Source organism: Gossypium raimondii, chromosome 7 (assembly GCF_025698545.1).
Source record: "Gossypium raimondii isolate GPD5lz chromosome 7, ASM2569854v1, whole genome shotgun sequence".
Taxonomy (NCBI): domain Eukaryota; kingdom Viridiplantae; phylum Streptophyta; class Magnoliopsida; order Malvales; family Malvaceae; genus Gossypium; species Gossypium raimondii.
The window spans coordinates 3,232,860-3,303,703 of record NC_068571.1 but is presented as its reverse complement, the minus strand read 5'-3'; the positions used below and the strand labels follow the sequence as shown (position 1 = coordinate 3,303,703).

Sequence of the window (70,844 nt, the reverse complement as noted above, 5' to 3'; positions counted from 1 at the left end):
TTTTATTTGTCTCTTGTCTAACTATATGTATTCTTCCTCCATATAATACCCTTTCTTTCTCTTAATCTCTGCAACCCCGGTACCCCACCCTAATTTCTTGATGAGATTTTGGGACTCTAAGTCAACACTTTCCATGGAATCCAGCCAGCTAGAAGACTCGAAGAGCTCGAGTGAAGACACTGATCGATCGGAGCAAAGCAACGATGATACGGGCACTGGTCGGTCCTACGAGTGTGTGTTTTGCAAGAGAGGCTTCACCACAGCACAAGCTTTAGGAGGCCACATGAATATCCATAGGAAAGATAGGGCCAAGAGCAGCAGGCCTAGTTCAGTTCCTATTGTTTCAGATAAATTTGTTGATGTTGATGATCATGACAATTACAACCCAAGAATAAGCTCCTATCCCTATCCACCGATCCAAACCTATCACTCCATGGATCCTGACCAGCTACCTGTAAGTTATAAAGCTCTTTTCCCAGATTCAGGTTGGGGTTTTAGACCCCCACACAGTTATCATGAGTTGTTTGTACACAATTCACAGCATTTGAATCCTTTTGGTCTTAGCTTGGGAATGGGTCCATCCCATGTATATGAAAACAACAAGGCATATGGAAGTAGTCAACAAGATGATGAATTAGACTTGGAACTTCGATTAGGTCATCATCCATAGTATTATTATTACATTTACATGTAATTAAAAACCCTTTCTCTATATATTTTCAGTTGTTTGCATATATTAATTCTTTATCAAGCACTAAATAGCTGGGATATAGGAAAGGATATAGTTCTTCATGTGGGAAAAAAAGTTGAATGAGGTACATAAAGTTGCTTCACCCACATTGATAATCATACATCAAAGACCAAGGCAACAAGGCAAGGCAAGGTAAGGTAAGGACCTCTTTTTTCCCCTATAATATATACTTCTAAGAGCAAGGCAAGATGAATCATAACATCTTTCTTTTCTTCTTGGTTCTCTTTTTCATAATATTGTTTTCTTGATCTAATACTTGAGTTATTTGATGAATATATCATATTATTTAATTTTTTATGGTTGTGCTTGAAATATTTATTGTATAAATGCAATGTAACCACCTTAACATATATATTAAATAAGCTTCTTTCTCATGTTATTATATTAATAACCAAACGTAGCATAAATTATTTATATCTTTTGTTGTATATCAATGGGTACAAATTAGTTACCACTTTACCCGAGGCTAACAAGTATCCTATACAATTAAGTCCTTTACTGAATACTATAATGTAAATTACACTAAATCCTGCTGCAATTGATATATAGTGATCCCTTGTTCATGCATTTAGGTGTTCTTAGGATGTATATATTAAGTTTATTTCTGGCTTCAATGAATTAAAAACCCAGCTGATGGAAACTTACTTTTTCATTTTCAAAATCCTTTACCGTATAATTACATGTATATATAAAGTTGCTTTAAAAAGCCTTACAGGATTGGAAAGTGATCAAATGGGTAGTGTTAATCAAAATTTTGAGTGGGGTTAGTAAATCAAATCCAGTGGACAGTAAAAGCAAAGACTTTTTTGGTTGCGTGAACTAAGGCATTTATCACAAATATTCCAGGACAAATTCTTTTAGACACTGCTTTCCCGTCACGAGCTTGTCATATTGTGAAGCTGGTATCCAACAAAAATCACCATTTCTTGTCACCTTACGATCAGTACATATACAATGAGAATGTCCGGTTAAGTTGTTTGGTTATAAAACAAGAATTGCGCTTTCAGTGGTTCATTGGATGACTGCGTCTGTTTGGGCAGTGAACGAGAAGTTTATAACAGCATGATATGATGTGATATAATTGGAAGTGCTTTGTGTGATAGAACAACGCCATTAGCTGACAACTGCAAGTCATTTCCGTTTCTATATCATTTACATGCATGTATCATGATAATGATAAAAGAAAATTCACAAAAACTTTAACCTCATTCGTCTTGATACGGTGAATATCAATGGCTCAAACACTGAATAGGAATAATAATACAGAAAAAGTTTAACCTCATTCGTCTTGATACGGTGAATATCAATGGCTCAACACTGAATAGGAATGATAATACAGAAAATCTTTAACCTGATTCGTCTTGATACGGTGAATATCGATGGCTCAACACTCAATAGGAATGATAATAGAATAGGGGCGGAAATTGTTAAATTTATATATTCTGTCCTATGAATATTGGAGGCATCCATTCCCACATCATCTTGCTTCACTTCAATTTAATTTTTGTTATTTATCTTTAATGTTTTTAATTTTTTAAAGTCAAGTATATATTTAAACATAATTCTTTAAAAAAATTAACATAAAATTTTTTTTCTATAGTTAATTGTTATATTTTTACCCTTTTAATAATTTATATTTACAAAAATAAAATAATAATTTCATATAGTGAAGCGGGTCGAGACGAGTAAGCAATTACCATAACCATTCCATACCCATTATTCGAAAGAAAAAATCTACTCAACCCCGCATCCACTTTTCAAAAAAAATCCACTCCATTTCATATAGTTAATGTTTTGTTCATCTCTATCAAATTTGGGAACCCAAGTAGACATATGGGACTAAAACTATGGATAAAGTATACATGACTAATGTCGAAACAATTTTTTTTTTGAAAAACGGGGATCGATTTATGAAAATAAAATGAGGAGTCGCCACCGATCTTTTATTGAGATGTGATCGGTTCACGATTAAAAGTGATTTTGGTCTAAGAAATTTGAGAAAACAAGTTCGGGAGTCGGTTACGCACGAGGAAGGGTTAGCACCCTCATAACGCCCAAAATTGGTACCAAATTGATTGTTTAATGTCTTAGTGCCGAAACTTTGAAAAGATTTTAAAATACGATCTTTTGGTGATAAAACTCGAATGAACTAAATTGAACGATAGGACGCACTTATTTCGAAGAAATAAATTGTCACACTCAGTGAGTTAGGGTGCTACAATTCAATCTTTGAAATTAAATTTGTCCCCCTTTTTTTTAAGAAAGTCGTGTATTTAAAGAAGGTTATTTGATTATTTAAATCAATCGCGCGAGAAATCAGAATCCAGTAAGTTAGGGTTCAATTTCTCGAAATTCTTATACATCAAATATTGCCTCATTTTAAATTCGAGATAACAAAATGTCGTATCCAGTAAGTTAGGATCCTATATTTTAAAATTTTAAAAACTTTATTTTAACAATTGTATGGTTTTAATAAAATGAATACTTAATTATCTAAATTCGTCGAGAAGAATTGAAGCCCAGTAAGTTAGGGCACAATTTTCTCGAGAATCATGAGTATCGAGTATTTTGACAATTTGCGGAATGAGATGATTTTAATATTTTTATTAAAACACGATTTTTTTTAAAAAAAGTAACGTAATTAAATGGCAACGCGCCATGCAAGATTCAAATATAAAAGATACACCAATATTGAGTGATGAACAACAAATAAACATAAGCAAGTATAATAACAACAATTTCAATCATACATTATGCAAATATCAACCTCAACATTCAAAAACTATTAATCTAAAAGAAAAATAAAGTGAAAATCATAAAAAAAACGAGAAAAGAAATTTGGAATTATAAAAATATGTGTACAAAATTATTCGTTCTAAAAAGGAAGAAAGAAAAAAAACAAAATAAGTAAAATGAAATAGAAAATTTAAAAGAAAAAAGCATTTATGTCATGAAAAGAAATAAGTAAAATTTGCCATTTGAAATTAATAATATTATATCGTATACATATGTACAATAAAATGCTTCAACATAAATTATGTATACGTATAGGAAAGGATCATGGAATGCTGTTGTGTGAACTTTTATAGTCAATTGTATATACATATATGAAAAATGTTTAAAATAAAATATTTGTAAAATTTAAGTAATAATATACAAAAACATAAAATAATAGAAACCATAATAAGATTATATATAAAAAAAATGATAGTAGCAAATAATAATAAACTAGTTAATTTAATAATAAAAGGACAAAACAATAGACAAATTTTGAATTAAAATAAATGTGCAATCGAACGAAAATGAGAACTGACTAATATTGAAGGGACTATTATAGCAATTTAACGCGCAAATCCCCTTTGGCATACGAATCAGAATCTTCGAAACGGTACAGTTCAAACATGGACTCAATTGAAATCCGAATCAATAGTAAGGTATAAATTAAAATAAATAAAAAATTTGAATCAAAGTCATATAAAATGTAGAAGGGCCTGCTGCGCAAATAGACCGTACAACCAAAATGCACGAATCCTCCCCGGGTTTGGGTCACTGCGCGGGTCAGGCCTATTCGCTGCAATTTAGAAACCAAGGAAGAAGACTTTAAACGGCGCCGTTTGACCAGGGATTTAAATGAAAATAAGGTTAAATATACGATGCAAATTACGAACAATTAAAGAAATTAAATCGCCATCTCAGTAAACGCATAAGGACCTATTGACTAAATAAACCAAACGACCCATAGAGCGCGGATCCTTCCCGGGTCGGGTCACCGCTCGGGTTTGGTCATCAGACGGCGCCGTTTTAAATCCTGCGATTAAAACTAAAACAAAGCAAAAAAACAAGAAGAAAACCTAACCTACACTTTTATCTCATTCATTTTTTTTAAGCTTAAACTCTCTCTCTCGGCGCCGCTCAATGTTCATCGTCTCTTTCAGAGACTCTCCGAACCACGCCCCAAACTCCGATGATGTCGGAGAAAGAGCAACAGATCCGGTCACGAGGTACGCCCTTTCTCTTTCACTACTTCCATTTACTTCTTCAGTAAACAAACGATGGGGTCTCAAAACAAAAGAGAAAAAAAAAACGAACTGAAAAATAAAAAGGAAGAAAAAGAACCCAAAAATCACCTTTTGGTGTGTTTTTTGATTTTCGTATTCTGATTGCATGTGTCTTACAAGTTTCAATCGGCCCTTTTTTATAGCCGAATAGAGACAAAAGAATAAAATTTACATTTTTATTTATTTGCTGTCAATCCCGCACTGCTACTCCCTTTTGCCTTTGTTCTGTTTTGCTGCTCATTCGTCTTTTGCAGGTACGGAGACCAGCTAGCGTACAGAGGTAGCGGACGTGGCGCCTGGCACATGGGGAGAAGCATGTGTGGCAGCAGAGGCTCGGCGCGCGTGCGAGGGCTTGGCTGCCGCGCCTAGATCTTCTAGGTTTCCATGTGTTGTTTAGTATTTTGGGCTCATTTAGGGTTTGGGTAGAATTAGGTGTTGGACCTTAATTGTTTGGGCTAATTTTTGGACTGATGTTTAGTGGGTTTGAGGCTTAATGTAATCCGGGCTTGGATTTAAATTTGTAATACTGGACTGTATTAGACTCTTATTATATTTATTATTTTTTGGTTTTTTTTTGCTTATTCTGAATGGCCCCCTGGGAAATTGGGCCTATTACAGCTAAAATTAGAAAATAGAAATTTCCGGGAAGGTCCATTATATTTGTAGGAAGATCTTGTTAAATCATAAATACAAGTGGCTGCTTAACTTCATGGAATCTAGTATCTCGTATATGATATAATAGCCCAAAGTACGATCTTGCAGCATATATATGCAGTCCTGTATAGACCTGTCCATGGGTCGAGCGGCCCGGCCCGGCCCGACGTCCCGCCAAAAATATGGGAGAGTTGGGGTAAAAATATAGGCCTGAAATATGGGCTTGGGCAAAAAAACGGGCCGGGCCTCGGGCACCACTTTTTTGGCCAGGGCCCGGCCCGGCCCGAATATAATAAATTTTTATTTTTATTTTTATTTTTTATTTTTATTTTTAAAATACTTTTAAAATAAATTTTTTTTATTTTTAAAATAATTTTTTAATGTTTATTTTAAAAATGGGTCGGGCCAGGCCGAGCTCAGGCTTATGATATTTTTCCCGGGCCGAGCCTGGACAAAATTTTAGGCCCATATTTTGGGCTGGGCCCTGGCCTAGGAGGCGGGCCGAAAATTTTTTCTGAGCTCGGTCCGAACCCGGCCCGGCCCGGCCCATGGACAGGTCTAGTCCTGTAATGCACTTCTTTGTTGCAATTTCGCTGCTTCTTCCAATAGTTAAACTCTTGAAAAACCATGTTGTATAACTTAAATAAATGTTAACCTTGGTTAACTTTTAGTCGCCAATCATTAGCCCAGATCCAAGTCAGAGTTTGGAACTTAAAAGACAGTTACAGATAGCCGGAGATTCGGATCTTAGGCCATAGACAGGAAAGGAAGAAGATATATGCAAATTATTTATGTTGGAGGATGCTAAAGAGACATTAGCTCCTAACTATAGTCCATGCCCACCAAGGCCTGTGTTTGATATACCAAGAAATCTTCATATAAACATACGAAAATATCTTACATGTCGGAAGCACATTTCAGTATCCATGTATAAAAAGGGTCTTACAAATTGTCACATAAAGTTCTCAGCTGTATCAAAAACACCGTAGACCAGTTACCTAGTAAGATAGTATATGAAAAGGAAAATAACCACAAAAGATGCCACCAGTGTAAACATTCTTCTGCTTGATTTGGTCTCAAATACCTGAGAGGCAGATTGAATTCATTGTTATGGCATGAAACAGTTGATGTACTAGTTATCAACAACATCCATGCTCAAATATCAGTAAGAAATTAAAGCTGAAAGCAAAAGAAGTTGCACAAAAATCACAAAGGGAAAAAGTTATCTAGTTTACATACCATCTTAAACTTGTCCATAGTTCCTGAGAGTATTCCCCTAGATGCATCCATATCATTTCCCTACATGCAAACCATGTGCCATATACTAACATCAGCTGTGACAAAACCAATAATATTCAGAAAAAGACAGTTTTACTGCTGCTGCATACTTACCATCCGATCCAGCATGCGATTGTGGCTATCGACCTCCTCATGTATATTACCTGACAGCTATTGAAGTGGCATTTATCAGAATACGTTTGCATAACATTCGTGTTTACAGTAAAAAACATAAGTTTCAGGACATAAATGTATATATTCTTAGTTTTTGTTATCAGTTCCGTTACCTTGGAAGATATCATCATTTCATTTAACAAGTCACAGAATCAGGATTCAAGATTGAAATATACCCCTAACCATGACAAATCCTTAACACTTGAATAATAGGGAAAAAAACCTTCACCCAAAATAAAACACAGATTTCTCCAAAAGACTGCTATACTTGCAGGAGCTTATCACCTTTAATGCTCTTTAAAAATAGACTTTCAGGATCACCCCCCCCCCCAGCCCCTCCTTTGCTTTGTCAAGGATACAACAGGAAGGAATAGGAACTAAAGAATATAAAAGAAACGTTCTGTCGCAAATAATAAAAGGAGTCTAACATCCCAAGACAAGGGTAAAATGCTAAAAGAACTCTAATTCGTTAAGTGGTTATATATGGCATCAATAGAAACAAACAATGAAACAATTGAACTAGTAATGGCATAAGATAGACGGGCTCCGTTCGGCAGCCACGATCAGACTTACTCTCTTCAGTAGATTGACTCTATCTTGCAATCCTTCCATTGCTCTTTCATTTTCATGTTCATCGATTTCATGTGAGTAAGAAGATGAGGCCCTTATGCCACCTTCCTCGATGCCATCAAAGAGTGCAACTCTGCTGTTACGCATGTCCCTGCATCCAAAGCGGACTTTTATACTAATTAGACAGTCAGAATAACTTCCTTCATATGAAGGATAGAATCCATAAACCAAGGTCATAATGAAAATTAACAATCAAAGTGCAGTCGTATGGTTCTAGTTATATGATTAGATAGGAAATTTCAGCTTTTAGAAAGATGGATGATTGAAAATTATGATCTATGAACGTAGCTATAATGGCAATACCTGCTTCGATCACAAGCCCTGAGAGTTGATAAACATAAACAAGAAACTGATCCTTTCTCAAATACAAAGCAAAATTTGATATAAATCGTGCGGAATATCAGAGTAATTGAAAAATCATATGGAATGGGGCAAGGTAAATGAGGCAAGGATTTCAAAAACAAAAAACTGATCAGATGCGAATAAATCAGGAACAGATCTAAGCAAGCAATTTTAGACGACCAAAGCATTGATTACATTAAAGAAAAATGGCAGAATGAAGATTGAACTGACCTTCGAGGATTCATGGTTCTTCAAAATAGGAGAATCAAAGCCCTTTTTTCTGTGTTTGAAAAGGAAGAAGGACTGGATTTCTTTCCTTCCCGGCTATGGTAGCAAAATAGTAAGATATAAATAAATAAATATACTGATTTGATGATTTACATTTTACGTTGCTGAATACTAAATAGGATGGTAAAACCCAACCAGATGGATTTTGGAAAGTGGATAGCTACTTGTCTTGTCTCCACTCCTTTTATTTATTTATTTATTTTTAATTACAATAATAGGGTAAAGTCCGAACAACAAAAGCTACTAACATAACTCGAATCCAAGTCACACCTAGAGCCGTGAACACCTTCGACCATTAGGCCATCACATAGGGTTCTCGACTCCTTTTATTATATGAAATAATCATTTTATTTTTATGTAAAAATGTAATAATATAATATGAAAAAATTTCATATTTTATATTTAAATGTTTTTTTAAGAATTATGTTTAAATATTTTTTTAACTTTAAAAAAATTGAAAATATTAAAGATAAGTAAAAAAAATTAATTTGAAACGAAATGAGGCGAGGATGGATGGATGTATCGAATATTCATGAAAATGGTAGTAGTGATAGATTTAATAATATTTGCCTCGTCTAACTTTGTTGCCATCATTAACACTTAAACCTCATATATGTATTTTTTTTTGGTAAATTGCAAAAATAGTCATTTTTTTGTCTCAGGTTACATTTTAGTCACTTATGTTTGAAACGTTATGTTTTAGTCACTTACGTTATCGTGTTGTAACATTTTAGTCACTGAACCGTTAATTATTGTTAACGGTATAACAGTAAGCTAACGTGGCATGTTAAATCATTATTTTAAACAAAAATTTTAGGTTAAATTCTAGAATTGGTCCCCATTTTTTTGAGCAATTTAATTTTTTTCTTTTATGTTCTTTTAACTTTCCTTTTTTTTTTACATAATTCGGGCACTTATACTTTCTTAATTGACATAATCTTAAAATGACACAAGAAAAATATGTGTATCAAAGTAGACATCATTGTCAAATTTGGGGGCCAAAAATTACATTAGTCCTAAAACAAATTAACAAAGGATGAAACGTAAAGCTCATAATGTTATCATGCCTTAGTAGGCGTCACAAATTTATAAATAACTTAAACCACAACATTGACTAAGTATGACACACTTCAAATTATGCACGTTTTAAAATTATTTTCTTCAAAGTTTACGGGCTTAAGCATCGGAAGGTGTCTTGGAAGATCAACTCTGATACCTTCTAATTTGTTTTTCTATCTTACAAATACCTTGAAACACCAACTTCGTCACCCAAATCATTTTCCTCAAAAATCGACCTCAATAATTGGTATTGTCTATAGGAATCCCTTTTAACAAAAGTCAAGGATTCTCTCACCAATCAAACTAGTCTAACCATCACAAATACTCAAAATCTTGAACCTAGATCATCACTCCAAACAACTACCTTCCAATCACTTTTAGTAACTTTAAGCACTAACCTTCCGCTTGATTAAGGCAATTTCAGTTTCTCATCTTCCTCGATTCATTATGTTTATTCAAAAATCTCAATAACCTTTTTCATTAACGATCAAGTCACGGTTACAACATCATAATTGTCGATTCACATCTTCAAGCTAATTTACTACTCGCAACAACCAAGCCCCCTTATTTGCATGTTCTAAGTGTTTCATTGTACACTTATAAGTATTACAAATGACCTGTCACACTCGCAGAGTACCACACTTCACGTTTATTTACTTACAATTTTCTTTGCTCGGTATACATACATGTGGCGAGCAATCAAGTTGTTGGTGCCATTTTCGGGGAGATTTGTGTGTGTGATAAGTTGAATTGTGTTGATTTCTACATGCTTTGTTAGGGAGATAATTAGTGAAAGCTAGATTTATAGATAACGTTTTACTTTCTTTTGTGCACTGTTTTTTTCTCTTTTGTTATATTATTGTTTATTTCTTTGTTTTAATTGTTTGAATTTCTTGTGGCTAAAATTACTCAGTGTATGAATCGGAGCAACAACATGCTAGTCTCATTTAATCCCAAGCTAGAGAGGACGCTGAACAACATTAGACGAGGATTATTTCTAAAAGAGGATTGGCCATAAATCTATCCATCGAAGCATAGTCCAATTTTTGAGGACCCACTCTTGCGAGTTTAGCGCTTCGAGACAAATGACACATCGTACATTGAGGGATTACGCCATGTTGAACTTAGATGTTGTGTGAGGTAGTATTTGTTGGATTTGGTGCCCTAAGTGTAGTATATTCATCTATAAACTTGTAATTTTTTTAACTAATTGGTTGATAAAATTATTCATGAGAAGACCAACATTATGCTGAGGCAAAAGAAGTTGAGTTGGCTAAGCAAAAGATCCAATGAGTTGACAAAAGCTAGAAGAAACACAAACAATCTTGATCAAACAAAAAGGTAAATAGAACACACTTTCTATTTTTAAGATCCATTTTTTATGAAGTGTGTTATGTTTACCTTTTAACTAAATGAGTTGACAAAAGATCCATTTTTTTTATTGATAACATTTAGTTAATCTTTGTAGGCTTGTATTTTGATCATGTCACACCCCAAAAATGACGGATCCAAAAAGTTGAGTAAAGTATGTATGTAAATTATTTTGGCACTGTGGTAGTATAATCCGCTATTCTGCTAACTTGCTAGTGAGTTAGAGTATTGACGCATACTATCGTTAAAGTATCCTCCCGTTAGCGGTATCTAAGGATTTATTTATAGGACGTCTTCAAGTAAAGAAAGAATACACCCAAGAAAAAGTACGCCTAGGGAAGAGCATGTCCTAGAGTATTGGATGTGCACAAAGAGCTTAGCAAGTGTATGAGAAAGTTGTAGGAGACTTAATTGTCTTTAAGATCATGTCATACGCTCCAAAGTATAGTACGTTCGGTTTGCATGAGCACTGTTCAAGTTGGTTTTTGTAATGGGATTTGTTGGGAGTCAATTTGATTGATCTGACCCTCTCCATAATTGATCAATAGTAAAGTAGATCTTCGCCATATTTTCTTTTACCTACCCCTAGATTTGGTGGGGAAAATCAAGGGGACCAGGGGTATATATATTTATTAAAGGGAGGGGGACATTCCAAATGGTTTTTCTTTCTACTCAATGTTCAGGTTCTTCTTTCTAACCTAAATGTTCTCTTCTTCTTCGTTAAAATAGAGCTAAGACCTCGTTATTTAACTTTCTAGTAAGTCTTATAGTCTTGTATGTTATAATTGTTGATTGTTGAAGAGTAAGGATGTTAAAAGGTGTAAGGACAGTAGGGTGTGAGTGGAAGGCCCTGCATGGGGGTCATACGTAGTTGAAACATTAGTAAACTATCTATAAATGGGATTCTAATGGAAATTTCATAATCTTTTAAGCAGTTGTAGCTGCTGAATTGGGAAGGACAATTGAAACAGAAGCTCCAGGCTGAGGTAAAGGTAGGTCTCTAGTGACTCTCTAGACCCGTCTCCTGCACGTCATCTTACAATGATTCTTTACACAATTGATGTCCATATAGATGAGCATATCTTCTTGAGGAGTTGCAGCGCGTATGTATGTTTGTGTGTTACTATGAAGCATATGTATGCACGTATTGAAATGACGATGTGTAGTAAGCATGTATGGAAAATTATGTGTTGGGAAATAAGATTCTGTTAAGGGTATTGTTGGAAAACCGGGTTTTGAAAACACGATTAAAAATAAATTTATGGAAAAATCAGAGTTTTAAAATTTATTTTCCAAAACAAGAACTTGGTATGATATCTAAAATAATAAACACTAAATCAAAATTGTACCTTTTTTATTTGTCTAGGATGAATGCTTCAACCAAATAGTCTTATTTGCTATCCTTAAGCTCACATCTGCCGAGTCTGGGCTCGCTTCGAATCAGAAAACTTTTTACAAAAGTTACAAGTGAGGTAATTTCGTAAATTCTCTAAACTTTTAGGCCAAGTTGTAAATAAGAAAAAATATCTCTATAAATTTTCTAAAATAATTTCTTCAATGAATTTTCTCTTTACAACTTTTTAAGTGTGTAAATAATGACCCAAGGCTCTCTTTATATAGGAGAGTTTAGAGAGTTCACTATGATTAAACTTAGTCACTTTAATATTAAATTAATATAATATTTATCTACAAGATAAATATTAAATTAAATTTAATATTAAGATAATCACTTTAATATTAAATTAATAAAATACTATTAAAATAAGTATTAAATTTAATTTAATATTAAATCTTTTAAAATAATATTGCTTTTGGAATAGTTAATCTAAAATCAAATTCTTTTGTATAGTCCCAGTAGGAGTGTAATTCTTCCCACTAAAGAACCGCCGCCGCCGATCATTTGATAACCACTGGAATACCGCCAGCACCCCAAGCTGGTTTGGTTTCTGTCGGATCAGTCCGGGCCAGTGACGGCCCGACTAGTCTGGTCCAGCTGGTCGGCCCGATTTCACATACCAAACTCGACTCGACTAGTTTTTGGGTCTTGGTCTCAATTTTGAGCTCTTGGGCCCAATTTATAATCTCAGGTCCAATTTTCAAATTCAATTATCCATTGGGCCAATTGTCTGACTTGAAAATTAATTTCCAAAAATATCATATTAATTTTAATTAATTCAATTTATTTAATTTTACTTGATCAAAATTAACTTTTCCAAAAATCACTCAGATTTTTCAAATTAATTTTTTTAAATTCTTTAATCAAATTCTCTAGTTGAACAATTCTTATGATCGCCCAATTTAATTTCAAATCGAATAAATTGACTCAATTAAATTATTTCCAAAGTCATAGAATTTTCTTCTGATTCAAATGCAATCCGATCAATCTTTTGTTGAGCTAGCAGTGAGACCAATCGGATATATACAATTAGGTTATGTCCAAAAGCATCGTTCCGATAATTTACAATTACTTAATCATAGAGTCAGTCCACAAGAAGTACCATGATTGAAGCACATGAGTTACATACGCATGGTTAGTGACTAACTCAGGAGTTAGGTAAATCACACCATGAATGTCACAAGTGAATTAATTCACAAACGGATTCAAAATTAATTCATCTTGGGTCTAGTCCAATGTATCATTCTACCAATGAATACATTTATGTCTTTACCCGTAAAGCCAACTGCTCCGATAGCCAAGACTAACCATCTCCTCAATTGGAATTGTAAACGACATAATAATCATTCTCAGTATTTGAATCAAATGCTCACTTTGATTCTTCTACAAGATTACGGACTCCTTTAGATTATCTACTAAAGTATGTTGTCTTTCTCGCAATGTAAACATTCCTACAGTGCCACCTATCATTAGTTTGAACTTAGACAATCAGTGAACTAATATTTTCTTGTCACAATTTTGCTATGCATGCAAAATATGAAAGACATAAATATAAAAAAACATAACAATGAAATGTGAAATTTATTTATTCATCGTTCAAATACGTAGAAAATAATTACATGTTTACTACAATAAGGACACATTTCCCAATAGGTATGAGTGAAATCTATGTAAATGTGTCCATTATATTAACTGACTGATGCATGACAAAGTATGGTTGGAGATAAGGGGGGTTGGATGGAGTGTCGGGATAATATGTGATTATTTAAGCTAACAATATTGAATTTTAAATTGGACAAATTTAGATTATTAACTTTTATTATCATATCGAATTCGATCGGATTTTAATTTGGAAGGATGGAATCAATTTTTTAATTTTGGATAAAATTTAAAAGGACTATTGGTCCTTTACACGGGTTAGATATTAAAATCCTAAACGTATTTTGTTCCTTGTATTTAGTATGAAAGTTAAAATAATCTTTTGAGTAAATTACATCGATAGTCATCTAACTATTAGTAAATTCTTTTAGACGCTTGATTATTAAAATTTATAAAATCGTCACTTAATTATTCATATATTTTTTACCACCGTTAAATAGTCAATGCGAAGATAGCATGGAAACTTTTAAATTCAGCATAAAAATAAATTTAACTCTCAACGTTTACAAATTGTGTTAATCTAATTTTAATTATTAACAATTTAACCCTTAATATTTATACATTACCTTAATTTATTATATTCTTTACATGAAAAATAATTCAACTCACCATGTGTAAATTACAAATTAGAACAAAAATATTTTTTGAATATTTTTATATTTTATTAAACTAAATAATCTTCAACTATGTGCCTTTTAGGTTAAATTAACGGAGTGAATAGTTTTTACTTTTGAGTAATTGAATTGGGTTTTTTTTTTTTTTCAAAATTTTGGTATTTTATTTGTTGTTGTTTTTCAATTTTCCACGGAGTCAAACACAGGACAACATCGCAAAGGGATGAAGTGACAACACTTTAATCTCTCTCATTTATTGAGGAAATCCATGATTTGATGTCTGCTCCAACAACTAATAATGTGAGTTTATTCACAACTTTATCTAAACTGGGTCCGGCCGAGTTTGGTCCAAGCCCAACCAAAAATTTTAGGCTCGTTTTCTAGGCCTAAGTTTTGCCCGGAAAATAGGTTTAAAATTTTGCTCAAGTACAATCTGGATGAAAATACTAAAACCTGGGCAAGGGCTATCCGTATTAATTGTTTATATAATTTTGTAAAAATATAATAGATCAAAAATACTAAAAACATTAAAATAAATGTTTCCCAAAAAATTAAAAATAAATTAAAAAATATGTATACTTAAATAATACTAAAATAGGTGCAACTTGACAAGCAAATACCTCTAAAATTGTAACAAAGCTAACAATAAAACAAGAGTTATACAATATCCAAACAATAATAACAAAATAGTAGCAACATAATAGTGAAATAGTAGCAAAATAATTAAAAAATAGCATTTTTTTTACATATTCGGGCTGGGCCGAGCTCGGACCAAAAAAGTCTTACCCAAAGCTCGACCCATTTTCTAAACGAGCCTTATTTTTTGGCCAAGCCTATTTTTCGGACATATATTTTTACTCAAACCCTCTCACTTTTCAGACAGATTTTCGTACTGGGTGATCTGACCCATGGATGGGTCTAATCTGAACTCTAGCTCCCCGATATGTTAATCTTATTCGTTTGTCAGACTTAGCTAAACGTATTGCATCTTCAGGTCCAAACATTGATGATTTCAAATATGGTTTTCATTTTTCCTCTTAATATTAGGTTAAGTGAACAAGTGACGAGATTCTTTATGTTTGTCGAAGAGGGTAACGATAATGACAACAACAAAAAAAGCAGCTCGCATGAATTAATGTCAAACAATTCAAGCTTAAATCTTATAAAATTGGAGAAGAATAATCTCAATCATTAAATTTTTTATGTAATGGTGAGAACAGAGCATTAAGAGAAAAGAATGAGAAGGTAAAAATTATGATATTGGGTGTTTCTATTTTTTGATTTTTCTATCAAATTTAGTTAAAATATTGTTTTTTAAGCTTTTTCGATGAGATGATCATAAAAAAAATGCAATAATGGACTAAAATGCACAATGTTTAAACATAAAGAGCTAATTTTTGAGAATTAAAATTAGAACAACATAATGTATGAAAATTGAGGGTCAAATTTTTAGTATATCAATTTTAAAAGTTGCCAAAAAAAAAAAAAGAAGAAGATAAAATCGAATAATGGAGTGAGGTTTTGCAATTTTTCATAGTTAAGTGACTAAATAGTAAATTTACTAATAGTTGGTGACTATCAATTTAGTTTACCCAAATCTTTTTCCCTCTTAACAAAGAATCCTAGTCCCCAGACCTCGATTCGCGTCGTTTCCAAGCCACTTCTCAAGGGTCCGCCAACTGATCTGCATCGCCCGCTCATGTGTTCCTTGGTCGACGGCGTATCAGCATCCGACATGGAGAAATTTCTATGCGACCGGTTGCTTGACCCGACACAACCCATATCCGAGCGCTTCCGAGCTCTCTTCTCCCTTCGCAACCTCAAAGGCCCTGCCTCCCGCAACGCTCTCATTCAAGGTCCATGCGCTTCCTAATTTTACATATCTCTATTCGTCTTTTTCTTTTGTTCAGTTTCTGCCTGAGGATATGTGTGTTTTTTAAGTGAATATATAATTAAGTAATGCTAAACGGAAGAGTAATTACTTCAATTTTTTAGTACATTTTTATGATTCCATTTGCATCATTTTATTTGGAGCCAAACTAATGTAGAAAATGCATAGATAGATGGGAATTAGTGTGACTTGATCTGGGATAAATTCTATGGTTTAGTTGCAATTATTGATTATATATTTGGAAAATCCCACAAAATAAAACGAGTAAATGGTAACTTTATCAATGAATTAATAATAGTAAAATATTCTGCTCTGTTAAGTGTTAACCATACTGAATAGTCTAATCTTTGTTGCAATCTATGTTCTTGCAGCGACAAGGGATTCATCAAATTTGTTGGCTCATGAAGCTGCATTTGCATTGGGTCAAATGCAAGATGCTGAAGCTATTCCTGCTTTGGAAGTAGTTCTAAATGATCTTTCTTTGCATCCCATCGTTCGTCATGAGGTTGGTTCATATTACACTGTTGTTCTACGGTTATGTATTGTATTTATCTCTGTTCTACAATGGCTGTTTTCCTTAAATTGTTCATATGTTATTGTGCTACAGGCAGCTGAAGCACTTGGTGCCATTGGTTTGGAGAGTAACATTCCTCTTTTGAAGAATAGTTTGGTTCTAGACCCTGCTCCAGAAGTCCGTGAAACATGCGAACTGGCTCTCCAGCGAATTGAGGAGTTAAAATTCGATGGTAGTGATGACAAATCATCCATGACAGAAAAGTCACCCTTCTTGTCAGTTGATCCTGCTGCACCAGCTTCATCTCATTCATCTGTTGATAAACTTAGGTACTCTCATTATTGGTGATGGATGCAACTTTAAATTTTCCATGTTATTGTTTAGGCTATTTAACAATGTTGTCTAATATTAAGGGAGGTGCTGTTGGATGAAGCAAGAGGCATGTATGAGAGGTATTCAGCTCTCTTTGCTCTTCGGAACCATGGTGGAGAGGAAGCTGTTTCTGCCATTATTGATTCTTTGGGGGCCAAAAGTGCTTTGTTGAAGCATGAGGTTTGACAGTGTTATTTTAATCAATGTCTTAGTCTTTATGCAACCTTAATGTGTTTCCTTTACAACCAGAGGGATCTTTATGTTTGTCAACTTGCTACAATGCAGGTTGCTTATGTCTTGGGTCAATTGCAAAATAAAGCTGCTTCAGCTGCACTTAGCAATATACTCAGGAATGAGACTGAGCACCCAATGGTTAGACATGAAGCTGCTGAAGCTCTCGGTTCCATTGCAGGTAATGACTATGTGATGCTAATAGGCCGACATAAACTGCTTTTTCTGTGAGGGTTGATAATGCGACTTTCATGGGCCAATTTTTGTTGTCGTAAGGGATAGGCAATAAGTACTGCTGAGCAATGAGATCTGCTCTCTTTTTTCACTTTCTTGGATTACTGCTGTGGCTTATGAATATTTCATCTTTGCTGTTATGACTTCTTGGGTTAGTCTAATTGAATTCCACATTGTGCCCATGTTGTAGATGATCAAAGTGTAGCACTTCTTGAGGAATTTGCTAGGGATCCTGAGCCCATTGTCTCACAGAGCTGTGAAGTCGCTCTTAGCATGCTGGAATTTGAGAGAGCAGGAAAATCATTTGAGGCATGTAACTTACAGTTCTAACTTAAATCAAGCATGATTGTTATTTCAAGTCTTTTATTTCTGATGATGACAATCCTAATCATTTTTGTATGCAGTTCCTCTTCATGCAAACTCCTGTGGTGCATTAGATCTGGTTAAAACATGAGCTAGGGAAAAGACAGAAGCTGAAACACTAAAGTACAACAACATATAATCATCTTATTTGGGCAAAATTTTCTCCATTTTGCCGCAAATTACAAAATTTTCACCACAGGTAATGATTATATTGTCAAAAAAGCCAGAAGACAAATACCGAAAGAAATGAAGTTGCAAAGTTATTGTAGATGTCCCTTTTGTTTAGAACTTGAAAGAAAGGGAACAACCCAAAGCATTTGTTTCTGCTTTAGACTTTTCAAAACCAGTTTGTTGAAAAATGAAGTCAAAACTGTGATGTGGTGACAGAGGCTTAGCTAGCGAGTGAGGAAGATGAAGTCAGAACTATGATATTTTGTATGCAAAACTCCATTTTCCTGTGTTAGGGAATGATGAACCTTTTATCTTAGTTATGCTTTGTGTTTTCTTGGCTGACATTGAGTCTTTGGGGGTGTTTTTCTTTGCATGTTGTCATATTGATGTAGCTGCATGGTTGTTCTTAGGCCATTTTTTCTTATGGTTCCAGCTGTTTTGCTTGGGTTTAGACTTTTTGGGTTGATTGATATAATTCCATGTTTGCTGTTCATTGCTGATGCATACATACATTTATCTATATATTATATCGCATATCTGTGAACTCTAGCATATGAATGGTATATATAATATAAATTGTTGTGTGGTGTAGAAAGCTTTTCATATGCGTAAAATTCGCAAGGAAATAACGTGTATTGGTGACAATAAACATTGAATCAGACCCTTTTACCGACCAAAAAAAAAATGACCCCAAAGAGAATGAAAAGAATCTGGTAATCATATAAACAAAGATAAAGATTGTTATTAATAGAGTAATTTTATAGACAGGAGTTTAGGCAGAAGAGCACTAAGCAGGTAAATCAAAGTCAAATTTACAGGTTCCAAACACCAACAAAAGCTAAAGAATCTCCTTCTGCTTCATCTTCTCTCAACGAGAAAAGCAGCCATTATGATTTCATTACTTGATTTTCTTTTGACCCTCACTTTAGCTCTAAAATTTTCTGTTCATAAATCATACTCTCTCTTCAGATAGATATTATATAAAATTACTCGTAATGAATCTTCAAAAATGTTGATAGGTCGTGTGGCAATTAGAGGAGCGCCTACAAAGCGACAAAGTCAAAGGGCAGCAGTTCCAAGGTGCGGCGATCGGCGGACTATTTTAGAAAAGAAAAATGAAAAGCTTTGTACTAAAAATCATCTAAAACACTACCAGATACCTAACTTCTTGTATGAAATAAATGAGAAGCGGCTAGTTTAATGTAAACTTGCATGCAAACTCCTGGTGTCATAAAATAGCACTTCATTGAAATTCAGTTTGAACCGGATTGGAATGAGTCGATTTAGAAAATGGTATTGAACCGATTAGATTAATAATCTATATAAATCAGTTAAACTGACATTATTTTTATTTTTTAATTAAACCAGTTGGATGGCAAACTTATAACCTAAATTATTCGTCAACAATTCAATTTTAAAAACATTATTCAATCTCTTAAAAAGATTTATTTAATAATCCTTATGGAACTCTATTCTTTTTCGATAACAGTATCATGGAGGCCCTTATACTGGGAGTCAGATTGCATTTTGCTCTCTTTACTCAAAAAGTGGACAAATTAGTCCCTATACGTTAGATCAAACATCAAACTAGTCCTTCCGTTAAAAATTCATCCATTTTTATTGTTAAGAATGAGGTACATGTGACATGTTATATATATCTGTTTAGTTATTTTGTCAGTCACGTCAATTTTTAACAGTAGAAATGAATGAAATTTTCAATAAAAAGTAATAGTTTGCTCTTTGATTTAACGTATAAGGATTAATTTACCTATTTTTTTAAATAAATGAGACAAAATACAATCTAACTCTTAATATAGGAACTCCATTATACATTTACCTTTTTTATTTTTTTTTCAATTAAATATAAAGCAGTCTAAATAAGATAGTAAATTGGTCTAAACCATTAAAATAATAAACCCATGTTGCATAAACCATTATTAAATGTCTCCTTAGACACCCTACATGATGACCATCAATGTCCCCCCATTCACACTTCTTATAAGACTACCCCCTTTTGTTGTGCCCCTTAAGGATCTCCTCTCCCCCTACCCTAAACCCCAAAACCCGATTTTTTTTGGCACTATTTCCTAGTGTACTCGTGTGCTTTGGCAAATTTTTAACATATTTATATCACTTATCCCTGATCTCCAGCTACTTCTCTGCATTTTGTTTTCTTTTCTGTTTTATCCCAAACTAGTTCACTTGCCATGGCATCATCTGGTAGTACTGCCACAGGACCTGGTTCCCCTTGCGGTGCATGCAAGTTTTTGAGACGAAAATGTGCCACAGACTGTATATTTGCACCTTACTTTAGTTCAGAACAAGGCCCTGCAAGGTTTGCAGCCATTCACAAAGTGTTTGGTGCTAGCAATGTTTCCAAATTATTGTTGCACATCCCAGCTCATGATCGTTGTGAGGCGGTTGTCACCATTGCTTATGAAGCTCAAGCAAGGATTAGAGACCCTGTTTATGGTTGTGTTGCTCATATTTTCGCCTTGCAACAACAGGTAAAATTATGGAAGCTCCCATTTGATCATCTCTTAACAGTTTAACAAACATATGCAACCATTTTTTTATAGGTGGAATGCCTGCAAGCTCAATTAATGCAAGTCAAGGCTCAACTAGCTCAAACTGGCATGAATTCAAATCACATCAACGGTACTCAGTACTGGCAAGGACACCTTTCTGGTTTATTCCCTTCATTTCTATCTTATCCAAGCAGCTCCAACAATCCAATTTCCCCACAAAGCTCTCTTGATTCGGTTGAAGTTGAACACCACACAGCTGACAACATGAATATGCAAGAAATACAAAGCTTACAAGACTTTTGTTTCCATGGTTATCCTAATAAGACACCATGTGATAGTGATTTGGGTGAGCTTCAAGCAATTGCCCTTAGAATGATGAGAAACTGATCATGGAGTTTCATGCTGATGTTCTTTTTTTTTTTTTCTTCCCCAAAACAACTATGTATATAAAATTTAAGCCTCACCCAAATCTTGATTTCCAATAAAAAATAAACTAGAACAAAAAAGTTAAGCCCCAACACAGGGTTGATCTTCAGGTTTACAACCTGTCCACCATTGTAGACATTTAATCAAAGACTCATGTCTGCAAGCTCATCACATCCCATTTATAATTTTGCAAAACAAAGAACATGTAAGCTAAGCTAAGTTGGCATAGAGATCACCTTTTTTTCTATTTCTTGCATTACAACAACTATAAACAGAAAAAAAAAAAACTAAGCTGAAAATTGCATTTGTTGGACTCCACTACTTGCACTTAAAAAAAAGGGAAAAAAAAAGAAGGTATAGTAATTATTCCAATGATGATTAATTAAATTGGAGGTGATTGATGATTAGTTGAAAGTGAGCTCAATGGAAGGGAAAAAGAATAGCAGTGACATTAAAGAAACAGAAGAAAAGACAGAACTTAACTGAACTGGATGTATAAAATATGATTAAAAACTTTGAAAAGAAGAAAAAAAAAAGAGAGTATGGTCTGTTTCTTTGACAGTCTTGTTCTTAAAAGAACAAAACCCCATGTTATAAGTATATTTTTATATTTTTCTTTGTTGAGAGTTAGACAGTGACAAACGCTTCCAACTCTGATCTTCGTCAAAAGATCAGTGAAAAAGGGTGTTGATTATTGAGGTTAATTTGTTTTTTTCCTAATTCTTATTATGACGGAATTAAGTATTAATTAAAAGAATTAATAAACAGTATATGGTGGATACTACTGCTTTTATTTTTATTTAGTTCACAAACAAAATTTGAGATTATTTTCTTTTAATATTAATCTCATTATAAGTTGTTTTTTTTGTACAATATTTAGAATTATTCATAGTCTCTCCTTAACCTTTAAATAAAAGGATAATGCGCTTCAGCGCATTTGAACCCACGACCTTCTATATTGACAACAAGATCAATACCAATCAAAGAAAAATATTGTCGTATGAAGTTTGTGGTTTAATTTAATATTAGAGATTAGGGATAAATTTTAAAAGTATGAAGTTTGATTTAATATTATACATGAATTATTATTTTGTTTATTTTATATATAAAATTTTGGTTTGATTTAATTTTCATAAAACAATAACATAATTATTGATATAACATTATTTGACCAAAATTCATATGTAATTTTGAGGTTTATATCCATTAATTATGTTATAATCACAATTATAATTAATATATTTGCATAGTTGTAAGTAGAATTAATTAGCATAAAGCACAAACAGAATCATAATTACAATCAATACATCTGTATAATTATGACAAGGTTAGAATTAGTCATTATAATGCACAAACAAATGTATTGATAATTGAAATATATTTAAATTTAGACTAAACCATAAATTGATAAATGAAATATATTAGAATCTAGACTAGACCCACACATGTTAGGGTTCAAACAAAAAATATATATATAGACTAAGAATTCACACATGATATTTACACATAAAACTTGAACTAAAAATTTAGGTCCGTTTGCTAGGCCTGGGCCCAGCCCAAAAAATGGGCCTAAAATTTTACCCAAGCCCTGTAACAGTCCGATTTTGACCTTAATCGGAACAGTGGTTTTTGGGACCACAAATTCGAGTCTGAAAAATATTTTAATATTATTTTCTATGTTAATTATGTGTGAATTTACATATGAAGTTTCGTGAATTAATTTTATTGTTTGTGTGCTTAATTTGAAAAAAAAAGGGCTTAATCGCGTAAAATGAAAATTTGATGGTTAATTAAGAAAGTGCCTAATTGTTGTTGTCTTTATAATTTTGAGGCCTTATATTGTAATTTAGCAATAATAATAGGTAGTGGATGGCATAATGATGATATGTGATTTATATATATATATATATAAATAAAAGTTAAAATAATAATAATATAATAATATATGTTATAATAAAACAAAACATTAAAAGCCACCATTTTATGTTCATCTTTCTTCACCGAATGTAGAAAAGAAAAACAAGCTTTGAAAGCTTGAAACATTCGGCCATTTTGAAGCTTAATTCAAGGTTGGTTTTTGTTCGGTTTTTGATAATTTTTACGTTTTTGAGATCGTTGCTTTGAATACTTCAAAACCCATATCTTAATTTTGTGAATTGTTGATGATTTTGAGAAATGCCATTGATGAATACTTGAGCTTTGTGATAGTTGATGATGGAATATGAAAGATATGTGAAAGATTAACATGTTTTGTCTTTGAATTTTTGATGAATTTGAGTAATTAGGGTTTAATTGTAAAAATAAATTTTTTTAGGGACTAAAATGTGAAATAAATGAAATATGTGGGCTTGTATGGACACTAGGAATATTCGGCCCTTAAGGAGTGTAGTCAAATTTTGTGTATTTTGTGTTTTGAGCAAAAGGGACTAAATTGTAAAAAGTGTGAAATGTTAGGGGCAAAATTGTAATTTTCCCATTTATGTGTTTTTAGGCTAAATTGAATAGAATGATGTTTAAATAAACTTAATTTGAATATGCTTAGATCAAGAATTAAAGAAATCGGATTTGGATCGGGGAAATACAAAAGCGGTCGAGTAGCTGATTTAACAGTCGACGACATCCAAGGTAAGTCTATTAGCATATAAATGTTGTTGAATTTGCAAATATATAAATGTTATTTGTTGAATTGAATTTTGTGGATATATATGTGTATTGGTTGAATGTGTGATAAGCCAGGAAGTTTTATTTCTTGTTTGATTCGATCGAGATACGTTGTCCGAAAGCCCGTACGAACCTTAGGAATAGATAGGATACATATGTCATGAAATAGGATTTTCGATATGTGTTATCGTGTAAGACCACGTCTGGGACGTTGGCATCGACTTGTGTTTACGTGTAAGACCATGTCTGGGACATTGGCATCGTATTTGATTCGTGTAAGACCCTGTCTGGGACAGTGGCATCGATATGTGATTACATGTAAGACCACGTCTGGGACGTTGGCATTGTACGAGTCTTTCGACTATCCGAGTATCCTTTTTAATTCCGAATGGTTCAACGGGCAAAGATAAGTTGTGTACGAATGTATAAATCAGGCTAAGTGACCAGGTATGTGATAGTTGATTACCTATTTGAAAATAAGGTAAGTTGTATACTTGAATTGATGATATGAAGTTATGCGAAATATGAATTATGTGATTGCATATTTGAATATATATGTATTCGGCCTTTGATGTATATGTGCATTGAGGAAAGTGATGATTGGTTATATTAATGTTCAATTGATTATTCGGTAAAGAGGGAAGTTATTACAATTTATATAAGTTTTGATACATATAAATTGATAAATTGAATTATATGTGAAATTATAATGATTTATTACTAATTGTCTAGCTTAATTTATGTAAATGATTAAATGTTTATTTGCTTATGGCTTACTAAGCTTTAATAGCTTACTGTGTGTAATCGCTTTCAATTTTATAGATTTGGAAGTTGGTTAAGAGCACGGGAATCGTCAAAGAAGTCTATCACACTATCGACTGTTTTCGGTATTTTTCTAAGTTTGAATTTAAACTTATGGCATGTATAGTCTAGTTAATATGTTTGATTTTTGGGTATGTAAATATGAGCCATGCAAAAAAAAATGGCTTATTTATTTTGTTAAGCATGGTTTTTATACTTTTGATCAAGTGATAGATATGTTGATTTTGGTATTTCAGCTAATGCATATTTATTTATGTGAATTATGTTTGATATGTTTTGTTAAGAAGGTGGTAAATAATTCGCATAGGTGAGCTTAGTTAAAGCATATAAGTGAAGTGAGTTTGGTATAATATGTTAATCTCTGAATTGGCCATGGTATATATATATATATATATATTATGGTGTTTTAGTCATGTGCTTGTAATGAGGTAAATGATATTCAAGCTTAATTAAATTTTGGTTATGTGTTATATATATATATATATATATATATATATATATATATGATATGTGTGATATGTTTGGTTTTAGTCTTAGTGTTTCGCTATGGTTTATTTTTAAGTAAATATATGTGAATCTTGTTTGATATGCTTTGTTAAGGTATTGTTATGTAATTTAGTAATTAAGTGAACTCGAAATGGCATATTTTGACTTATGATTTAATGGCTAAATCTTGTACAATTTATGAGGTTATTTATGGATGTCAATTTGTTATGAAATAAATTAGGAATGTGGAGTATTTAATAAAGGTACGATTTGCTCATGCAAGTGGACTTAATATTCGATTTTATATTTGTAAAATGATATGAATTGTATGGATTTTTTTGATATGGCTAAAATGGTGTATTCATATGCTAAACTTGTAATAGATAAATATGCATGTTTTAGTCTTTTAAATGATAAATATAAATGATTTCAAGGTAGGTTTAAAATTTATGAATAAGATACATACAAATTGGGTAATGATAGTTAAGTGAGTAATACAAGTTTGAATTTAGCTTTTATAAATTTATTGGATTAGTCGATTAAAGGATAAGTTGATTTGTATTGAGCGTATATAGTTTATGATTGAATGATTTCATTGAAATGGTCATATGTGTATAATATAATGACATCAAAAGTATGTACGTCATAATATAATGTTACTAATGTTGTAAATGTGATTGGACATTAAGTTGTATACATATTGGTTTCATTATGTACATATACGAAGTTATGAAATGCAATGTTTGATATTTAGATAGTGAAATTATGTACGGACATATTTTCTATATATGAAAAGTGAAGATATATGCTTGAATATGATTTAATTATGAAAATGTCATTAATACGATGGATTTAGGAAATCAAATATTGAAAGTATTATATAATTTAACATGACTCGATGTATACAAGTTTGGTTCGAATTTGTTAATTATAGAATATGTTCGATTGAGCTTTGATGTATGTTTAAATTGAATTAGTTTGAATTTTGAAATGTGTTTATTTGTGATACATGCTTAGTAAGGTATGATTGATTTGAATTGTGATTATCATTTCATATATTTGAATTTAAAATAAGTAAATTGAGGATATTCAAGTTTGATAATGTTATAAATGTATCGTTATTCTTTGGTGTATGAAAGGAGACAAATGATTGTGCTGAACTGTGTCTTATTCGGTAATGCCTCGTAACCCTAATCTGGTGACGGATACTGGTTAGGGGTGTTACAAGCCCGACCCGAAAATTCGAGCCCAACCCAGCCCGCCCATATTAATTTTTATATTAACTTTTATATAATTTTAAAAAATATATAATACATCAAAAATACTAAAAACATCAAAATAAATATTTCCCAACAAATTGAAAATAAATTTTAAAAAATATGTATACTTAAATTACACTAAGATAGATGCAACTTAACAAGCAAATGTTTCTAAAATAATAACAAAATTAACAATTTTTTTTAAATTAATAACAAAATTAACAATAAAATAAGTTTTATATAATATTCAAACAATAACAACAAAATAGTAGCAACATAATAGTAAAATGGTAGCAAAATAGGGAGAAAACAATAAGAAAATAATATTAAAAAACAAAAAGAATAGATTTTTTGGTCATTTAGTGAATTCGGGCCGGGCCTGGGCAAAAAATGCCTTACCCGAGGCTTGACCTATTTTTTAAACGGGCCTTTTTTTTATCCAAGCCCATTTTTCGGACATATATTTTTGCCCAAATCCTCTCACATTTTGGGTAGGCCTTCGAGCCGGGCCGAGTGACCCGACCCATGAATAGGTCTAGTAGTATTCTAGGTTACAATGAGGAGGAAAAAAATGAGGTTTTGGGTTGAAAATAAACAATGTCAAAAGAGTTAAGTCGGGAAGAAAAGGAAAAAAATTATAAGACTAAGCAAAAAATTATAACTTGTATGTGAATTTAATAAGATTTTTGGTGCACCTTGTTTTAATAGGAAACAAAAACAAAATAGGAAAGATATTAAGGAACTCGTTGTTGGGTGAGAGGGGCTTTCAATTATCTATCTTTGATTTGGGTATTATTAATAGGATTCGGAAAATTATTAAAGAAGCTAAAGACATTTAGAGAGATTAGTAAGGCTTTGGGCATCCACTTTAATGTTACTAGAAATGGCATCATTAGTTGCTTTAGAAGGATGGAAGAGGAAGACTTGTGTAACAATTCGTTTTCAGTAGTGTTGGAAACGACAGTTTCGAAATCTCATTTTTGATGTCCGAGTCCATAAATATTAAATAGTGTAAAGGTTAATTAAAGTTTGGTCCATTAATTTTGTCAAATAGATAGTTAATTAAGGTACAATGATTAAATTATAAAAATAGTAAAAGTTAATTGTTATAATTTTTTAATTAACTGAAGGACCAATTAAGCAATTGGACCCTTTTTAAGTCGCCAAACGGTGGTGGATGAAAATAAGCATCCACCAATTTTGCTAATTATGCTTAAAGTAGCTTAATTAAGTTTTAATAAAAATATAATAAAAAAGCCAAAACATTTCTCTTCTTTATCTTCTTCAACAGAAGCAGAAAGAAGAAACTTTAGGGTACAAAGCTTCAAACTTTCGGCTAAAGATTGGTGAGTTCAATTTAGTCTTTTTCTTGTAATTTTTATGTTTTTGAGGTTGTGGGAACTTGATTTAGTTAACCTGTGTACCAATTTGTAAAACTGTTAAAGTTTCTAAAAGTTTCTATGTAATGACTCCTAAGTCAGAGGTGTTGAAAAGTGTGGTTTCGGGACCATATTTCTATAAACCGAAACTGTAAATATTTTTATTAAGTATTTACGAAATTATGTTGGAAGTGAATTGAATTTTAGATAGTTAATTTTGTTAAATTGGTGCTTAATTTTAGTATGGGAACTAAATTGTGTAGATGATAAAAGTGGGAAGTATTATTAAAATATAAAGTAAAACAAAGCTAAGGGATTTATAATGCAATTATACCTATGCCTTTATAGTAGTGGACGATCATGAGTAAATTTATTATGTATGTATGTTACATTTATTATAATTAACATTATTATAAGATATAAAATTTTATTATAAAAAAATGATGAAATGAAAATGAGATGGGAATAATATGAAAACAAATAATGTAGTGGGGGAGAAAGAGAAATAAATTTTAGATTTTCATTTCTTACTTGTGGAAGGTGGAGAAGAAGAACAAGGGTGAACGGATTAGGGTTTTTTATTTTTCAAGGTTCAATTGATTAGTCAATTTAGTCTTTTTTCTTGTCATTTTTATATTTTTGGAATCCCGATACCATAAGCTAGTCGACCCATGTATTATTTTTTGGTACTACTTAAGATTTTAGATGATACCATTGTTGAGTAGTTAAAGCTTTAAGGACTAATTTGATAGATTTTAAGGTTAAAAGTGAAAAATGACTAAATTGTGAAGTAATTGTTGATTTTGAGCAATAGGGACCAAATTATAAAAATTTTGAAATTTAGGGGTAGAATTGAGAAATATGGAGTTGAATTTGGCTTAGAGTGAACTTGGTTTAAAAATTTGGGGTTAAATGTGAAAGTTAGGTTGGTCCTGATTTTAGGGACCAGATTGAATAAAGTGCATAAGTTATGTAAATTAGCAATTAAATGTGAAATTGTTTGTATATTGATTATATGTATGATTTATTTATTTCTGTAGCTAACGTCGACTTGGATTCCTCGAAAAAGAAGGGAAAAGACAAGGTCGTCAACGAATGGCTCAGAATTTATGGTTTGTGTTTCTATAATCTGAACTAATTTACATTTTGTTGCATATTGTTTTGTTGTTCGTGGTAAGCATTGAGGTGAGATTTCTTGTTCAATTGAGCTTAATTGAATCAAATAAAGATTATACAAACTCAATTGTGTATATTTGAGAAATATATGTATTTTTTAAATGCATGAATTGAATACAAATATATATTAGGATACTATGGTTGTTATTCATTTGAATAAGTGTATATATATGTATATGTTAAGAATAAATGTGGATCAAAAACATTGGTTGGTATTAAAATATGAAATGAAAACCATATTAACTATTTGGACTAAGTCGGATATGGATGGCATGCCATAGGATAGGAAGAGTTCAGGGTTACTTCAACTACAAGTCGATGAGGCACTGAGTGCCAATTTACTTTAGTTAAACCAATGAGACACTGGGTGTCAACTCATTATAGCGTTGGGTGCAACTATTTGCTTCGGATTTATCCAATGAGGCACTGGATGCCAAACTGGTGTGTTGGTTGGTTGTATGCATGAGTTGAGTTTGCCATGTAATGGTCTTTGTAAAATGTTTAAAGTAAAATAATGTTTGTATGGGTTTGTATATTTGAATTGATATTAATATAAGTTTATCTAATTTTATTTTGAGCATGTAAATGTATTTATATTTTGCTTTAATGTTTGGATTATAGAAGTTGTAGCACCTCAAACCTGGCCTAGATGTTATGGCCGAATCTGACGATGTCACATGGTAGTGCTTTTTGAAAACTATATCGTCGCTAAATCCCCTTTTCTACTTAACCATTTTTTTCATTACCTTATGTTAATTTCAAATCATGTCGTTCGTTTTCAAAACATTATTCATTTACAAATAGTTATTCAATTTCAAAATGTTTTTTTTATTGCAGAAGCTTTTAAACAGTTTGCGTATTCGTGGTATTTTTGATAAAACATTAATTTCATTTGAAAACCCGAGTTTTACCTAACACTAGCAAATTTAAATCATAAAACCGTATAAAATCCAAATTTAAACCAAAATCCGTAAAGGCCATAATTACAACAAAATACTCCCAAATAAAAGTAAAATCGTAAATAGGTAATAAACAATGTAAAAGAAGTCGTGTGGCCACCACTGAGTCCTCCGTCGTACCGATCCGCCTATATCTGCGGATTACCTGTACAGATACAGAAAGGGTGAGTTTAAGTAAACTCAGTGTGTAATCCCCATACAAATGAACAGATAGTAAACAGATAATCACAGTTTGGGGTTAAGGCATTTTCAGTATCAATATCAGTCCAGTTTGGGCCTTAGCCCATCTCGGTACAAAAATAGTCATGCAATAGGACTTTAGTCCATCACAGTATCAGTAGCAGTAACAGATATGCAGTCACAAAAATCCTACCCATCTAGCCTCTACACTCCAGCTCCGTCCAACCCTACACTCTATGTGGGGATATAATCAACCCACCCATCCCTACACTCCAAGTAGTACCGAATGTGGCACTAGGCAGTAGTTTGCAGCTGAGTTACCAGTAAATTAGGCTCAAGGCCTTTCAGTACACTTCCTCCGAACAATATAATCCCCCAAACCAATACAATGCAATATACAAATATGACATGCTATAACATAATATCATGCATGTAAACAGCGCATACAGTATCAAATCAGTGGGACATCATCATGCTTAATCTTATTAGTCATACAGTCATTTCAGTCAATTAGGGGTCTAGGTAAGCTTACCGACCCTACAGTAGGTCCATAGTCGACTCGGGCGACCCATGCAACCTTAGCAACAAAATAGTGAAAATCGGCCTACAAGCCCATGATGTTCACCCATGTGGCCCACATGACCCAAATTGGCCTTGACTTCATGATCCATTTTAATGTAACCCATGCTAGTTAATTATTCATATGTGTTTCCACTATTTACTTATATGATCCTTCAAAGCTGTCTACTTGAGTCACTGTTACTAAATTATTTGTATCTTATGCTACAGAATTCTGAATTAAGATCCATTTGATGTCTTTGAAACTAGATTCAAGTACCTTTCTACCATAAAATTTCCAGAATTTTTGGTTTAGCCAATAAGTACAGTAAAATCTTTAAACTTACCACTGTTCTGCTGTCTGACAGCTTTGACTCTTCTTTGCTAAAAATTAGTTATCTCTTAGTAAAAAATTTGGATGATGTTTCCATTCATTTCTATTGAAAATATACTCATTAATAGTTTAAACATGTAAATTTTAACCCCTAATTATTTTTCTCCAATTTTTGATAATTTTGTAAAGTCAGAACATGGGAACCCAAATTCATTCTGAACTTGTCTCACTAAGTTTATTATAACTCACGATTTAGAATTTCATTACTCACACCATTTCTTCTATGAGAAACTAGACTCAATAAGATTTAATCCCATATTTTTTCATCCTCTAATTCGATTTCCACAATTTATGGTGATTTTTCAAAGTTGGCCTACTGTTGCTGTCCAAATAGCAAGCAGTTTCGGCTTTTCACTGAATCCCTTATTTTTGTGTTTTGGGTACACACCTGATTTTGATTTAAAGCTAAAGCCACCACGAGCACTCCAGAACCTATATTCGACAATTGGAAACTCAATCTCAATCACTTAATCTGAATTACTTACAATAATCAATTCCCAAAACTATCGACAACCTTACCTCACTTGAGCAACCCCGATTTTTTCCACAATCACAGCATCAATTGGGATCTACCAGCCCTTGATTTGCACCTAATCAGAATATGGCTCACATCAAATGAAGATTCATTGAATAATATAGATAATAACTCACTTACCAACTTACCGAATGACACAATCACACGTTTGCCCAAATGGTGAAGAAGGAAAAGAAAAGGAGAGCTACCATGAGATTTTCGGCAGAGATAGGATCAAAAAGAAAAAGGAAAAAGGTAGTAACACGGTGACGAAGAAAAGAACAGAGAAGACATGAAAGAATCAACAGAAATTCGGCAGGGAGTCTTTTACGAAAACGTCAGAATTTGAGAAAGCCAATATTCTGAGAAACAAAATTAATCCCGATTCTGATAACTCCCTTATCCAAGCCTCCTTAATTATTTCCATCAACCTCTCCACTATCAAAATTTTAGTCCATCTCAAACTCTCACACGACACAAGCAGCAAAATAAATCCCTTGTTTGTACAATGATTCGAACTTAAGAAACCTCAAACATAACCGACACTCCACTTAACCACCAGACCAGTAGGCACATTTTGTTAATAATTTACCAACAACTAATTAAGAACCCACTGACTAGAGATAGGGATTTATTCATAAAAACAAAAATTTGCCCAAGCTAAGGCTTGAACTTGGGACCTCTCAAACACTCCCAGAACACATAACCATTAAAGCTAATAAATATTTGTGTCAATTAATTATAAAAACATAAACAGGTATTTTTTGGGGAGTTACAGAAGTATCACTGAGTTACTCAGCATACGGTTTTATTTTATGTGCGCAGATTAGGTACTATCCAATTCACTCGTCAACTTGTCATCCAGCGAAAATCCCGTACTCGAGTGTTGTTGATGTTTTGTTTTGATTTTTGGCATGTACCTAGAAAGTCTTTTAAGACTTTAAAGCTCATTTTGTATTTAATGGTCATTTAGTGATTTGGTTGGAATTATATAAAATTATGTGTTCATATATGTAGTAGAAATATATATTAAATATGTTATGTGTATGTTTTGAACAATGATTTTATGTGATGCAACTTTAGATAGTATAAAGTTAGACAAGATACTTATATATGTTATTAGGGTTAGGATTGAACATGTCTTGGTGAACTATTCATTGGATATTTGATAGAAGTCTTATTGTGACATTTGAAATATGGTAAGTTAGAGATATGCATGGTGTTTGAGTATGTGAATTTTGAATGCTATTAGTTAATGTGAAAAGTGAGATTGATTTAAATATTGAATTGTGGTGTCAATAAGGGCATATTGGTTAGACATTAAGTGTTTAAATAGATTATATTATTGTCTTTTGCTTGCTAGGTAAATATGGCATGGTCTAAACTCTTTAAAGATGAAATTTTACCATTTGGATATTAGGTATCAATATTTTGGCATCTGGTATCGATACTTGAACATATGAACAGTTTTAAAACAAACAGAATGCCAAAATAGTAGCAATTTTTATTTAAGTATCGATACTTTTTCATAAAATATCGATACCGTAAAATAATTATCGATACCATTGCTTTACAAAGAAAACAGAATCAAATTTTGGTATCGATTTTTAGTGAGGTATCGGTTTTGTATCAATACCACCTATGAATTTTCAATATTGACCTTTAACTTTCATAATTTTTCAATTCTAACTTTTTATATGATTGTATTGTGTAATTAGGTCCATGTAGAATTCTAGATTATAATGTGTTTGAATATATATAAATTAATGATAATTAATTGGATTTTCTTTTAATAAGTTAAGTTTTGGTTGATTGTTAAATTATGTTGTAACATCTTATTACTCGAGTCCGGCGACCGGGTCAAGTAAGGGGTGTTACATTCCATTGATGTTTTCTTGATGAAATTGGTGTTGAATGGTTATATTTTAAGCTTAGATATGAAAAAAGACTAGTCTGTAAAGTGAAAATTGTTAGTTTTGAATCTAAGGACTAAAGTGTATAAATTTCAAAATTGGTGTAAAATTTTTGTATTTATAAATAGTAGAGGGCGTTAGAAGGATGTTATTGCGATCCGTTTCAAAATTGAAGCTCAAATTTGAAAGTTATGACAATTTCGATTTTAAAGACTAAATTGAATAAAAATCAAAACTTTAGGGGAATTCAAATAATAAAACTGAATTGATATATATGCTTATAATAGGATGATATAAGAGGTGTGGAATAGATAAATTGATTGAATTGTTATTTATATCAGGATTTGAACTAAACCGAGAATAACCGAGGGAAAGAAAAAAATATCGATTAGTCCTTTCAAGTCAACTCGTTTGCTGATTTAATCAGGTAAGTTCATATGGTGTGGTTGTATTTAAATTTTTATGTATTTAAAAATTATGAATGTATGTATGTTTAATTAAAATTTGGACTGTTTACGATTTGGTACAAAAGGTGAGATTTGGATTAAATTGTAAAGAAATATATATGAGCTTATATGTTAAAATTGCCTTGATGAACTTAGTAAAGATCTTGTACACATTGGTACGGATTGATTATCAATGATTATCGAGATCCAAATTTTTTTGAGGACACGAAGATAAATCTGACATAGGTTTAGCTTGAACGAGTAACTTGATGTCGTTTTAAAGGTTTAGCCCGGAAGGTTAACCTAACACAAGTATATATTAAGCTCAGACGAGCAACAGATGTGATGAGTACTAGTGTATTTGAGTTTTTTTTACTAAGTTTCATCAGGCGATAAAAATGAAATGAAATGAGGAATCGAGATGACATGTAATGTGTTTAATACTCAAATGAAGTATTGATGAATGATTTGAATATAAAGTTTTGGTATACATATATGAATACGCTATTCATGATTGAAATAAGATTGAATTCGTGATTTAAGAGATATGAATTGGTATGTTACATACTTGACATATTACATGATTGATTATGTACTAAAGCTCACCTTGTTGTTGTGATTGCTATGTTAGGCAAACTTTGCCGAATTAATTAGTTTGATATGTTAAATTGTAAATTGAGGTAAGTGTTGGAAAAATATCGGTCTGAAAATGATTTTCTTGTACAACGGAAAATTTAAGATTTGAAAACTGGCCTGGTTTGTGATATTTATAGCAATAAACTTTAACTGAATCCGTACATGTGTTTTCGACTTAGCGGACGTTCATTGTTCCCAACTTTCAACCAAATGATCTTATCCGCTATTTTTGTACCATGAATTGCTTTGAGTGTGGACTTAACCAATTGAATCAAAATACAGAACTAGAAAAAATTGCTTCAAGTGTGGACTTAACCAATTGAATCAAAACACAGAACTAGAAAAAGTTTTCTCTCCTATTGGGGTGGAAATGAAAATTCTCTCTTCTTAATAGAAACCGGTAGAATTGTTATTCTACAAAAATATATTTAATAGTTGAGAATAAGTTCTCTCTACTTTTTAGCAGAATAACAATCTTTCAAAATTGTTGTTAATAGCTTTACCAATACCATTATTTATAAGAAGAGAAGGTAGAACCCTTGTTGAGTTGTAGTGATTTATTTCAAATAGAAAAACAACATCCTAATTAGAATAGGACTAGAGTGGATGGCACACCCTAGTATTCCTACTAGGGTTGTTACCCCCTTCATGTCCATAGGGGGTTTTTTGGCCTCTCTCACATCGGGTCCAAGTATGAGTACTTCTTTGGCCTTTTTGGCCCAGTACTCTATAATGTGATTCAACCCAATTCAATTTTTCTATTTCCCAAAATAAAATTTAATATTTATATATAAAATAATTTTCTCATCTTTATTTTAACCCTAGGAAAATTTTGACGATTTTACCCTTGATAATTTTTTGATGATTTTGCCCTTAGTAAAATTTCGAGAAAATATGTTCAATATTTCACAACTCAACATGTTTACTATGACCAAATGATTTATTTCATTTTTGGGATTCAAAATAGTCCAAAAACATAAACTCGTTCTTCTAATCATTTTTTAAGTAATCCATATAGGATTGCAAACGGATCATTTCCATTTTCATTTCCATTTTTGAAAACCTACATTCATTTCCAAATGAGTCCATTTCTCCATTTTCGAAGAAAACGATAATCATTCTTAAATATTTTCCATTTCTCTTTTTCTATTCATTTTGTTCATTTCTATTCAAACACATAATTCATTTTTGCTTTCAACGAGCTAGTGGAGGGACCGATTGGACATATGTAGTTGAGGCTCAAATGATTTATAATTATGTTCTGGCTTGTCGCCTATTAATTATAAACTCATTTAGTCACGAGGTCATTCCACTATAGTATCGTGACTGAGCTCTCCCCAACGACATACCATTACGAAAGCAACTACTCAATGCTCGTCAATGACCTTGTCATAAGTGTGTTACCCTCATAGGGTGTCCTTGATCTCTTTGGGATAATATCCGTTCTCCCAATATGATCATATTTTATCTCATGGTAACCATTACACCTTCCTTAATGAAAAGTCAATCACTATCAAATGGTGAACAAGTGATCCATCATAAAGATGGACAACTCGTGGCCACGTTTACTTTTCATCAACCATGTAATGCCACTGAGAGGATATCATTTACCCATGTTTTGGGCTATAAATTCCACTATTGTGAATGACACTGCATACTACAGAAGTCATACACCCAACGCACCAGCTTTTAGTTCCTTATCTATTTGAACTCGGTCTTTTACTTACATCAAAGTGTACGAGTCACACATATATAGTCTGCCATCCACTTAAGATTTAGGTATACTGCACTATGAACATCACAAGTGAATAAATTCATAAAGTGTGGGCCGTGTAACTCTCTATGACCGTGAGGACCAACTTGCACTTAAAATTTAAAATGACAGACAGTTGTGTGGTGTGGTCGTGTGTGGCACACGACTGTGTGACAGTCTGTGTCCCAGGCCGTGTACCACCAAAAAACCCCCAATGTAAGCCAATTTAATAACCCTTACTTACACACCAAGACAAACCATTTCCAAACACTTCCACATATTAAAACATAATCAAACACACCTAAAACATGCCAAAATCAATCAATCTAGGTGTTTAACCAATATGCCATCACTTGGCACCAAAATTCATACACAATTCATACACCAAATCAATCCAAACTCAAAGCCACAAGTCAATATCATAATCATGTATAAAACTTTACCAACTAACCAATTCATCTACAGTCCATTTTACCATCAACTATCTACTTTCATAAGGCATAAATAAGCAACCAAGTCATATATATACACAAACATTTACAAACCCAAAACAAGGTCATATATATTTACAAGAAACCTAAGCATAAACTCAAACCATACCATATTGACAAAATAGCATAAAGCTCCTATTACATCCATTTATAACCATGAACAAGATAACAAAACATCTACCAAAGTGATGAACGGATAGTGTGAATTTTCTGTGACTAGATTCCAATCGGTCGAGCCTTCCAATGATCTATAAGAAAGGAAAAACAACTCATAAGTAAATAATGCTTAGTAAGCTCGTATAACCAAAAGCGTAAACTTACCTATTAGGCTCAATTTAAATATAATTGATGCATAATTTCATTATCATACTCATGATTTATTAAATCCTATATACATCACAAGTCTCATAAGTTAGTGAGCTCAAAAGGAAAATACATAATCTTATCATGTCATAAAGCACATAATAGTAACATATCAAATATAGCTTTTTTCCCAAAACATTACCAATTTACATTACTCATCCAAACTAAAACATTTCATATAATTAAGCTCACTTGATTAAGTCTTTATTACCCGTTGAACCAAATGAAACAATATCGGATACACGAGAATCATGCTCACATAAAGTGTGTCTGTATCTGTAATGCTCACACGAGCTGTAGGTCGGAATGTTAAGCTGCATAATGCTGCTCACACGAGCTGTGGAGAATTCATAACAAATGCAGGACCTCAGTCATCGGTAGGACATCCAAGACCAGTACCTTAAATCGTATAACCTCTAATGACATGTCATTTGTATCCTATGTATTCACAAGGTTCAAATGGGACACCTTTCATACCCTTATCCTTAAACTTCATTTCCATTATAACATTTCACTCTCACATACATGTAATCCACATTATCAACAATTGATTATTATGGCAATGTAATATAATTTAGCATATAGTATACATTAAACATTTAAGTTACCTAATTAGTTATTCATTAAAATTTAACAATTCCGCAAGAAATGAATTAACTATTATACAAACTTACCTCGACGAAAACAGTTGTAAAAACGAAGTCGATGGCTAGTTCGATACGTTAGCTTTTCCACGATTTAAATCCAATTGGTCCGTTTATTTATCTAAACAATAATTTTCATTCAATTAAATAATTCAAATAGATTACATAATTAATTCAAGCCTATAGCCCTTATCAATGTGAATTTACAAAATTACCCTTGACATTTTAACATTTATGCACTTTAATCTTTAACCCCAAAATTTATGAATTATCCAAATTTAATCAAAATACCAGCTAGCCGAATTCCATAGGATTCATAATCAGCTCATTTTTATCATCATTTCACAATATTAACTTACTATTTAAACAATTTACTCCTTACACATTAAAATTACTAAAAATCACTTAACAAAATACTTTTATTTAGCTATTAAACTCAAGAATCTATCAATTAAATCACAAACACACCTAATTCATTAATGGTAAGTCCCTAAACTTTTAATAGTTTCACAAATTAACCCTTGAGTTAACTAAATTAAGCTAAAACGACTTCAAAAACATAAAATTCATTAAAAACGAGATCAAAATCACTTACCATACAAACAAGGTTGCGAACTAAATTCTCCCAAGCTATTTCTATGGTGTTTTTCGGTTGAAAATGGACGAAGGAGGAAGATGACTACTCATTTGATTTGTTTTGTTTATGTTATTATTTTTACTCATTTACCATTTTTCCCTTTAAAAACTAATTAAATTTCAAGCAATTAGTCACCTAAATCATCCATTACAATATTAAATGGTATATTTACCATTGAAGTCCACTTATTTATCTCTCCCTGACCAATTGTCACCTTTAACTAATAGAAACTCACTTTTGCAACTTTTACAATATAGTGCTTTTCAAGTAATTAACTATTTAAACGGTAAAATTTCTTAACAAAATTTTAATATGACTCTAATAGATACTTATAAACATTAAATAAATAATAAAATATTAACTTGCTTGTCAGAATCGTGGTCCTAAAACTATTGTTTCTGACACCACTAAAAGCGGGCTGTCACATTTGTACTTATGTTGTCTTGAATGTTTATAAGTTTGGTATATTGATGATGATGAATTTTGATGTTATGGCAAGATGTATATAAATGTGCAAATTAGTAACACGGTGAATGTGTTTGTGGAAAATGAATGGCCCATGTTGGTAATTTGATATGATTGGCTTGATTTGTAACAGCCTGATTTTGGGTCTAGTCGGAATAGTGGTTTCGGGACCACAAATCCGACAAGGAAAAAAAATGTAATAGCCTGAATTTTCAAAGGTGTCGGAATGGTGATTCGAGATCACTAAATTCGACAAATGAGTAGAAAATATTATTAATTTAGTGAGTATAAGTTAAATGTGAAGTTAGGAAAAATTTTGAAATAGTGAATAGTGCACTAGAAATAAATATTAAAATAATTAGAATCGAAAATAAGGTATTGAGACCTCAGAGATTTTAAACCGAGCCATAAATATTTATAAAAATATTTATGGAGTGTTAAAAATTTAGTATTAAAGTTTCGTCAAGAAATTTTAAAGTTCCGATAATTAATTGAACAAAAAGGACTAAATTGTAACAAATGCAAAATTATAGGAAATGATTAAATAGCTTAAATGATAAGAGGAAGAGGGCTTAAAAGGAAAATAGACCCAAGGTCTATTTGGGCTGGACGGCAAAGGCAGAAAATCAGGAGAATTGAGGGCAAAATTGGAATATTGCAAAATTTACTTAATAAAGTTAGGACCAAAGTGGAATTATCTAGATTTCTCTTCATTTTTTCTGCATTCTCATCAGCTAAAACACCATGGAAGGGTTTCTTCAAGCTGGTTCTTCATATTTTTACTGCAAGTAAGTTCAATTCTTGATCATTTCTTGAAATTTTTGTATTTTTATGACTTTTACAACTAGGCCTACTTGTTGAATTCATTAGTTTTTGATTTTATGAAAGAAGTTGAAAGTTGATATGAATATGTGCTGGAAGTATATGATGATTTAGCATGAAATTAGAGCTTTAAATTGTTCATATGCTGATTTTATTGAAAGAATTGAATAGAAAGTGAATGTTTGGGACCTAATAGTAAAAGAGTTTGAAGTTAGAGCTATATGTGGAAATTCTGAATTTCAATAGTTGTGAAATAACTTATAATGTCTAGGTAAAGTATTAATTGAGAGAATTAGATCAATTGAGGGTTAATTGAGAAAGGACTGAATTGTATAAATGTGAAATTTGGGGCAAAATGGAAATCAACATTTTGCACTAAAACAGTTTTGGACAGCAGCAGTAGTCTAACTTTGAAAAATCACCAAAATTGTAGAGATTGAATTAGAGAATGAATAAAATATGAAATTAAATCTTATTGAGTCTAGTTTCTTATAAAAGAAACGGTGTAAGCAATGAAATTGTAAATCATGAGATATAATGGATTTTGTGAGACAAGGTCAGAATGAATTCGGGTTCCCTGTTCGACTTTGGAAAATCATTAAAATTGTACAAAAACTATTATAATTTATATGGTTAGAATCTTTAATGAGTCTATTTTCAGAAGAAATAAAGAAACATCATCCAATTCATAAAGTGAGATAATTAATTTTAGTGAAGAGTGGTCGGAACTGTCGACAAGTAAACAGGGAACTTTAAAGAATAAACTGTACTATTTTGCTAAACCAAAATTCTGAAAATTTTATGGTAAGAATATATGTGAATCTAGTTCTGGGGAAAATTTACGGATCTTAATTTGGAGCTCTGTAGCTCTGGATAAAAATAATTTAGTGACTCTAACTCGGATAAACAGTTTTGAATATACATGTGAGTGAATAGTGAAATTATAGTTAATGTTGTTTAAGTGTATTATACACATTAAGGATGTGGAATGGAGAGGAGGAGGAGGAAAATTGGGAAATGTATGAATGATTTGTGTATAATTGGTCATATGCTTGATTATAATTGATAAACGATAAAATAGAAATGATGCTTATATTTGTGCATTATTAGACATGGTTTAAGCTCATGTGTGAAAATAAAGTTTCATAGTATGTGTGAATAATATAATTGGTATATGATTGGGCATGAAGTAATGTCATGAATGGTTTATGAATTAACATCTGTTGGTAAATGTGGCACATTAATAAATGTTGTGCTCATCCATGCTTATAATGCTTATGTTATATGTGTATTTGGCTAACATATTTGGTATACATGCTTAGGCTTTGGCCAAGTAGTGGCTGGATTTTGTCACGTTAAATTTATAAGTTATGCATTGAAATGTGATTATTGAATAGAAATTGAAATGGTTTGAATTGAATTATTGAATTAAATTGGAGTATTGAAATTGGTGATTGATATGGATTTTATTGGAATTGAAACGAGAAAGTGGAAATTGATATGTGAGACCGACATCGAATCAATTACGAATACTTGAATATTGTTATGTATACGCATTGAACTGTGAAAATGCTGAAATAATGAATTCTCGCAATATTGTGAAACCGATTGAAATAAGAAATTATAATTGATCTTGAACTAAGATGGAAATTTATCTTCGAAAGTGAATTAAATACCCTATTAACTAGTCGGGCTAGTCGGATATAGTTGGCATGCCATAGGATATGGAAGAGTACGGGTATTTGCGGCCATCGATTAGGCACTTATGTGCCGACTATCACATCGATTCGCACTTTGTGTGTCGAATCATTATTATTTATTTATCGACTTCGGCACTTTGTGTGTCGAATCGTTATCTTATCTTGTTATCGATTCGGCACTTTGTGTGTCGAATATCGTTATCATATCATTCTGATTCAGCACTTTGTGTGTTGAATATCATTATCGCTATGCTATCGACATCGATATCTTGGTGTGTTTGGTTGGAACTGTATCCGCCAAGTCCGAGTCAAGTTAATAGGGCAAATGAAATAAAGTTCTTGATAAAACTAAATCGAATGATAAGACATATGTGAAAAGTGAAATTTGAAATAAAGAAATAAGAATGATTGTTATATATAATTAGTTGATAATATTAAAAGATTGAATTGTTTATTAGTAGTGATAATTGTAAAGAAAAGTATGTGTGTGATTTAATGTCGATAATGATAAATTTTATGAAATAGATTTTGATAATATAAAATGATGTAAAATGAGAAGTGAAAATGAAATAATTTGAAATAGTGAAATAATACTTGAATTTAATTGAATACAAGGTATCGAAAAATATATTTATGGATTTAATGTATGAAGTGAGTATTTAAAGACTCTAACTGTAAATTGATTATAAAAAAACGAATTGACAATGGAAATTGATGATGGATAAATTATTAAAATGGAATGGGAAATTGAAATGAATGGTATAGTCAAAAACATTGAATTAAATGGTAATTACGTATTAGTGTTAAACTTAGTGGCATTGAATTGTACGTGAATTAAATTGGAAAATTGCTAGTGATATGATTCAAATTGTAAGCATGAGAAATTGCAAATTGAATGAAATGGAAATGAAACATTGACTTGCATGAGTATGTATCGGGTCTCATAGGCCATATTTATTAAGATTATAATATTTTGAGGATATATTGTGAAAAGTTATAAAAGCATGTTAATAATTTTGAAGTTTTTAATTTAGATGAAAATTTATAACTCGGTTAAATACATTTACAAGTGTATGTGTTCTGGTAATGCCTCGTACCCTATTCCGGTGTTGGATATGGGTAAGGGGTGTTACATGATTTGTATAAGCTTGGGTATATCATGGTTTAATAGATTTCTAAGAGTGGTATGAATGAATATGAAATGCTTGGAAGACTTGTATAGTTTCATGTGAACCTTTATGTTTGAGGTGCCAAATGTGGCATATTGGTTTATGATTTGATTAGGTGATTATATGTTAAGTTTTGGCATCGCATTAATATGGTTTGAGCAGGTTTATAATGGTTGAAAATGCATTATTAGGTCACCTTTAAGAGTTGAATTTGTATCAAGTACTAAATGGCATATTTTTGTGCCACACAGGTTGGCACATGATCATGTGACCCATACGGGCTGGCCACACGCCCATGATACTATAGATCTAGTAATTTTTTTATACACACAGCTTCAGCTTGTTACACGACCGTGTGACTTTTGATGAAATTTTACAATTTGATCCACACGGCCTCAATGAGATACATGGTCGTGTGCGCCCTGTTTTGCATAAGTGCCCTTATCATTTGAAAATGTTTCAATTTGATCCTTATAATTCTCAGGTCAACTTAAGAGTTTTCGTAAGCTCGGTTAAGAATTGAATTTAATTGTTAATATTTGAATGTTTATGACATGATTGATTATTTGAAGGACTTATTTATGATAAAATTTATCTGTAATTTTGGAAATGTTGCAAATTAGTCTTAATTAAATTCTAGGTTGATATTAGAGCATACATAATATAGTATAAGGCCCGACCAAAATTATATTTGGTGATTATGCATTGAATTGATTACGATTGTATGATTCATGTTTAAATTGAATGTTAATTATGTAATTATGAAGAAATTCCATGTTTGTTTGAAATAATCTATGTGAATTGAATGTGTTATGTTCCAGCTTTAATTGTAGCACTTCGTAGCTCGGGTCCGACAACCTGACCGGTAAGGGGTGGTACATCCCTTGCCATACCTACAAACACCCTTCAAGTAGATGCAAGAACTCCTCTTCAACAAAACCATACATCTTTTTCATGTCATATACCATTTCATCCTTTGTCATGTCACCATCTAGACCAATTCCCATATATATCAATTGACTTCTCCTCAAATCTTTTTTCTCCTTGTTCATTTGAATTTAGTAGAACTTGCTTATAAGAAAGCTTGCTCTCTCCTATAGGTTGTTAAAGCATTCGAATCATAAATGCGAGTTTATGAATGTGTATGCTCCTAAAAAGTAAACTGAAAGGCAAGATTTTTTGCTAAATTTGGTTCTGTGATTCAATCTAATATTCTTTAGGTTATTAATGGGGATTTTAACATTATTAAGTGTAATACTTCTCACTCGTCCCGACATACAATATAAATGAGATGTGTCATTAGAGCACTTTCGTGACAGTAATCTTAGATTTATTTAAGAAATTAAATATTAAAACAATTATATAAAATCATATAAAATAGATAAAATCAATTTTTGAATTTTTAAAATCATGTTTAAACGATTTAGAAATGAATTATAGGTGTTTGAAAGCATTTGGGACTAAATATGAGCCTTGAAGGTCTCAATTTCAACAAAACAGTGTCGTGGCATTGTCAAGGGTCTATGTACCGATACCTAAGGAGGCTTTAGGCAATGGCGGAGCCATGTTAATCTGGGGTTAAGCTAAAATTCGATAGTTGGAGAACATTGATCACTAGTCGACTAGCATCACAAGTATCACTACTTTTCCTCTTAAAAAAAGTATCAATTATCTTTACTTTCTTCATTTTTTTGCAATCGACCTAAATTTTAATTTTATAAAATTATAAAAAAAATTTTAAAATGGCTATAACATCCTCCAACAATGAGAATTCCAAAAAATGAGAAGACTTCACCGAAAACAAGTGAAACAAGGCATAACAAGTCACACATATGGACAAAAAAAATTGTAAATAAAGAATTAACACTAAAAGAAGAAAAAAAAAATACCAAAACATAAAAAAAATAGTAGTTTCAGTAGTGGACCCGATTCAACCATGAGAAAAACATTAAAAAAAAAAACTATCACATTTCGCAAATTATTACTAAAAGCAACCAACCATGACAAATAGTAGTTTCAGTAATGGATCTCATTATAAATAACTTTCTAATGCAAATGAGCTATTTCACTAATTTTGAAGCATGACAACAACATATAACTAACTAGCATCTCAAAAATATTGAACTTTTACGTGCAAATTGATTTCCCAAATTCTTCTAATAAACTATCGAGACATCTAAATACCTCTTTTCCATTAAAAAATAGCACACTGATAGGTTGAGGATATATACCTTGACTGATGAAAATACCAATATCAAGACTCTATAAAGCTCAAAACTTATATTAATTCTGCAGTAGTTAAGAAAGCAAAACAAAGAAAGGATGAAAGAATTTGAAAGAAACAGTGGAAGTTTCAATTTTTACTCCCAAATTTAAGAAGATTTTTCCTTTACCTTTTTCAAGAAAGCCTACTTCAATTTTTAGGAGGACCATAAGAGAAATTGAAAATTCTTATAACTTGGGGTTTTGGATCCAAGTATCTAGTTGGGGTGCGAACCTTTGAGAGGGGTAAGGGACTTTAGTCACTTGGGATAAATTTTTGATCCTTTCTAAGCTGATCATGGGTACCCAACCCTACGTGTATAGGAACAAAATTTTCTTTTATTATTTTAATTGTTGCATTTGATTGGAACTTCGTGAAATTTGTATATGAGTGTTCTATGTACGGTTTAAGTTGAAAATAAATTCTAAATTATATAATTAATTTAAAATAATTATGATGCATAATTCAAACTTAAAATCTCAAAATACGCAAAATTTATTTTTATTATTTCAAATTATTTTATATATAAAGTAAGAAAAATAAATAAATTGGGCGGATCATTAATTTATTTCAACAACAAGTCAAAAAATCTGCTTTGCATTGAAAATGAATAACAACATTAATATTAATATTAAAAATTCTTTAAAAGAAACCGTATAGGATATAATAATTAATAATGGGTAGACCATCAAAATTGTCACTTTTATTTTACTTAGGTTACATTTTAGTCACTTATATTATCGTGTTATAACATTTTAGTTCTTGAGCATTAATTGTCATTAACGGTGTAACGGTACGTAACATGTTAAATCATAATTTAAACGAAAATTTTAGATTAAAAAAGATGGAGAATGGAGGAAAATAGAGGGGAAAGCAGAAGAGAATGAAAAAGAAAGAAAGAAAAAGGAAAAGTTAAAAGAAAAAATTAAATTGCTCAAAACAAAAAAATATGGGGACCAATTGTATAATTTAACCTAAAATTTTTGTTTGAAATGATGATTTAATATGTTACGTCAACTTGAACGGCAATTAACGGTTCAGTGACTAAAATGTTATAACACAATAATATAAGTGACTAAAATGTAACCTAAGGGAAACAAAAGTGACTATTTTGATAGTTTACCCATTAATAAACAACTATCACCTATAACCAAAGCTAAATATTATTGTTCACTTCAGTCATGAGTAAACTACATTCAAGCCATTACTAGACAGCCAGTTCAATGTTTCATGACAGTATATATATGTGATCTATAAGCAAGCCATTAGTAGCTACCTAATCAGTATAATTTTCTTGCAAATAGTAAATAATTAACCTGATCGGTCATTTTCACGACGGTAAATTTATCATGTCAAAAAAAAAATTGATGTCCTCAATAAGGCCATAGACAGTTTTCTTTCTAGATTATAGAAAATAATGGTAGGGTAGATGATATAGGGTTTGAGATATTGTATGAACATTAATTTATTATGGTTCCTAAAAGTGCACATGCTTCAAAATATGCAGGAGCATAGCAGCATTCAATTCAAAACTGGAAGGTCCATGGTGTCTTCATGAACTGTTTCCTCTCCATTGAGCCCCCTTCATCTGGAATTTTGAGCATACCTGAAGGCCATCGATTGAAGGTCATCAACATCCTGGAAACTCCATTGTCTGTTATTTGTTTGCATGTCAAGGGACGAAGACATTGAATGAGGAGCCTCTACAAAAGTAGTAAACGAGATATGATCTTCTCCTGATGAGACGATTGAATTCTCATAATAGATCCCTGAAGAGTTGGGATTCGAGAACCCATGTTCACCGTATGAACTCGGGTTAAAATTTGGTGCCATGCTTGAATTATCAGGGTGAAACCAACTTTGAACATCTTGGAGCTGAGAACAAGGAAGCTTTCCATCATTAGGGTTTGATGTAACCGAGCCATTTGCAATGCTTTGAGATGCTTGCTCCGTAAGAGAAGCAAGTTGTGCTTCTAGTTTAGCAACCTGTATGAATTTGGCAACATGATCAGTTTATTGCATCAAACAAGGTCAAAGGGTGGTTTAAAAAAGAAGAAGAAGAAAACCTGCTGCTGGAGAGCAAAGATATGAGAAACACAGCCATAAACGGGGTCCTGAAGCCTAGCTTGAGCTTCGTATGAGATTGTGACAGCAGCTTCACAGCGGTCAGTAACAGGGAGGTGAGCAAGCAGCTTTGACACATTGCTTGCACCAAAAACCTTGTGGATGGCTGCAAAATGGGTTGCACCTTGTTCATGTGAGAAATAAGGTGCAAAAACACACCCTCTAACACATTTTCTTCTCAAAAACTTGCAGGCACCACAAGGGGAACCAGAACCTGTCATTTTGAACTCTTTATTTTCTTGGTTAATTTTCTTTTTGTTCTTACAGACAGGAGAGGTTTGAACGAGGACCTTATAAAACACCAGTGGAAGTATAAGGTGGATCATTTAATAATCATTTCTTTATTACATTTGGTCCCCTTAATGGGCTACACATTTCATTTTTTTTTATTTTTTTATTTACATTTTCGTTTTAAAACCCCTATCCTACCCTTCCATGTATAATCTATACTGTCACTAGTAGAATCTAAATTCAAGTGTTACCATCTAAATCATTATTAGAACCTAATATAGACATTCCATCCATCAGTCTACAACATAAAATATACTCATATATTCCTATAACAAACACTACTATTACAGATATATAAGTCTCGATGTGCTCTAATCTATCTAAACTTTCTTGGGATATATTCAAAGATTGCAGAGTTTTAATCTAAAGCATTGTCATGCTGGGAAATAAGACAAAAAAGAACCAATCAGTTTTGGAACTTTAATAATTAACTGATCATGAACCCTTCTAACATGTGAACCTCACTTTAATTAGATGATCATTTTCATTGTTTCAGCTCTGCAGTTTGCAGCATGTGTGGCTCATTATTAGTTAAATCAAATATATATACCAATCAGAGCAAGCTTCAGTTTACATTGATGATTTATATATTTATATAAGTATAATATAACAAACTGCCTGACTAAGTGGAGATTAAATAATGTCATCTAAACCAGAACCAAAAAAGAAGTTCACTTAATTTCAAAAGATTTGTGTTTCAATCTTGGATTAAAACTAATCTAATCCTTATAAAAGAAATGAAAATTCTTAGAATGGAATAGCGTGATGTTGGTGACTTAAAAAAGGTTTGTATATACAAGAGGGTCCCTAGTCGCTACCCTATTGCTACTACAGATACGATTACAATCTCTAGGGTTGAAACAGTGGTCCCTCGTCCTTTGCTTGCTATACTCCACCTGATAAAGTTGTCTTTTCCCATTTTTATTTTTATGACTAAAAGATATCCGAGGTTTAAAAAAACCCATGTTGCTGCAAATTTTTCAAATGCATTAGCAGCCACACTAAAAGCTGATTACTCATGTGGATTTGTAGTGGCACAAAACTAAAATGGTATATGGGGATGTTTTGCCAAGAAATAACAAGGAAAATAAGTACTAATAAATCAGGTATCTGTTGTGGTCAATCATTAAGGAAAAATATATATTGTAAATATTAGACATGGAATGGTGGAATACTCCATCATCGCTGTTCGAGTACAGATAATGAGAGTGCAAAAAGGGTGGCAGATAAAAAAGAAAGAGAGCATATATTCCAAAAATGAATGAAACAAAAGATAGTGACACTGCAATTAATACAACATTATGGGTTTATACTCAGGTGAAAGAACCCCCAATAGCAGTGTGTTGGTAAATTTTATTAGTGCTTCCCACACTTGACCAATTTATACACTACTTATCATCATCATCATCATCATCATCATCAACTTATCTTTATAATTAAGTAGCAAAGCTTGTTAGGCACCCACATGAGAGGTTGCCCCTTTTGGCCCCACAACCCTAACCCCTAATAATAATGGCTGACCTTCCCCAGCTTGACATATTTCGATGAGCTATTATTGGCTAAACCCTTCTCTTAAAGCAATAGCATGGGCTAATGACAGGGCTAAGCCATTATCCGATCTTCCATTCGACAATATATATAAATATATATAAACTTTTAGGTCATTTGTACTTGTTGCCCACTTAATCCATTAGAAACGAAAGACTAATCTTTGGGACAAGGAGGCATGTGCATGAAAGACTAATCCATTATTAAAATATTAATCACCTTAAAGAATAACGTAGGAAGGGTTGAATTAGAAGGGGTATGCGTGGAACTCCATCATGTTTGGGTTAAGTTTATATATAGTACTTTTGTTTAAGTTTATTCTATAACTATTTATAGTTCATCCCAATCTAGAAGTATAATGTGTTTCAGCACACTTGAACTTACGTTTTCCTGCATTAACAACAATTCTCATTCTAATCAAGTTAAAACTCAATCGACATTTTTACTAAAATTTTAAATCTAGACAACATATTTTTATGTTTACATTATAGTATTATATATTATTACATATTTAGATTTAAGTGATGTAAATTACATCATATTTATATTATATATATTAGAAAATGAATCGGGTCAAATTAGACTTTGACGTTGAAGGTTGGAGTCTAAGCTCAATTATATTCTAAGTGGACCTTTTTTTGTCCAAATTTAATTTTCAAACTTAATATTTTTGGTCAAGCCCTCCCAAATTTTGAACACGGTTTTAGATTTAAAAGAATAGACCTTTCAACAAATTTAGTCTTAAATAATCTCAAATTGAGTAAATTTATTAATAAAGTGCCAATATTTATGATAATAAAATAACATAAACTCTTATATCATCAGTTATGAGGATAATTATTTGATACATAGTTATATATATATATATATGTATGTATGTATTTATGTATGTTTATATTGACAACATCCTTTGCATTAGGCATGTTAATGGGTCGGGCTATTTGTCTAGGTCCATTCAAAATTTGGGAGGGTTTCGGTAAAAATATTAGACTTAAAAAATGGATTCAAGCAAAAAAATTAGGCCCGTTTAAAATATGGGCCGGGCTCAAACTTAAACATTCAAGACTCAAGCTCGTTTTTAAGTTTATAATACTTTATATTATGTTATTTTTATATATTATGTAATTTAGAACACATTAAAAAAAATAAACTTATACTAAATATATAATATTATTCTGATGTAAATATTAAAATAATGTATAAAATTATTAAATATTAAAATAATAAAATATAAATACTTTTTTTAATTTAAAAATAATATGGGCGGACCTAAATGGGTTTAGGTTAATCTTTTACAAATATGAACGAATTTAGATAAAATTTTTAATTCATATTTCACGTTAAACCGAGTTTGAACAAATATAAAATATATTAATATCATGTTTAAACATAATCTAAATCTAAGCCAACTCGACCCATAAACACCCGCCCTGCATAATTGCTCCATCCAGTTATTTGCTAGTTGCTAACAAATATTGAGAGCAACGGAATCTCTTTAAACTCCATGCCTGTGTCAGCTTAAAGTACAAGGCAGAGTATGGCACTCAGAGGTATATAAATTATATTATAATAAAGTTACACACAAATCTTTTTTTTTTCCAGAAACAAATCATATTTTATATCAAGTGATCATGCAAAAAAAAAAAAAAACCAGAAGTGTAGTATAATATATACTTCATTTAATATAAACTTTTTGATTACGAAGTAATAGTTAAAGTTTTTATTAGACACCCGTTTAGTATAAATTTAAATCATATTATTTTATCTCTATTTTTAATATTGTATAAAAAAATAATACCTCATATTCAAAATATTTATTTTCAATATTCAAATCGAATTTGTTGAATATAATTATTGAAGGGGTCTACAAATAAGGTTGATAGCATCATCTTAGCAATGGTGCATTAATTATTTTAGGATATGCATCAACTTTGATTTTGTGTAATTTTATATATAAATATTTTATTTTATTTTATTTTATTTTCACAAATCATTGATAATATTATCGAATTAACACCATTTTATGTTGATATATTACATACACAAATAATCATATTAATCCAATATGAAAATAAATGTATGTATCCTTTTTTTTAAATGTGTACAGTTGAATCAAAATAAAAAATGTCGGGTATACATATGAACTACAATTCAAGCTTCATATATATATATGTGTGTGTGTGTGTATAATCAATGGCGGATCTAGAAATAAAACTTTGGGGGAGGGGGCAGGGGCCAAGTAAAAAAAAATTGGGAGGCCGGAATTAAATTATATATTTTTTATGATAGTAAAAATGCAGTTTTATCATTTTAATAGCCAATATGTTTATAATTTTTAGAAGATTAAATCAACTTTTATCATTATTAATTTAAAATTTTATAAATTATAAATGACCTAAATAAAAAATTATCTATTGTAAGGGGATCAAGATCTCTTTCAGACCCTAAATTCACCCTTTATATAATTATACCAAATCAAAATATATATACAAATTTGATATTTATCCATTATTTTATAGTGGGAGGCAATGACTCTTAAAGACAAATACTATATTATGACTCATCAAAATAGGGTATATGCAAAGACTGGCAGTAGACAAATTAAGACCAAGTTCTTTGGACTTTTGTTGGAATTATTATCCATGATTTGAGCGGCGCTTTGCTCTTTCAAGTTCATGGGTCTGATCTACCTCTTCAAGCCATTGATCCATGCAAGTGGTTCAAACACCATTGTTTATTGTTTTTCAAAACAAAATTTAGAAAGAAGAAAAAGGAGTTGGTGTGTAGAAAAACAGGTGTTTGAATGATGCTAACATAGTAACCTTTGTATCCTTGGAAAGACTGGTCAAGCCGAGACACCCATCTTACATATGGGGCCATTTTTACGTGTGGATTCATTATATGGTCTAAGATTTAGGGTTTCTATAAATGCGTGAGAATTGGTGAATTTAAAATGATTAAATTATATATTTTATTAAGATGCTAATCTAGACGTCCAAGATGTCCATTTCTAAAAGGAAGCGACGAAAATGTGGTTGCTTGATGATTGAAACAGGAGCTGAAACCTTCATTTTCACAAGCAAATTTATATTTGAAGTATGATTAGGATGGTTTAAGTCACTAATCAAGTATGATTATAATATTTGGATGTACTTTGAATAAGGGGCAAGATTTCAAAGTCCAAACCTTAAAAATAGGGACCAATAAGCTCTAGATTAGCTTAAGGGCGGCCATTATCAATCCTCAGGTTACCATCTAGAAAATTAACACACACACACACACAAGTGAAAGAGATGGTTTTGTTATCATGTATGGCTTAATCATATTCCTTAAGATTTTGATTGTTTAGAGAGAAGTCCACAAAGATATTGTCTGCCAACAGTCAACAAATCTCTTCAACATACTTGATATTTGGCTTAAGGTGGTGTTTATGTTCAATTTTATCTCCGTATTTTGTGTCTTTTGACTTTGTGCTGCAAAGAGTTCATGAATAAAAATAATAATAGAAAAACTAAAATTAAATTATAAAATTTTGATGAGTTATTCATCAAAACTTGAAATTGGTCCAAAATTTGAAAAGATTTTTATAAAAATATTGAGCATAAAATATAATGTCAACATTATAGGAAGTTGTCTATGTTTATAATTTTAATAAAAGATATTAAATTATTAAATATCAAATTAAAGATATCATAGACTTTTGTAAATAAAAATAATAGAGTCGGATTTAAAATGAGTTTGAATTAATCATTTACAAAATATAAATGAACTTGACAAAATTTTGATATCTATGTTTCAAGTCGAACTAAACTTAACAAATATGAAGCGTTTTAATAACATACATGGACCCAAATCTAACTTGACCCGACCGGGCCATGGACACTTTTGCTTTCAAATTACTAACAATTTTAAGAATTCCTTGAGAAAGAAAAACTATTTGAGAATTTCCCAATCGTAGGCTGGAGGGTAGGGAAGCCTGGTGATCATCATTTATGGGAAATGCTATGTCCTAGTATTGGATAGCTTATGTTTCATTATTTAAAGAAAGGAACTGTTCCATTGCTAAACTTGAAGTCGCTAAAAGCAAGCACAATAAAGTAGGATGTTTGTGGAAGGAATTTAGCATCATTGCAGCTGAAATGGCAGGGGCTTTAGCAATGCAAAGCAAAGCAGGGGATAGAGTAGGGTTAGAGCTTTATGGCTACCAGGCAACCCCCAACAACAAATACTGTCGAGTGGAGACGTATAATTGGTGCACACAGTGTCTATTGCCGGTGGACTCATACATCTTATCACGCATAGCACAATGAAATTGAGGGTAATATTATAGAAACCTGCTTTCAAGATTCAAGAACACATAGCAACTTCCTCGCTACACATAGAAGCATTTCTCAAAGTTGTAAACAACTCCGGTGTTTGGCCCATTGGTCAAGGATGTTCACTCCATACTCAGTGGGATGGAATTGCCGGAATTACCTAGTAGTGGTATGTATTATGTGTGACAGTAATTTGCTTCTGCCAGTATCAGATTAAGCAACAAGAAAAAGGACCATGCTTGTCTGGTCTGGAGACTGGAAATGCCTTCATCAAAGAACAAAGGCAAACCCTTTTACTACATGTGGTAAAGCATCATCTATGTAATTCCTCTGCTACTGTTTAAGCACCATCTCTTCACATTGATTGATACAGCATTTGTTAAAGAAAAACAAATATTGCAAATTAGTAAAGCAAGAAGAGGTCTATACGAGTAATGGAAGCAAAATGGGCAGATTTGATCCCAACACTCTTTGGCCTAGAAGTTACATACACATATCGCAAAGCAGAAGTTTAAGCTTTCATCAATCTACATGATCTCCATTCTCCAACACCAAAATTTGTACTTAAAACCCATTATTGCTTTTGAAGATTGTGACTGAAACCGGTTAAGAACGGCATTAAAACTATAACAAGTTTCCATCTTTTAATCAAAATGAGCAACAAAACCAAGAAACCCAAATATTAAAAGATAAAAATAAACTAAAATAAAGAGAGAAAGAGTGAACTTTTCCTCGTAGAGCTTCAAGGATTTTACATTGTTCTCATCAAAACTGCACAAAAGTGTCGTATCCAGATCCAGCTGCTTAACCAGCTCAAGTTGTAACCGCGTTTCAGCCAATTCCAGCTCACTTGTTTTCTTTCCTGTCCTAGCTTTGATGCTCCTTTCACTATCATGAGTTGGTAAAGTTGAGATTTTTACTAATAGTTTAGCCTTCAATAGAAAACAAACGACATAGGGAGAAAATTCCAAGTTAATAATAATCTACAGAGACGGATTGAAAGAATAAAGATTCATGCAAAGACAGCAGGCTTTCGGCCACCGCCCACCATGGGTGTAGCTTTTGGGCCTAAGAATAAGTCCAAGTCCAACAAACTTGTCTGAATAGTTAGTGCTAGCTAGGGTTTTTGAAGTTTCAAACTCATTAGTCAGTTCTTCCTATAAATTACTCTTTTGTTCTTAGGGTTTAGCCACCAAAAGCACCTGCAGAGACAAGCCGTTTCGACATAGTATTTCTTTCTTCTACTTTGGTTGCCCTGTTTGTTTCAGATTATATTTATTTCTAGTTTTGATGCTTGTTTTTCTGGTTCAAAATTGTCAAGTGTTTGGTTTTTTTTTCTTCCAAAAACAAGGGTGTTGGAGAATGAAATGATGAACAGAATTTTCCCTATTGGTTTGATTGCCGTGATGATGGCAACCTTAACGTATTAGCTCTATCTGATCATTCTCTTTACCTTGGAAAAAAAAAGGTCGGTGGTTTTTGATATGGTTTTTTGACAAAGTTTTAGACTTTGTTATTATAGTCCCTGTTTCAAGATTGTTAATTTCGGTATTGGATCTAAAAATGGACCTTTGAACATTGCTCACTTGATTGATTTAACATTTTGTTGTTGGTGTTGGTGTTGTGGGTGAATGAAATGATGAATGTGATATTGTTTCCCTATTGGTTTGATTGCCGTGATGATGGCATCTTCAGTATTAGCTCTATCTGATCATTCACTTTCATTTTTTTTGTTTTCCTAATGTGATGAGCATGAAGGAAATTGGCAAAGGATATCCATGTTTATCCTCTGAAGTGATATTGGGGATGAAACACAGAATGTAAGGATTCCTCCATGTGTTTTGGTTTACTCAATTTTGAGTTGGGTTGGGCTGGAGTTAAGTCTTTCAAGTTTAATATTTTTGGATAAAGGCCTATTTCTAAAATTATTTTCAAAAATGAGATATTTTTAAAAATAATTATAAATATGGACTGAGAATTTAAAAATGTGTTGATGTGGATGTATTTTCAAAGGATAACTTATAAATATGTTTTTATGTTAATGCTATTTTTCTTGTGTCTGGTAAAAGTGTGTTGATGTGGTTGTATTTTTGCCCACGTTTGGACTAAATTTAAAAAATTATTTTTTAAAATATTACAAAAATAAACTACTTTTTAAAATTTTATGAGAATAAGTCTTACGACCTAAAGTGGTAATATTTTTTTGGTCATCAATTAATGTAAAACAAAATTTATAAAACAAATTTTATATTGACTTAAAGTTTCATTTCCTTATATTTTTAAGCAATGTAGGATGAGATCTATGTATATATAGACTCATGAATAGGTTTAAATTGTTTGATGATGTGAGATTCTTTCTTCTTTTAACTAATAACATAAGATTAAAGAGTACATTATATTTCATATTTTTTACAAAATAATTTTTATTTTTATACATATATAAAATAAAAATTATTTTGTAAAAAAATATAAAATCTGATGTAGCATTTAATTTGATGTTATTGTTAAAAATGAAAGAATCTCACATTGTCTAGAATAAGCTGTAAATTTATTCACGCGTCTATATCTACATATATCTTATATTCCATATTGCTTAAGAAAATAGGGGAAATGAGATTTTGGATTTATATAAAAATCTGTTTTGTAAGTTTTATTTTCACATTAATTGGTGGCACACAAAAAATTGGTGTTGCCACACTGGGTCTTTATAAAGGCTTATTCTCGTAAGTTTTTAAAAAAATAGATCTATTTTTGTAATATTTTTAAAAAATGAGTTTTTTTAAAAATTTAATTCGAGCATGGGCAAAAGCGCGTATTTACTTGACACAAGGAAAAAAGTGCTGACGTGAAAAATAGAAATAATTGGTGATTAAATTAAAAAAATTTAGTCTTTATCTTATGTTATTAGGATTTTGTTTTTAGATAAAATGGTTAAAACAAATAAATATAGTGTTAAACTTTTTCAATTTTTATATTAAACAAATTTGTTTCTCTTAAAAATGGAGTAATTTAGTCTTTATTAATTTTGAAAATGAGCAATTAAAGAAAATTATTTATAAATATAACCTTTAATGTTTAAAATTTTGTCATTTTCATCTTGATTCTAAAATTTAACAAATTTAACCCCACGGGATATCAACAAATTTAGAATCGGGACTAAATTGGTAGAATATATAAATGTTAAGGGTTAAATGTTTTAAATTAAGACAAACTTGACAAAAATATGTAATCATTGGGGGTTAATTATACCAATTGAAAGTAGGGTTAACTAAGGAAAGAAGTGAACATCACGATTAATTATCTTTAGCTTCTCATTTTTGAAATTGAGAGGAGCTAAATTGTTTCGGTTTTTAAGAGAAGTCAATTTACTTAAAATCAAAATTGGGATCAAAGAGGTCTTTTTATCTTTATAAATGTGAAGAAGCATTGTGGTGACATGGTGTAAAAAAAAATATTATACGTACCCTAAGATTCCAACTTACTCTGTAATAGCCCGATTTTCAAAAATGTTGAAAACAGTGGTATGAGATCACCAAATTCAGAAAATAAGCTCGTAAATTTTATTATCAATAATTACGAGCCAAATATGATTTTTAAGAGATTTTTAAATTAGTAATTTGTATTTTATAAAAATTTATTAAGTCAAGAAATTGAGAAAAAGAGGTATCGAGACTTCGATATTATAAACCGAGCCGTAAATATTTTTATAAATATTTACGGAGTGTCAATATGGTAGTGTTAAAGTTTCGTCAGAAAATTTTAATGTTTTGGCAGTTAATTAATTAAAAAGGACTAAATTGAAAAGATGCAAAACTTGCTAAAGTGATTAAATAGCTTAACAATTAAATAAGGAAGGACTAAAAGAGAAAATGGACCAATTTAGGGGCTGAGATGACATACCGTTAAAAAAAATCTAAGATTTTTATGTATTAAGGACAAAATTGGAATTACAATAAAGTTTATGTGGCCAAATTTTATTTTAAGCATTTCAAGACCATTTCTTCTTGAAATTTCGGTGGGAGACAGCCATGGAAGAGGGTTTGGAGCTGGTATTCCATATTTTGGCTTCACGTAAGTTTAATTCTTGCTTTGTCCTTGAAATTTTTATATTTTTAGATTTTTACAATTAGGTCCAACTTAGTATTCTACTAGTTTCTCATTTTGTTGAAAGTTTTGGAAGATACTAATGATAAGTTCATATGATTGTTGTTATTTTTTGATGAAATTGATATGTTAATGGATGTTTAAAGGTGTTTTATTAAAGAATTTTAGATGAAAACATGTTTTAGGGATTAAATTGAAAAGTATTGAAATCATGGATAAATTCTAAAATTTCATGGAATCTATGGGCTGTTATTGATATGTATGAGAAATACTAGGCTTGAATTAAGGATTATATTGCAAGAATTTCATTTTCCAAGCCTAGGATCATGTATTAAAAGTTTAGAGTCAAATTGGTAATCAATATATTACACTAAACAGTTTTGGGCAGCAGCAGTGGTCTGACTTTGAAAAATCACCAAAAATTGTGGGAATTGAATTAGAGGGTGAATAAAATATGAAATTAAAGCTTATTAAGTCTAGTTTCTCATAGAAGAAACGGTGTAAGTAATGAAATTGTAAATCATGAGATATAATAGATTTTGTGAGACAAGGTCAGAATGAATTCGGGTTCCCCTGTTCTGAATTTGGAAAATCATTAAAATTGTACAAAATGATTATGAGTTATAATTTATATGGTTAGAATCCTTAATGAGTCTATTTTATAAGAAACAAACTAAAACATCATCCAAATTCTGTACAATGAGATAATTAATTTTAGTAAAGAGTGGTCGGAACTGTCAGACAGCAAAACAGGGAAACTTTAAAGAATAAACTGTACTATTTGGCTGAACCAAAAATTCTGAAAATTTTATGGTAAGAAGGTATGTGAGTCTAGTTTTAGGTAAAATTAACGGATCTTAATTTGGAGCTCTGTATCTCCGGATAAAAATAATTTAGTGACTCTGACTCGGATAAACAGCTTTGAATATACATGTGAGTGAATAGTAAAATTATAGCTAATGTTGTTTAAGTGTGTTATACACATTAAGGATGTGGAATGGAGAGGAGGAGGAGGAAAATTGGGAAGTATATGAATGATTTGTGTATAATTGGTCATATGCTTGATTATAATTGATAAACGATGAAATAGAAATAATGCTTATATTTGTGCATTATTGGTTTTGGTTTAAGCTCATGTGTGAAAATAAAGTTTCATAGTATGTGTGTATCGTATATTCGGTATATGATTTGGCATGAAATAATTTCATGAATGGTTTATCATGTGGTTAGTTCCAAAAGAGTTATGTTTAAATATACTAGCTTGTGACTATGGTTGAATGCTATGTTTATATCTTGTGTGATGTGTATAGGAAACAAGTGTGGTAAGATAATGAAATAGTAAGTTCATATGACTGAAATTTAATGATTAAATGTTAATTTCATGAATTATATAATGTATGATGAAATGTATTTAGTGTTGAAAAGAGAGTAAAATAAAATGCGAAAATTGAATAAATGATCAAATTGAGCGGAACGCGGATTTGAGTACTTCGATCAAGTGACAAAGTGATAGGTGATAGCTTGGCTACACTTATCGATCAAGTGACAAGTGGAAAGTGATAAGTGATAGCTTCGCTATACTTATCGATCAAGAGACAAAGTGATAAGTGATAGCTTCGCTACACTTATCGATCAAGTGACAAGTGAAAAGTGATAAGTGATAGCTTTAGCTACACTTATCGATCAAGAGACAAAGTGATAAGTGGCTACACTTATCGATCAAGAAACAAAGTGATAAGTGGCTACACTTATCGATCGAGGACAAGTGATAAGTGATCATACGTAAGACCATAGTTATACTATGGCAAAGTGAAAGTGAAGTACTCAATTTTCCGTAACCGTTCCCTAATTTGATTAAGGATGGTAAGTGACAAATGGGCCCAAATGAATTAAAGTAAATGAATAAGTGGTAGTGTATTTATACCAGGATGATGTTGTTATTTAACCTAAAGTGATATTTTCATTGCAAAATTAAGAATTTCATAAATGTGTTATTGAATGATATAATCGATAAACGTTGAGTTAAATGGTAAATACGTATTAGTGTTAAACTTAGTGACATTGAATTGTACGTGAATTAAATGGAAATTGCTAGTGATATGATCTAAATTGTGAGCATGAGAAATTGCGAATTAAATGAAATGGAAATGAAGCATTGAATTGTATGAGTATGTACCGGGTCTCGTAGGCCCTAATTATTATGATTATAATATTTTGAGGATATATTGTGAAAAGTTATAGAAGCATTCTAATTATTTTGAAAGTTTTAATTTAGTTGAAATTTTATAACTCACTTAAATACGTTTACAAGCGTATGTGTTTTGGTAATGCCTCGTACCCTATTCCGGTGTTGGATACGGGTAAGGGGTGTTACATACTCGTAGTAATTGATCATCCAAAGGAAGCCACTTTTATGAGATGATTCAGTTTATCAAGTGAGACATGTTTGAATAGATAAAATAAAAATACCATTATCTTATACATCACCGGTGGAATAAAAAAAAAACTTCACAAATGAATTTAAGACGAGTTATTTATTTTTTAGGTGTAATAAAATAATAATTAAATAATTAAAAAGAACATTTGACATCATTTTATTTATATTTGTGAAATTTTATTTTAACTCCGGTAAGTAATAAAAAAAACAATAATTCCTCAAAAGAAAATAATAGAGAGGTAATTATGAAGATATAGAAGTCAAAATTGTCGACCATGCTTTTTTTTTATCGGTACTATACAATAAAAAAGTTAATACTCATACATGATAAGGATATATACATACCACTCACGCACACACTACGCCTAAAGAGAACTGCTCAAATAAAGATCATCTTGAAGATATACTCGTACTAGCTCGGAGACTCAAATTCATGTGAATTTTATAAGCGAATAGCCCTTAGCCACCACCTAATTGAGAGTTCACCGGCAATGCTATTGGATTGTTTTTTTGTCGGCTGCATGAACAGCAAATCTAGCTTTCAGCCGAGCCTTCACAGGGACATCCATGTGAAAAGAACATACTGATGGTATCTACTAGTAGCTACAAGATGGATTGATCAAATGAACATCTATGGACTTTGGCATTTGTTAGTTGATGGGTGTCCCTTGCAGTTAATTTATAGCTCTTCCAGCATTTTATTGGTGTTTTAACGTAGGTTTTATCTTTCCATTTATTTGTTCCTTTTTTCAATATGCATAAAAGCATATTTAATATATGAACTTACAAACTATAAATTAAAAAAGGAAAATGGAATGAAATGTGTTAATACCTTCGGACATGTGACAATGTAACAAGCTATCTGAGAAGTGTTCATAAGCAACCCTCTACTCAAGGGCTAAGCCAAAAATGAAACAAAATTTGTTGAGGGGTTGGAATTAAATTATATACTTTTACGATAATAAAAATACTATTTCACCATTTAATAGCTTATATTTTTATAATTTTTAAAGAATTAAATCAATTTTTTATCATTTAGGGGATAAAATATAATTTTACCATTACTAATTTAAAATTTTATAAAGGGGCCCAAATTGAAAATTTTCCATTTTAGGGGCCCTTGCTAGTCTCCCTGGCTCTGCCACTGCCTCCACTCTCTATGTTCGACTGGTCACCGAATGACCAACGTCCTGGAAGGTTTACTTTCATCCAACCTCCCAATTTTCTCAAAAGGGTTCTGCTCAATCATCCTTGCAAATTAATTATTCGCTCTCTTCAGAAAGATCTTATCCATCTGTCTTTATGAACAGGCCACCGTTCCTCAAGGCACTCGCTTTTCTGGTGTGAACACTCCTACCGTGAACATGCCCTTTGGGCCACCAAACCCTACTTAAATGTAACAACTCTATACCACAACTCAAAAGAATTGACAGAATGAGGCCCATCACGTACATCCCCCTATGCACTCCGCAAGTATAGCTTATTGATAGCATGTTTAACACGTCAACACTTCCAAGTACGAGACATTCACAATATATACCATTTAGCATAATGAAAAGGGGATTGACCCTTAAGCATACATAGCATACCTATAGTCCTCAGCCTCCTTCCTACCTTTACACACCACCATCGGCTCTCCGCGCTGCTAAGGTGAATCGGCTTTCCTCAGCTCATCACATCCTCCTCCTTATCTTTTCTCTTATTGATACCCTCATCAACAAAACGCTTTCTAGCAATCGTTTCAATGCTAGAAACCTCAGAAAAAAACAATGAACAATAATGTTATAATTTTTTTGTGCAAGAAAGATTGTAATATTTATCTGCAGTTCCTACAAGCACATAGAAGTTGAATTCATGTAGCCTATAAATTGTCGTTTGGTATTGGACCCAACTCATTCACAATAGTAAGTCAAAGCCTGCTCTATTACATTCTCCATTTTCTCATTTTCATATTATAATATTTATATGCTTTTATGTGAGATGCTCATTCAGGAGAAAAGAGCCAACAATTATGTCTGTCTTGATTGAAAATGCCATTTCTTTTTTCCTGCAGAATCTATATGTATGAGGCCAAAACTGTGAAGGGGAAGTGTTTCTATTCTGGGAAAAGGCCAGATATACATATACACAATTTTTATTATTTGTTTAAACCCTGCTCACGAAAGATTGTGCGAGTTTCAAGGAAATGCCTTATGCGGATATCTCGCTGGTTTGCCTACTGTGAAAATTAAATAAATTTCCACTGCTCCTTTCCTTTCAGTATTTTATTATAATAGTAGTAGTAGTGGCTCAGTTCTCATGCCAAGTTTGTTTAAATTTCAAAGGTACTTGTTCATTCAACTAAGCATCTTTGTAATTGTATGCATGAAGGGTCACTTCTTAGTGCCCCTTTTAAACACCATTCTTTTTCATTCAGTCTATGCATCTTTGGTCCTCTTCTTCGCTTCTGCTTAACATTATTTCTCTTCCAATTTCCAGGTACTATTTGTGGACATGGAGCTGAAGGTGATTTCTGAAGAAGATTCAAGTTATGACAGAGCAAAGGAAGTCAAGGACTTTGATGAAACTAAAGCTGGGGTTAAAGGACTTGTTGACTCTGGTGCTGTCAAGATTCCCAAGTTCTTCATCCATCCCCCTGAAAGCCTCCTAAACTCTACTACCAGTAGTAGTGAAGTTTGTTTCCAAGTTCCGGTGATAGATCTGGAAGGCTACGAAGGTGGCCAACGACGGAAGGAGATATTGGATGGAATCTTTGCAGCATCAGAAACATGGGGTTTCTTTCAAGTGGTTAACCATGGAGTTCCTGTTGGCATTATGGACAACATGGTTGAAGCCGTACGCCGATTTCATGAGCAACCAAAGGATGTGAAGATGAAATGGTACTCCAGGGATTGTAAGCAGCAACCTGTTAGGTATTTCTGCAATGGAGATCTCCTTGTAAACCAAGGAGCTGCAAATTGGAGGGATTCAATAGCATTTGATTTTCATGATGGCCAACTTGACCCCCAACTTTTTCCTCCAATATGCAGGTACTACTGTAACAAATGCAATTTAACCACCAAGAGTGTAATAACAGATGCAAACTTAGAAAATTCTTGAAAAAAAAACTTTTTCAGGGAAGCTGTAAGTGAATACATAAAACACGTGATTGAGCTAAGAACGACATTGTCTGAACTTCTGTCGGAGACTTTGGAGCTTCACAGTGACTACCTCGCCAGCATAGGATGCATGGAAACCGAATCGCTTGTGTGCCACTACTATCCTGCTTGCCCTGAGCCAGAATTAACGCTGGGTGCAACCAAGCATTCGGACCCATCTTTCCTGACCATTCTCCTTCAAGACGATAACAGAGGCCTCCAAGTTCTTCATCAGAGTTACTGGATTGATGTTCCTCCTCTTCCAGGCGCTTTTGTGATTAACATTGGCGACTTCATTCAGGTATAGTCTTATAATTATCACTACAAAGTGATTCTTATACCTAATAAATGCAAAAATATGCATGTGTGAATGCAAGCTCTTTTTCCTCTCCAATCTAGAATGACAAACTAGATTTCTCTTTCTCTTCCTTTACTAGCTCATCACAAATGACAAATTCAAAAGTGTGGAGCATAGGGTGCTAGCAGGACAAGCACCAAGGGTATCAGTGGCCTGTTTTTTCTATCCAAGCATGGCAAATAAACATAAACCATATGGACCAATAAGAGAGCTTCTGACAGAAAGTAATCCACCTATATATCGGGAAATTCATGTTACTGAATACATGGCCTATTTCAGAGCTAAAGGTCTGGATGGAAACTCAAGTCTTCCTCACTTCAACTTACAATGCAATTATACTACTTAACCATCATTTTAAGCAGCACGTATGTAAAGTAGTCTGTTAACTTAGCTAATAACACTCTATGATATCCAATTTCCTCTTTCTCATGTGCAGTTGCTGCATTAATGGTGAATGTTGAATCTACATGTTCATAAGTAAAGAACCAAAGTTTAAAGTAGTAACTGCTGGAAAATATCCAGCTTAAGGCACCCGAGATTGGATCATTATCAGAACTTGCAAATAGCTGATGATGTCTAATATAAATTGGGAAAGGAGAAAAGAAAATGGTAGATGGCATTTCCACAAACCATGAAGAACAGAAGCAAAAATAATCTTCAGAAAATGTTTCTTAAGTATGCCTTCTCTTCTTTTCCCCTAATTTAGATATTCTTTTAGGGGCTGGAGGGCAAAGACTAAGTCCAAAAACCATAAAGCCAATCTAAAATCTCAAAACACTCACAATATGTTACACTAACAGCCAATGTTACTACTTCCAAGAGATGACAAGCCATTGCAGCTAGCTTGTAGCCTTGGGTTGCAGAATTTGCACAAGCGACCATAAGATATCCATTCTATGCATAACTCTGTTCTGTCCCTGCAATTTTTAAATAATTGGAATTAGTTTATAAAACGGGGAACAAAGTTGAAAGAGGATTAAAGAACTGAACTCTTTTGGCACTTAAAATGTAGTTCATACGGGCATGGGGGAGATATATCTTATAATAGATTCAATGTATCAGTATCATAAATATCAATAGAAGTCATTGGCATGTACCATTAGCAGCCAATGAGTATGTTTTGGGCAGGCACATAACCAATGGAACACACAGCCTCAAATGCAAAGGCAAAAGGACACAACACAAAATGTTGAAAATGTCCCCTTATTTTCTATTCTACTCATTTATACAAGTTCCTTCCACGAATGCATGCAATTTTGAAATCAATCTTCAGCATCCAGCATGTAGGAGATCTAACTTTTTCAACATATAAATTTGCAAGAAAAGCTTGGACATTGAGGCTAGCAAATACTAAACTAATAAATGTGGAAATTAAGATGCCCAAATGATCATATAGACAGGCAATTAAATTGATGCATATGTCATAAAATGCCAGAACTCATCCTGGAAAGTAAATCCTACCTCAACCACGAAACATATCCAAGTCTTCTCACCATGTGCTTCTGTAACCCCCTTTAAAATTGTCAGGCCCAAGCTCCTGATGGCTTCCGCTATCTCAAGAAAATGACTACATTCCTCACACAACAGCTGCATGGATAAACTAAAATAACATTAAATCCAATTTTAAAAAGTAACTAGTGGCGTGAAAGCTATCTGGTATCATTTTCAAATTATCCCTCTTTGTTATACAAGTCTTCTTACTTTACTTTCAGTCAGGTGAAATAATGAACAAATATCCTAAACTAAAATACTGTAAGCAGCGAGTCAACCAATAACTATAACCAGTGAAAAAATAATCAACTGGAACAATATCATGAACCTACACAGACTCTGTACATACCTCTACAAGCATCTGCCCATTTTTGTTTATATTCTCCACTACTATTGAGCAAACTTTTAGATGGCTTCCCACTTCCACTGCCCAGCTTGAACCTTGTTCATAATTGGATGATCCAAGCATGCCAGCTCCCTTGTGATGCATCTACAAAATCAGCAGTAAGATGTATGATAGAAGAAAACATGGTAGGCCCTTCCAATAGGAAAGTTTTTCCACTACATCTAATTATTTATGACAACTTGAAACGAGTTTTGCAGTAAGAGGGGCTCAAAAATCTGTGACAATACTTTATTTCAGCGGGTGTACAGTAATTATGTTGCCCTTTCATGACAAACATATATATGCCTACAAGCCCAATGGTAAAAGCCCCCCAAAAAAAAAAAATTCCAATAGAACTCAAATGAGATCATTTAATTCATTACCCCCAATACTCAAACAAAGCATTGAGATCTTCTCAGTTTCTAATTTACGATCAAAAACGATCGTTAACCAGTAAACTGCCTGGGCCAATACCTTTGATTCAGCACATTTACTGAGCTTGTCAGCATGCTTTGTGATGCCTTGCAGAAAGACCATGTGCTTGATTGTGCGCTCCAGCAATGAATCAATACTGCACTGCATATTTTTCTTGAAATTTTAGCAGATTGACATTTGTAAGGACGGAAAAGGAAATTATCAAAATCCAAGACTCATCTGAACAGCAAGAAATTTACCTTTGCTCCATTTGGCACAAGCTCCCTTAGCTCCTTAATACGATCTTGAATGAGTTGTCTGTCCCTTGGCCTAGGCCTGGGATTTTCACCAGGTCTAGCCCTCTTTTTATTGTTCTTAGCTGGCTCTGAAGACCTCTCTAACTGCTCACTGCAGTTGCTAGGGCCAGCAGAAGAAAACCCATTTGAAGACATTGCACCACATAACTTTGACGAATTCAGGAATTGCTGTGTGTTATTTTCCACTAGAGAAGACTGATTAATTGAATAACCTGCTGAACTAATAGTAAAATTTGTTTGGCTTGAAAGATCAGGTGTATTTACAGTAGTCACCAATGATGGTGCTGATCTGCAAAATGATCTCTCACATTTGATATCGCTGCCGCTATGGCAAACATTTGCCACTACAGCTTCTAGGAGATTCTCTGAACCAGATTCGAAAGTTAATTGGCTGCTGCTCATTCCCTCTAGCATTTCAGTTCCAGCTTCTGTTTTTTCTACCTGCCAATCAGTATAGATACTCTTTCTCAGAAAAGCTGGTCCAAGTGCTTCGTAAAGCTCATAACCAGCAGAAAACTTTGAGGAGGTGTTTATAGAGTCCAAGTCACTTAAATCATTTAGATTCCCAAACTTCAGGTCCTTTAGAAATTTTACATCTGAAGATTCAGGAATGTCCAACACTTCATTTTGATAAGAATTCAAACCACCCAACTTAACAGTATCACTAACTGCAGGTTGAAGGAAGTTTGAGCCGCAGGTTGTACTACCCACAACAGGATGGCTTGCGTAAACATTTTCTGGTCCCATTCGTGCACTTTTCCACCCACTAGTCTCCCCTTTGCATACCACATTGTTTATCAGATTCCTCCCCAACTGATTTAGATGCTCCAAGTTGGAAACATTTGATCTTGGCGTCAGCAATTTCGCACTCTCATCACGCCCTGCTGCGGATAGCTCAAGCCCTTTCTGAGGATTACTGGACAGTGGAAAAACAAATGAACTATCACTGCATTTTTGGTGATGTGAAAACTCAGGCAACAAAAAATCTGGCCCTTCTTTGTCTACAGCTTTATCTAAAGAAATAATTTCTGACTCTAATAGTTTTGTATGTAATTCGGGCTGCAAAACAAAGATCCAAAAATATTAATACCATAAGCAAATTCATATGTAGTTTTGTGCAAGGCTGCATGCATGTAGACATGCTGATACACAAAATGGGGGTGAAAGAGAATTATACCTCAAAAACTGAACTCTTCATGCTACATTCTATCGGGTTGGCAATATGCCCTACAGAAGAATCTTGAAGAGCAAAAAAAACATCTCTGATGTGACTCACAAGCTTCACATCCTCAACTACCTGCTCCATTTAGATAAATAAAACTTTTTTACTATAATGCTGTCTAGACTATGAGCTCAAAGAACTAGAGCAAAACGCAACAGACTATTTTGCCAATGATGATAAATTTCAAATCCAGAAAAGGCTTCTAGGACATGACCATATTAAAACATACTCTAGTAACTATTTATCATGTTAAAAACACATTTTACAAATAAGGCATGAGTTTTCGTACCCATAATTTTCAGTGCTTCATCCAGTATAAACAAAAATATAGAGTTCAGAATTCAGAAGCAAAAGAATTCAAGCAGTAACAAAAATGCTGGAGAAAATGTATCAAAATTACATGGACGAAGCCAGCCACAAAAATATTAATTTTTCAGAAGTCAACTACTTCATTGACACTACCAAAAAGTTCAAGCAAACAAGATGTTTTTGTATAAAACAAAAATCTTAGGAGGTCAAAGATATCCATCCCAAAACCCCAAAATGAAGTTGCACAAACATCAACTTAAAGTAAAGACCTAGACAAACATTCATAAAGTAGAAAGCACCAAAATAATTGGAACTCATCTTACTTTATTTAAGGAGCCAAGCTGCACAACTCCCTGTGGAACAACAGCAACAACAACAATGGTCTACAAGGCAAAATGAGAAATACCTCTATTAATAGCATAACCATATATATATGGAATGGAAATACACTTCAGGCAAAAGACAGTTGCAGAAAACACTAGGAAAGACATTTACTTCCGAACACCCAGAATACAAGTTAAGAGAGCCGAAACTTATATTCACTTTACGCTAAGGTCAAAAAAATAAGCCCAATGAATTGTAAAAGTGTAGTGGAATTTAATGCCTTCACTCAAAATGCAAGCTCTACCAAAATTTTGACCTTTGTCCAAGAAAAAAAAAATCAGTTGTTGACTTCCATGTGTTGAAATATGGTAATCATCAGTTCATCACAGTTCACAACTCAAATACATTGAACTCTAGCTATTCTTTAGATCGGATTAAAAGTATGCATACCCTGATCCCTGCTTCAAATTGACTTTGCCAACCATCACGGAACTGAAATTAAAACAAAATTAAGGCAGAAAACAGAGTATGTGAGTATTGAAAACAAAATCAACTCTGAAACAGTATGTTTGATATCAGCACTTGGTGAAGCTCCTTACCTCAAATGATGAGCAGGAGCTGTTAACATGCTCATCCGCAAATATCCACTGATGCTTTCCAGAAACTGCCATCTGTCCAACAATCCTGTAAAAACAAGCAATGAATACTAATGGGAATTGTTGCATAAGCTACATGTACTCATTTGTTACCCGCTTCTTTTCAAATTCAGAAATTTGATTCTTATCATAATCACAATTAAAATTAAAACAAGAGTTTCATAAACCGAGATTGTTTCATTAGTACATACTTAAAGGAGGGAGGTGGGATAAATAAAAAAAGAGATGCAATAGGATTGAAGGGGTTATAAGACCCTATGTTAATTTGACAAGAAAGAAAGAGAACAAAAAAAGAGTGGCTGCTGCCGTGAGAGGAAAAGAGAGGAAGAAAAGAAAAGGAGAAAAAGAGAGAAAATCAGAAGGTATTTATCATACTTTACCCTCAAACATAGAGAAAATAAACTATACATAAAAAGGAAAGGTAATGTACTAATTACCTAAATTTCAGCCAATTGTAATCCTAAATCAATGTCTAAGATGTATACATATCTTAACACACTATTTTCAACCCATTGCATCCTGGTACCATATTTTTCAAACTATTGCAGTATAAATCTTAAGACATATCTAAGATATGTATAAATTTCATCCAAAAACATATACCAAACGCTGAACAATATATTTATCAGTGAATGGAGCCATACCCTTCCCCTAGTGAATATACATGATAAGACATATTTGCCACTGCTAAACCAAGGGGGTCATGTGAATAACATCCTGTGTGCAAGTTTTGTAATGTATCTCGGAAACAGTTATTCTCAGAAGGACCACGTTGGTCATGATTGTCGTAGTATGCATCCTCCAAAGTCAGCACCCTGCAACAAGTCAATACTAAGAATGAGATTTAGCAAAGACATCAACCCATGTTCACCAAGGCCATCATAACATTCCACAAAATTAAAGGTAAAACAGAGAGATTAACTCACTCCTGAAAATCTTAGTACTTAAAAAGGAACGCCATAAAAGGAAATCCCTGAATAACCAATTGGTATATTTGTCCACTTATTGTGTTTCTAATTAGTGAAAAGGGGGAGGGGAACCCAAATTAACCCTAAAAGCAAATATGTCAATTTCAAGAACTTCTGAAGAGTTGGGAGATGTCCAGGGGTTAAAGCCATTCCATCCTAACCTAAATAACATTTTATTTAGGATAATAAACAAATAATGAAACCAACATGCTATGCTTTAATCATAAAGATTGAAAATTTAAAGGGAAAAAAAGGTCATTCCATCCTACCCTAAATAACATGCCAACTATAGTACAAATTCGAAAATTAAACAAAATCTAAATTCATTTTAGATAATAAACTCAGAATTAGATGACCTCAAGGGACACGACAAAATGTTCATTAAGCTTTTTTTTGTAAACTACGCTAAAGACAAGATACTGCAAATCAATCAATTGAAAGAAAATGGGGATCAACTAAAAAGAAACAAAAAAGGTCAGAAAGAAGCAGTTTACTGACATTCGAGCTCGATGCTTAAGCTTCCAAAAAACGGCGTATTTCCACTCAGTATTGAGACAGAGACTTCTCAGTATCTGGTACAATCCACTGCTAGTTGTACTGCTACCCATCCCTATCTCCTCAAAGAAAAAAAAGAAACCCAACTTTTTATTTTGTTCAAACTCCCCCTCCCCAAACTCCAACTAAAAGCAACAAATTTTCAATCAAAATCACCCCCAACCTATTTTTTGTTCGCAATAAAGCCCCTAGCTTCCTCTGTAAGAGCCTCTTCCAGCCTGTTTTCTCCTCAACCCCGCTCGCGGTTTAATTGGCGGTCCAACCGTTGGCAGTAACAAACTATCCGTTCCCATTCCTCTACTCCCAAAAACAAAAACAGAAAAAGAAAAAAAAAAGATCTTTCAAATGGTTTGGTCGCAGATGCCAATTACAAGATCAAACTCGAGAGATCAATCATGAAACTCTCGTCGCAATTAACTCCGTTGAAGACGTTACTGAATTTAGCCATCTTTTCTTTGGATTAGAACGAGAATATTTTCGAGTCGTTGAAGATGAAGTGAAAAACTACAGAGGGCGGAAAATATGGCAGAGGAGTCTAGCTAATATCTGACGACATGGATAGTAGAACTCGTTGAAGATCAATTTTTTTTCAAATTGAACGCGAGATTCAACAAAGAATTGAAATAGTAGATGTAGGAAAAAAGTGAGTAGAAGAAAATTCAGAAGGTCAAAGGTTAATGGAGAGTTGAAAGGAGCGAATTTCAACAAAGATAGAATCCAAACCTCTCTGCAACATTTAGTCTGCTCTTTTGTTTTTGGTTATTAATCTGACAAAAATGGGCGCGGCGTAACTTTTTATAACCTGCGCAGGCCTTGGGCTGCTTTATTAGTCTTCGCACTCGGCGCATTTTAGATCCCTTCATTTTTTCTTTCCAATTGTTTGAATAATATCTATTTTTATACTATACTTACAACTACTCGTAATGTCTTTCAGTAAATTCGAACTCACTGCTCCTGTACATTGATAGCAATATCTATGTTAATCGAGTTAATCGATTGTTATCTTAAATTTTTAGAGAAAAATTTTATTAATATAAATTGTGTAGTGTAATAATTATTATTTTTTAGTTAATTTGAATTAATGAAGAGGCGCATAATAAATGATTATACTATTTTTAATTAATAATAAATAAAACTTTTAAATATTTCCGGTGGGTTCCCTTAACCAAGCCACTGCCTATGAGTCGCCACTCA

The 70,844-nt window shown here is 32.4% G+C and overlaps 7 protein-coding genes, 3 long non-coding RNA genes and 2 other non-coding genes across 14 annotated transcripts in view; 8 read left to right on the top strand and 4 right to left on the bottom strand.

The window, feature by feature from the left end:
• LOC105771732 (transcriptional regulator SUPERMAN) overlaps positions 1–747 on the top strand; it is a 931-nt gene extending 184 nt beyond the window's left edge. Inside the window, exon 1 of the mRNA XM_012593136.2 lies at positions 1–747. This exon is cut by the window's left edge and continues 184 nt beyond it. Within this exon, the coding sequence (XP_012448590.1) occupies positions 101–670 (570 nt within the window). The 5' untranslated portion in view covers positions 1–100 and the 3' untranslated portion in view covers positions 671–747.
• A 3,844-nt stretch (positions 748–4,591) lies between these two features.
• Positions 4,592–5,524, top strand: LOC128042344 (uncharacterized). Its single transcript, XR_008197605.1, has 2 exons — positions 4,592–4,752; positions 5,064–5,524. It is a non-coding gene; the product is annotated as an uncharacterized LOC128042344 (long non-coding RNA).
• Positions 5,525–6,317: 793 nt separating this feature from the next.
• Positions 6,318–8,269, bottom strand: LOC105767593 (bet1-like SNARE 1-1). The gene is made up of 5 exons (XM_012587176.2): positions 8,119–8,269; positions 7,489–7,636; positions 6,856–6,912; positions 6,703–6,762; positions 6,318–6,547 (listed from the first exon to the last, which is right to left on the bottom strand). The coding sequence occupies exons 1-5, from the start codon at positions 8,130–8,132 to the stop codon at positions 6,458–6,460; spliced, it is 369 nt and encodes a 122-aa protein (XP_012442630.1). The 5' UTR covers positions 8,133–8,269; the 3' UTR covers positions 6,318–6,457.
• A 7,631-nt stretch (positions 8,270–15,900) lies between these two features.
• On the top strand, positions 15,901–18,392 carry LOC105767611 (deoxyhypusine hydroxylase). Its single transcript, XM_012587185.2, has 7 exons — positions 15,901–16,130; positions 16,537–16,670; positions 16,773–17,008; positions 17,093–17,231; positions 17,337–17,463; positions 17,707–17,825; positions 17,921–18,392. Exons 1-7 carry the CDS (start codon positions 15,974–15,976, stop codon positions 17,951–17,953), a joined length of 945 nt encoding a protein of 314 aa, XP_012442639.1. The 5' UTR covers positions 15,901–15,973; the 3' UTR covers positions 17,954–18,392.
• A 1,698-nt stretch (positions 18,393–20,090) lies between these two features.
• Positions 20,091–21,166, top strand: LOC105771741 (LOB domain-containing protein 16). Its single transcript, XM_012593147.2, has 2 exons — positions 20,091–20,557; positions 20,630–21,166. Exons 1-2 carry the CDS (start codon positions 20,258–20,260, stop codon positions 20,963–20,965), a joined length of 636 nt encoding a protein of 211 aa, XP_012448601.1. The 5' UTR covers positions 20,091–20,257; the 3' UTR covers positions 20,966–21,166.
• A 1,808-nt stretch (positions 21,167–22,974) lies between these two features.
• LOC105771751 (uncharacterized) lies at positions 22,975–24,747 on the top strand. The gene is made up of 3 exons (XR_001126612.2): positions 22,975–23,073; positions 23,547–23,629; positions 24,488–24,747. It is a non-coding gene; the product is annotated as an uncharacterized LOC105771751 (long non-coding RNA).
• A 21,255-nt stretch (positions 24,748–46,002) lies between these two features.
• Positions 46,003–47,039, bottom strand: LOC105771757 (LOB domain-containing protein 29). The gene is made up of 2 exons (XM_012593161.2): positions 46,761–47,039; positions 46,003–46,680 (listed from the first exon to the last, which is right to left on the bottom strand). The coding sequence occupies exons 1-2, from the start codon at positions 47,037–47,039 to the stop codon at positions 46,279–46,281; spliced, it is 681 nt and encodes a 226-aa protein (XP_012448615.2). The 3' UTR covers positions 46,003–46,278.
• Positions 47,040–52,422: 5,383 nt separating this feature from the next.
• Positions 52,423–53,939, bottom strand: LOC128042383 (uncharacterized). The gene is made up of 2 exons (XR_008197706.1): positions 53,465–53,939; positions 52,423–53,326 (listed from the first exon to the last, which is right to left on the bottom strand). It is a non-coding gene; the product is annotated as an uncharacterized LOC128042383 (long non-coding RNA).
• A 394-nt stretch (positions 53,940–54,333) lies between these two features.
• Positions 54,334–54,419, top strand: LOC128042748 (small nucleolar RNA Z102/R77). Its single transcript, XR_008198260.1, has one exon. It is a non-coding gene; the product is annotated as a small nucleolar RNA Z102/R77 (small nucleolar RNA).
• A 183-nt stretch (positions 54,420–54,602) lies between these two features.
• Positions 54,603–54,690, top strand: LOC128042747 (small nucleolar RNA Z102/R77). Its single transcript, XR_008198259.1, has one exon. It is a non-coding gene; the product is annotated as a small nucleolar RNA Z102/R77 (small nucleolar RNA).
• A 2,231-nt stretch (positions 54,691–56,921) lies between these two features.
• Positions 56,922–63,438, top strand: LOC105767629 (1-aminocyclopropane-1-carboxylate oxidase homolog 1). 3 transcript variants are annotated; one of them, XM_052633242.1, is made up of 5 exons: positions 56,922–57,044; positions 61,568–61,723; positions 61,993–62,543; positions 62,631–62,952; positions 63,089–63,438. In XM_052633242.1, the coding sequence occupies exons 2-5, from the start codon at positions 61,700–61,702 to the stop codon at positions 63,353–63,355; spliced, it is 1,164 nt and encodes a 387-aa protein (XP_052489202.1). In that variant the 5' UTR covers positions 56,922–57,044; positions 61,568–61,699; the 3' UTR covers positions 63,356–63,438. The 3 variants fall into 3 exon arrangements, with proteins under 3 accessions (XP_052489202.1, XP_012442659.1, XP_012442666.1); XM_012587205.2 differs by lacking the exon at positions 61,568–61,723 and having other exon boundaries at positions 56,928–57,044; XM_012587212.2 differs by lacking the exon at positions 56,922–57,044 and having other exon boundaries at positions 61,585–61,838.
• Positions 63,439–63,608: 170 nt separating this feature from the next.
• LOC105767621 (transcription factor EMB1444) lies at positions 63,609–70,421 on the bottom strand. The gene is made up of 11 exons (XM_012587194.2): positions 69,594–70,421; positions 68,772–68,942; positions 68,071–68,155; positions 67,922–67,963; positions 67,471–67,530; positions 66,794–66,913; positions 65,560–66,675; positions 65,360–65,461; positions 64,850–64,990; positions 64,471–64,596; positions 63,609–63,926 (listed from the first exon to the last, which is right to left on the bottom strand). Exons 1-11 carry the CDS (start codon positions 69,701–69,703, stop codon positions 63,849–63,851), a joined length of 2,151 nt encoding a protein of 716 aa, XP_012442648.1. The 5' UTR covers positions 69,704–70,421; the 3' UTR covers positions 63,609–63,848.
• Between the last annotated feature and the right edge of the window lie 423 nt (positions 70,422–70,844).

What these genes read in the sequence shown, in the direction of transcription:
- LOC105767629 (XM_052633242.1), top strand. Translation starts at nt 61,700, where the DNA reads ATGCCTTATGCGGATATCTCGCTG. An exon ending in CTTATGCGGATATCTCGCTG is followed by an intron (nt 61,724 to 61,992) that starts GTTTGCCTACTG and finishes TCCAATTTCCAG; the next exon opens with GTACTATTTGTGGACATGGA. An exon ending in CTTTTTCCTCCAATATGCAG is followed by an intron (nt 62,544 to 62,630) that starts GTACTACTGTAA and finishes AAACTTTTTCAG; the next exon opens with GGAAGCTGTAAGTGAATACA.
- LOC105771741 (XM_012593147.2), top strand. Translation starts at nt 20,258, where the DNA reads ATGGCATCATCTGGTAGTACTGCCACAGGACCTGGTTCCCCTTGCGGT. An exon ending in TTTTCGCCTTGCAACAACAG is followed by an intron (nt 20,558 to 20,629) that starts GTAAAATTATGG and finishes ATTTTTTTATAG; the next exon opens with GTGGAATGCCTGCAAGCTCA.
- LOC105767611 (XM_012587185.2), top strand. Translation starts at nt 15,974, where the DNA reads ATGTGTTCCTTGGTCGACGGCGTATCAGCATCCGACATGGAGAAATTT. An exon ending in ATCCCATCGTTCGTCATGAG is followed by an intron (nt 16,671 to 16,772) that starts GTTGGTTCATAT and finishes ATTGTGCTACAG; the next exon opens with GCAGCTGAAGCACTTGGTGC. An exon ending in GAGCAGGAAAATCATTTGAG is followed by an intron (nt 17,826 to 17,920) that starts GCATGTAACTTA and finishes TTTTGTATGCAG; the next exon opens with TTCCTCTTCATGCAAACTCC.
- LOC105767593 (XM_012587176.2), bottom strand. An exon ending in GAGTCAATCTACTGAAGAGA is followed by an intron (nt 6,913 to 7,488) that starts GTAAGTCTGATC and finishes CCACTTCAATAG; the next exon opens with CTGTCAGGTAATATACATGA. An exon ending in CTATGGACAAGTTTAAGATG is followed by an intron (nt 6,548 to 6,702) that starts GTATGTAAACTA and finishes TCTGCCTCTCAG; the next exon opens with GTATTTGAGACCAAATCAAG.
- LOC105767621 (XM_012587194.2), bottom strand. Translation starts at nt 69,703, where the DNA reads ATGGGTAGCAGTACAACTAGCAGTGGATTGTACCAGATACTGAGAAGT. An exon ending in TGAAGAGTTCAGTTTTTGAG is followed by an intron (nt 66,676 to 66,793) that starts GTATAATTCTCT and finishes TTTGTTTTGCAG; the next exon opens with CCCGAATTACATACAAAACT. An exon ending in GTAAATGTGCTGAATCAAAG is followed by an intron (nt 64,991 to 65,359) that starts GTATTGGCCCAG and finishes CTGATTTTGTAG; the next exon opens with ATGCATCACAAGGGAGCTGG.
- LOC105771757 (XM_012593161.2), bottom strand. Translation starts at nt 47,039, where the DNA reads ATGACAGGTTCTGGTTCCCCTTGTGGTGCCTGCAAGTTTTTGAGAAGA. An exon ending in TCTTTGCTCTCCAGCAGCAG is followed by an intron (nt 46,681 to 46,760) that starts GTTTTCTTCTTC and finishes AAATTCATACAG; the next exon opens with GTTGCTAAACTAGAAGCACA.